Source organism: Schistocerca americana, chromosome 4 (assembly GCF_021461395.2).
Source record: "Schistocerca americana isolate TAMUIC-IGC-003095 chromosome 4, iqSchAmer2.1, whole genome shotgun sequence".
NCBI lineage: Eukaryota > Metazoa > Arthropoda > Insecta > Orthoptera > Acrididae > Schistocerca > Schistocerca americana.
The window spans coordinates 645,724,020-645,796,108 of NC_060122.1; positions in this window are offsets into that span (position 1 = coordinate 645,724,020).

Genomic DNA, 72,089 nt, shown 5'->3' on the forward strand with positions numbered 1-72,089 from the left:
TCGTAATAAATCTGCAACTCACATTGTTCCGAAAGTGCGCCCATGCATTGCACTGTACACTCAATGAACCCTTCCTGCTACAAATCGCGGCTTTCCAGTACTGATGTCAAAGATTCTACGACTCCAGAGTGCTGCCATTGCTGACACAGACACTGTTGCCTAACAACTGTTCATTTGGTCAAAATTCTTCAAATATATCATCTTAGTTTGGAAATATTAACAACGCAATAACATCATCAAAAATAGCCATCTTACACCATCCTTTGCAGAACTATTTCACACACTCATTCTGGACGTGACAATTATTATTGGACTGTACCCTCAGTCCATATGAAATATTGCTTTTGGGATGTCTGATGAGTTACCGTAGTTTAGGTATATGTTATTAGGTTCACGAAATCACAAAACATGAACATAGATCTCAAACGTAATCAGTAATTGAGTCCCATGAGATAGTGTAAGATGAGAGAAACACACAAGAAATGTCTTTCGGCCTCATATAAGTCTTAAAAGATACTTTCAGTGTCGTCTTCCTTTAAAGCAAGTAGGTATACAATGTGTTTCCCCTAAGAATCGACAGGCGCATTTTTTTCAGTGTTTCGGCAGGTCTTTGCAATTTCGTTTTTTCAAGGCGTAGCTGGAGTGAGCCTAAACAAATACCGCCCATCAAGTCTTTCATGTGACGCTAGCATCGCTGGATACCGTCAGTTTGTTTCTCGTTACAAACAAAATGATTTTTAAAGTGGAATTTTACGTAACCACTCGACAGATCTGACCAAAATTAACCTACTGCCATATTCGTTTTATCGACGTGTGCTAACAGAATGACCAGCACTCCACCAGGCACAGCACTGCCCTGGCTCATACTGACTGCTACCGTGGTGCGGAAAAGCTGCTCAGTGGCGTCTGGAGTACTGATTATGTTTCGTGGTTTAGTGTTCCTGTTAATACATATCGATAAAAGTAATAACGTACTAGACTAATTTGGGACCGCTCTATTCAATGAGCACGTAAAAATGCGATTTTAAAATATTTTTTCTGTAAAGGGAACAAACCGACGCTTTCCGTCGGCGTTGGGCATCGTATGTGGTACTCGATGACTGACTTCAACTACAAGCTGAAAAAACAAAATTGTAAGTATCTGCTGAAGTATCTACGAAAATGCACCTGGTGGCCCATAGGAGAGACTCCCAGTATAATCTAGCACAATTTATTCCCGAATTGGCGGAAAATTCAAATTAAGAAAAATAGTATGTCAGTCGAATTGAATTGCACTGCCACTCATTCTCACTAACATTGCACATGGTATCATTCACTTAAGTCTCAGATGTCGCCACTCCCCCAGCATACAATATTTGACACTTACACTATGTGGTCAAAAGTATCCGGACACCTGGCTGAAAATTACCTAAAAGTTCGTGATGTCCTCCATCAGTAATGCTGGAATTCAATAGAGTGTTGGCCCACCCCTTAGCCTTAATGACAGCTTCTACTCACGCAGGCATACGTTCAACCAGGTTCTAGAAGGCTTCTTGGGGAATAGCAGTCCATTCGTCACGGAGTGTTGCACTGAGGAAAGGCATCGACGTCGGTCGGTCAGGCCTGGCACAAAATCGGTGTTCCAAAACATCCCAAAGATGTTCTATAAGATTCAGGTCAGGGCTCTGTTCAGGCCAGTCCATTACAGGGTGTTATTGTCGTGTAACCACTACACCATCCGGCCGGAGTGGCCGAGCGGCTCTAGACGCTACAGTCTGGAGCCTCGCGACCGCTACGATCGCAGGTTCGAATCCTGCCTCGGGCGTGGATGTGTGTGATGTCCTTAGGTTAGTTAGGTTCAAGTGGTTCTAAGTCCTAGGGGACTGATGACCTCAGAAGTTAAGTTCCATAGTGTTCAGAGCCATTTTTGAACCACTACGCCACAGGCCGTGCATTATAAACAGGTGCTCACTAGTGTTGAAAGATGCAATAGCCATCCCCGAATTGCTGTGCAACAGTGGGAAACAAGAAGGTGCTTAAATATCAATGTAGGCCTGTGCTGTGATAGTGTCACGCAAAACAACGAGGGGTGCAAGCCCTTCCATGAAAAACACGACCACACCACACCAAAACACCACCACCTCCGAATTTTACTATTGGCACTACACACACTGGCAGATGACGTACACCGGGCATTCGCTATACCACACCCTGTCATCGGATCGGCACATTGTGTACCGTGATTCGTCACTTCACACAACGCTTTTCCACTGTTCAATCCTCTAATGTTTACGCTCCTTACACCAAGCGAGGCGTCGTTTGGCATTTACCGGCGTGATGTGAGGCTTATGTGCAGCCGCTCGACCATGAAATCCAAGTTTTCTCACCTCCCGCCTAACTGTCATAGTACTTGCCGTGGATCCTGATGCAGTTTGGAATTCCTGTGTCATGGTCTGGATGGGTGTCTGCCTATCACACATTACGACTCTCTTCAAGTGTCGGTAATCTCTGTCACTCAACAGAAGAGGTCGGCCTGTACGCTTTTGTGCTGTACGTGTCCCTTCACGTTTCCATTTCACTATCACATCGGAAACAGTGGACCTAGGGATGTTTAGGAGTGTGGAAATCTCGCGTACAAACGTATGACACAAGTGACACCCAATCACCTGACCACGTTCGAAGTCCGTGAGTTCCGCGGAGCGCCCCATTCTGCTCTCTACGATGTCTAATGACTACTGAGGTCGCTGATATGAAGTACGTGGCAGTAGATGGCAGCACGAATCACCTAATATGAAAAACGTATGTTTTTGGGGTTGTCCGGATACTTTTGATCACATAGTGTGTGATCCCTTCAGACAATTCCGAGTTTCATTGCCTTGGATAAAAGATAAGGAAGTTAGAATAAAATGAATCTGCACATTTATCTTCATCATTCAATGTTAGTATTCAATAGGTCCTCCACACGTGAGTTATTTTAGCAGTATTCTATTACTGTCTCAAACCGTCAAAGGTACTTGCTTGCCGCGCTGGGTAGCCGCTTGGTATAGGGCGCCTTGACGCCGTTCGTGCCCCCCCCCCCTCTCTCCACCCCCCACCCCCCTGTCGAAAGTTTGAATCCTCCCTCGGGCATGGGTGTGTGTGTGTGTGTGTGTGTGTGTGTGTGTGTGTGTGTGTGTGTGTGTTGACCTTAGCGTAAGTTAGTTTAAGTTAGAATAAGTAGTAAGTAAGCCTAGGGAGCAATGACGTCAGCAGTTTGGTCCCATAGGAACTTACCACAAATTTCCCAGTTTCCAGTTACTTGCTTGTTATTTTTTCCCTGTTTCTTTTCTTTCGATGGTTCCCAATATTTCATAAAATGGCATAACTTAGTTCGACCACATTTATGTAACGAGGGAAATCGCTTTTAAATCGACAAACTTGTGAGAAATAAGCTCGCAACATAAAGAGAATCAGGTGGGGGCACTCACTGCAATAAAAACTCCAGAAACGTTAACAGCTGATATACCGTCACTCTAAAGAGTCTGCGTCCTACTTCAAAACAGGTCCTCTTCTTCCATCGTTGACTCCGTCGATCAATGCACTTACCTTAATCTTCAATGTGTTAACCTCTATGGGACAGACAGCATATATGTATACTAAGGATATGACTGAACTATTAACGACGAATGTATCTTCGTTCACAAATTACAACGAGCATGAGGACGAATTTAGACTTGGCAATTTAAACTGATCCAAACAGTAGCTGATGATGTTTGTGGTTAAGGACATTTGCCGACTGCTGTTGTTGTGTTGCACACGCTAAATGCATCCACGAAATGTGACCGTCTGAAGATTTGAAATCCTACTGCATACTTAAGCACTTGACATTTTCAATGTCCAGATTGCAAGTGATTCAATTAACGTTTTTATTTGGTTTTATTAAAACGGTGTAACAACTCCAGGAATAGCAGTTTGTAGAATGGGATGCATGGTACTGAAAAGCATTCTAATACTGCACTTGTCTACGCGTATGAAATCAGTACTTCGAAATGCAAAGATTCTGTTAGCTTTATGCGAATATCGGCGCTAGGATTTCGCATCGATGATACATACACCGCTTGACAGTTGCTGGCAAACAGCTTTCACTTGTTAAGCGGCAATTATCGGCTGTTCCGTGGCTATTGTCGGAGCAACCAGCCAGTGATAGTAAAAGAAAATGTAGGGGTGGGACGAGTTAACTGCTTCGAAGCCTGCGCGCGGACGCTCTCTACGCATACCACAATAAATGCAATACGTTGTTTGTCGATGGTTGTTGTGGAATCGATTAGTGCAACATTCCGTGTGGCACGGCAACGTGTCTGTAACACATCATTTGAATGCTCATGACCGTGGACGAGCAGTTGCACGGCTGCAAACCGATCATAGTGTCAGTACTGTCTCAACAGCAAAGGGTGTGTCCAAAGGCGTCCTCTTTCGATTAAAAAAGGCCTCTGACAGCGGAAATACTACGCGAAAGTATGCCGGTGGCCGTAGTCGGACTACCACACCGCAAGAGGATCGATACGTAGCCCTAGTGGCGAAAAGGAACAGTCATCTCACTCATCGAGAGATCGCTGCAGATCTTGCAACAGCAACGATCTCTGCCATAACCATTTCGCCACGCCTAAATCATGCTGGTTTTTACAGTCTAAAGACTGTTAAATGCATTTCATTTCAACCACACCATCACCGAGAAAGATTTCGTTGGTATGGGGGCCATGTTGATTGGTGTCAGCAACAGTGGCCCAGAGTGATGTTCTCCGACGAATCCCACTTCACTGTGGCAAGTGACTCTGGCGTCATTGGTACGGCCAGGGCATTGTGGTGTGGGCTCACAATATGCACAATGGACGAACACCGCTGCATGTCTTTCCGCGAGGCACCGTTACACCTTAGCGGGAGGCTATTCTGGATCATGTTCATCTGTTTAGAGGTGCGGTAAGTCTCGACTGTGTGTTTATGGGCGACTGTCCCCGACTGCTGAGATGGGAAGTGAAGATACTGGACGTATGGAATGGCCTAAGTACTTCCCGGAACAAATCCCTTTAGAACATGCATTGGATGCTCTTGGCAGACGTGTTTGGCAGCGAACACGCCCTCCCCGAATGATACAAGAACTGCAAACCACCTTAAGAGATGAATGGGACGATATCCCTCAAAAATTCCTCAATAGTTCGGTAGCCAGCATGAATAACACGAGAAAAATATGCATTAGAGTCCGAGGAGGGCATCTCCCTTACTATTAATCTGATATCGAGCATTATCTTGGGGGGTTTGACCCGTGTCAAATGAAAGTTATTTGTCTCTCCTAGTCTGCTTTCTCATAAGGTAAATATCTATATTACTTTTCGTTATAAATATACAGCTCCACATCTATTACGTAGTGGGCTCCAAGTCGTCCATTATTGTCTATTATTATTCCTGTCCAACAATGCTTCAAACTTGGGAAACCGTTTTCCGCTGTCGTTTTTACGTGTAAAGATCTGAAGCGGTTCTACTAGACAATGAAATATCTGTTTTCTGGTCGTCAGTTGTCTGACAGAAATGGCTTCTATAAATCAGCTTTTCCGGTTTCCGATTTAGTCAGCAAAATGGCTGTTTTTCATCAATTAAACATTGGAGGTAACAACTTCGTGTTTCTACTTCTCCTTCACTGAAAAAAAAGTAACTCCATCCAGGCTCAGTAGACTGCTGAAAGACGTCATGTTCGCCGTGGCGCTGATTCGAAACCAAACTCATCACGAGGCCCACGAGAGCTGCATGTATAAGCTGGGAGATGGAGGACGCCGCACGGAATAAGTCTCTGTATTCGACGAAGCCACTGGTGTCATAAGAGGACTTGATTTAAGGAAAGTTGGACACCGCTTTGTCTGACACTTTTGTATGTCACTGCAGCAACTATTTTTAACATGGTAAAGGTTCTCGTTGTCTATCATTAAGTTGAAATTTTGTTCCTATTACTAGATCTGTTGAAGCAGATAACATGATTTCCGAGATGGTTATTTTGTTCAACAGTTTTCTTTGTGAACGAGGCATCTGAACTATCAACAATACTTTTATTGAATCAAAGTGGATGTTGTACCAGATTTTACCGCGACCGAATTAAGCCATCACGTCATTCCAAGTATTTACACATGAAGACCAGAAGCGCTTTCGTCAGTTGTAGTGCAGCACACACTACGGTCTGTGGACCGAGCGGTTATGGTGATATTTTGGGGCCACTAGAGCTCTGATTCAATAAAAGTTCACGAATCTTCTTCACAATGATATCCTCACGTACATTTTCAATGTACATGTCTTTCCTTTCAGAACGCTGAACTTCTTAATTCAGTTTCATATCTGTCTATTTTCCTTTGTTTATTTTTGTATGGTAAGAACTGTTCACATTGATAATATGAAAACATCACCAAGTGAAACATGTTCTGGCTGCTTGCTGCAATTAAGCAGAAGGACCCACGTTATGTGACATCATACATTTCCTCCATCGTTATTTACGTTTGAATTCGCTTTCATAAGCTGCATCCGTTCTCGGGCTTTGATAATGAAGCTTTCAAGCATCTGCCCATTGATTTGTGGTCTTCCTATATACCCACCGAACAAACTCAAACCACTGTAATGAGGCTCACTATTGTTACACCCGTAATTTAAAAAATTGGAGATTTGGTTGGTTGGTTGGTTTGGGGAAGGAGACCAGACAGCGTGGTCATCGGTCTCATCGGATTAGGGAAGGATTGGGAAGGAAGTCGGCCGTGCCCTTTCAGAGGAACCATCCCGGCATTTGCCTGGAGTGATTTAGGGAAATCACGGAAAACCTAAATCAGGATGGCCGGACGCGGGATTGAACCGTCGTCCTCCCGAATGCGAGTCCAGCGTCTAACCACTGCGCCACCCCGCTCGGTAAAATTGGAGAAATGGAGACAGTAACTACCCCGTTTTAACAATTATAATTATTTTGTTTAAAGTAATATGTAATGTGATATTCGTAAGAGCTGTGGTATGGTCATTATAGTAAAGTAACCAGTATTTTAAGTGTAGAAATTATCTTCATTACTTCGAATGGCTGTGAACTATTGCTTTAGTATTGAGTAAATGAACGTTCTTCTATAGTTCATGTCCATTAAAAACAAACTAGCAAAAACAAAAATGTAGAGAATAACTTTTAAGAATACATGAAAAATTTCGGCCTCTTAACTTTTATATTTTGATTCCTCTAAGAGAATGTGGTCCGCCATTTCACCACTGAATTTTGGTATAGGTCCCCTGGTGCAAAGGTATTGCTGTTACAACGAATTCCATCGCTGAAGCGCAAAAACAGCAAATGCGTCGGCTTAGGTAAATATATCAGTTTCGGCTACTTTCTGTCAAGCTCTTATTGTTCGTTGTAACAAACCATCGACTGGTTTTTCGGCTCGCACACAAGGGCTCAACATTTTAGTATGCACAAGTAGGTCAGTTTCATATTTATAGATAATAAACGCAGTTAAGAGTGATATACTGTACTTCGTTTCTTCTACGTTTGGGTCTGATGTGACTAGGACAGCGCCTTCTTAGCTAGGCGTAAGCATCTTCAATGTGGAACTCAGAAAGAAGTAACAGGTATCCTCAACCACATGTTCTTACAGTAATAGATTTTGCGAGCTGCCGCAGCTCCTAGAGCGGAGGTCACTTACAGAAACACAATGGAAACAGGTGAGTAAATGAAAACTAACGGTCCTCCGTCTAAACAGATCGCTGTAGCTTGTAATGATGTATGGGTAAGCGTTGGGATACTAATTTACGTAAATTACGTTTGTTAATGAAATATAATTTAAAATAAATTTGGCGCTTGAAATCAGTAACAAATAGAAATATGCGAAACCTGCAAGAGTAAGACCAGAGTAAATTACAGTTGCTTTATTTCCATGAAACATATCAATTTCTAGCCATGGCTAGGTCAGTTGCAGTATCTTTTACAATACGTTCTCTGAAGTCGTTTTCATTCTTACTCAACACTTAATGATAGAAGAAAAATTCCATTGTCTCATTGTCTCAATAATTATTTCATGGTTGCTTTACCTCTGTGTTAGTTATTATTTGATTACAAATGGAACTTTGACAGGTGAACATATGTACGGGTAGTCCAATTTATTACGAAACATCAGTCGATCTATTGACATAAAATGTGTGTATGATTAGGTTTTAACGTTGAATCGACTCTGAGATTTACAGAGATGGAGCATATGCCTACATTTAGGAGCAATAGGAAGTCAGCCGCGACCTTTTGAAGGATCTATCCCGGAATTCGCCTTAAGTGATTTAGGGAAATCGCAGGAAACCTAAATCTGAATGGCCAGATAGCAAATTGTAATTTTTGCCCAATCCAAATAAAAGGCCAATGTCCGAACAATGTACTACTTCGCTTAGTGTTGATGGTGCAGATATTGTACGATACAGTCTTCTGTGTGAGTGGCAGGCATCTTGCAGTAGTGAGGTCTTGCAGGAGCAGGCAACTATCTGCTATGAAGCCCGCCCGGTTAGCCGTGCGATCTAACGCACTTATTTCTGGGAGGGAAGGTGTGCCAGTCCCCGGCATGAATCCGCCCGGCGGATTAGTGTCGAATTCCGGTGTGCCGGCCAGTCGGTGGATGGTTTTTAAGGCGGTTTTCCGTCTGCCTCGGCGAATGTCGACTGATTCCCCTTATTCCGCCTCAGTTACACTATATGTCGGCGATTGCTGGGCAAACACTATCTCCACGTACGGGTGCACCATGATTACTCTACCACGCAAACGTTGGGGTTACACTCTTCTTGTGTGAGAAGTGCCCGTAGGGGGGAGGGTGGGGGGGCTGGGAGAGGGGTATGGGGAGAGGGGGTCTGGGGTGGGTCCACTGGGGGCCGAACCGCACAATAATCCTCCGTTCGGTGTTGGGTGGCGGTGGGGTGAATGGACTGCTGTAGCCTGTTGTGGGGTTGTAAACCACTGAGGGCTACGGCGGGGACGAAGCCTCTCCGTCGTTTCTAGGTCGCCAATTCCATACAATAGAATACAATCTGCTTCATATTTCTGGTAGTTATTTTGATCAAACGAAATTTCTGAGCGATGTCCAAGTAGTGGTTGAAGCGTCACATCTCAAAACTAGCGGTGACGTATGACCACTAGGAAGAATACATTGATAGTTATACGCAAAATTTGCTCTGGGCGTATCCATACAGTTGACTTCTCATCTCAGATCCCTCGTCTCAACAATCCAATTATTTGTTGTCAACTTCCGTTGCAGTTGTGTGACACTCTATTGCCCCTGGATAACAGAAACATGCATTCGCCATGAATTTTTCTAAAAATATTCCTATGTAACTTTAGATACTGTTTTGTTTCTATCGTACCAACAAAACTGTTTCCTACCGCATTATAATTGTTTTTGTCCTCAGAACTATCTGTCGTGCATTAACGCCGATGTAGAGGGCTACAAAAAGCCTTTGATCTACTCCCTCGATCCTGTATCCGCATTATTTAGATACTGTTTCCTAAAGTTGTTCTCTGAATATCAGAAGACTGATTACTCAAGTTATGAACTCAACTGGCACTGCTTTGCTGACAAAAGTGTTTCATACAACGCCGGTGACTAGGGCTGTTGAAAAAATATCGATATATCGTATTCCTTCCAATATATATATGTATATATATATGTTCTATAAAACTTGCACCGACATATCGATATATCTATATTGAAAGGGCAGCACCGAGTGCCGATATTTTTATATTTTTATTTTATATTGTATTTTTTTGGCAACTTTTGGTGAATATTTGAAATTGCTCTTTTAAGATTGTAGCAGAACATAATTTTACTTCTACTTTGTGAAGGAATCTTACTACTTTTTGACTTTCGTCACGTCCAGTTTTTCTCTTTGACTGTGTGAAGCGAGTATAGGTGGCTCAATGAAGACGTCCGATTGCATTGGAGGCTGGCGGCGCAAATGAGATTTCCTATGTGAAGAAGTAGCACATCACTTGCCTTATTAAATTTCCAGAAATGAAAAGAAAGGGAAGTCGACATGAAGTGGTCCTGACAAATCCGATGTGACGATACCGAAAGACGGCCCCGTCGGACACCTTTCATTGTGCCACTTACATGCGGTTACCACTGTTAGCAAAGTGGTCATCGCCAAGTGTGAATGTGCATCTTTTTCCTTTCATTTATTGCTCTAAGGGGGATAAAAAAGAGGCTGCTAGCTTGCTGATATGCAGAAAGTCTAATAATAAATCAATATTTAAATATAAAGCTCTAAAATCCGCAGAATATTTTCAGCGTACAGAAGATATTTTTATAGGCCGGTATGCCGATATTTATTCCGTATATATGTCGATACTTCGAATCTTCCTTCGATATATCTATTGTCGATAATGATATTTATTGAAGTATCGATATATCGGATTCCCAATATTTTTAAAAGTATCAACAGTCCTTCTGGTGACTACTTTGAAGAACAGTAAAATTTCGAAAAGTGAATCTGTTTTGCCTAAGCAATTAAGTTCCAAACCTCACATGAGATAGTTTCTGGGGCAACAGTTCCTTAGTTCTCAAAGTCAGCTTTAATCTTAGGGCAAGATTACAGAAACTAAGTTAGGATTCGCCCCAATGTTATCAGTTAAATGTTGTCACCAGTACGGAGGGTTCAAATTATGGAGGGTCCAAATTTTGAAACTCTCTAACGTACATCGAGAGTCATGTTGTTATCTCAGTTTTTATGATATCTGCTTTGTTGCCTGAAAGTGAAAAGTTTTGTTTCGAGGTTCTAGGCACATCGAATCGTGGGAAAAATTTCGGAAAGTCATTGTGTAGCTTTTCTCTATTAAGTCTTATTCTCTTGGTACAAAAAGAAACTTGTAAAAGCCCAAAAGAATAAATTCTTAGTGATGATTCGCGTAAAACCACAATCCATGCAGATACAGAAAAAGGGGCACGGAAATGTCATTCAACCTTCTGTAACAGCTTTTTAATTTCTTCTACTGTAATTAATATTCTGCTCTGCATACACGGAGCTAGATAACCAGTTTTTTCACCTGTTGTTGTTTAAGAGATAAAAACCAAGCAGCGACCACGTCACTTACTTTTGGAGCTAGTCTTACTCTACACATTGACCTGAAGATTGACACATTTTTTTTCGACGATGGATAATTTCGCGAAGACATTGTTTGTAGAGGTCCGCAATTTGGCTATTCGGGACACTTTCCATCTTAAAAATCACACCATTGTCGTTCTGGAAACGGTGGCCACGCAGTGAGTTCCTCATCCGAGGAAAGAGCAACATGTCACTAGGTGCCATGGCAGAATAATACAGGAGGTGAGGCAATATTTGACTGCACAAAAGGAGCAGCATGGGTGGTTGTACGCTGCCTAGAATTAGCTGCGGGGCTGTCGTGGAACAAAAACATCCCTAAAATAGCTTCTGGTGACGTTTCGTCCTGATGGTCTCTCGTAACCTTTGCAACAGATTTCGGTAGAAACCAAGCTCCTGTAACGGTTTGCACTTCACGAGTATAATCTGTTAGCTCTACACTATGGCAGACCCAAGAAAGATATGAAGACTTCCTTGTTCACCTTCACCTCTCATGTCGTTAACAACTAACCGTGTTTGCTACATATTACGCTTTGGATTATTGATAAACGCGTATGAACCGTGTACGCTATAGTAGTGATGATTGATTGTTCTGTAACATGTCACACTAACGGCCAATTTCTGTTTGTTATTATCGACGAATAAGACTCAGTGTCATTTTTAACGCCTCAACACAGTCTCAGTATCACAAAGAATTTGTTGTTTCTCAAATGCGAGGGTGTAATGAAAACTCACTTTCGAATTCGTTATTTTGGTCTCAATATCGGTTGAGGTATTACATCTTAAGCACATTACTCAGTCGACTTTTCTGCGTCGCCGACATAAGCTACAACCCTTTACCACTAGAGGGCTCCTAAATTGAAACGTGAGACATGGTGTGTATCGTAACTATGGCGGTGAGTGTGACACCGTCAGAAAACTGAAAGAGTGAATTCGAAAAGTTCGCCCACAGGTGGAGGAACCCCCCCCCCCCCCCCCCACTTTCAACATGACAATGCCGGACAAAACGCAAACGATGCGACATCCACAATCGATCGCGTTGGTTTCACTGCCATCGATTATCCTCCGTGTAGCCCCGAGTTGGCCACATCCGATTAGCTTCTGTTTAAAAACCATAAAGAACGTCATCGATGACTTAACTTTGACAGTGATACAACGATGAAAGCAGAGGTGATGTTGTGTCTCCTTCAACAAAGTAGAACATTCTACCGTGACATCAAATCAAATGGCTCTAAGCGCTATGGGACTTAACATCTGAGGTCATCAGTCCCCTAGACTTAGAACTACTTAAATCTGACTAACCTAAGGACATCAAGGCAGGATTCGAACCTGCGACCGTAGCAGCAGCGAGGTTCCGGACTGAAGCGCCTAGAACCGCTCGGTCACATCGGCCGGCCCGTGACATCAACAAACTGGTCTATCGTTGGGAGTAATGTGTTCGCCGCCAGTGTGACTGTTGTTGTTGTTGTGGTCTTCAGTCCTGAGACTAGTATGATGCAGCTCTCCATGCTACTCTATCCTGTGCAAGCTTCTCCCAGTACCTACTGCAGTCTACATCCTTCTGAATCTGCTTTGTGTATTCATATCTTGGTCTCCCTCACGATTTTGACCCTCCACGCCGCCCTCCAGAACTAAATTGGTGATCCCTTGATGCCTCAGAACATGTCCTACCAACTGTACCCTTCTTCTAGTCAAGTTGTGCCACAAACTCCTCTTCTCCGCAATTTTATTCAATACCTCCTCAGTAGTTATGTGATCTACCAATCTGATCTTCTGCATTCTTCTGTAGCACCACATTTTGAAAGCTTCTATTCTCTTCTTGTGTATACTATTTATCGTCCATGTTTCACTTCCATACATGGCTACACTCCATACAAATACTTTCAGAAACGACTTCCTAACACTTAAATCAATACTCGATGTTAACAAATTTCTCTTCTTCAGAAACGCTTTCCTTGCCATTGCCAGTACACATTTTATATCCTTTCTACTTCGACTATCATCAGTTATTTTGCTCCCCAAATAGCAAAACTCATTTACTACTTTAAGTGTCTCATTTCATAATCTAATTCTCTCAGCATCACCCGACTTAAGTCGACTACATTCCATTATCCTCGTTTTGCTTTTGTTGATGTTCAACTTGTACCCTCCTTTCAAGACACTGTCCATTCCGTTCAACTGCTCTTCCAAATCCTTTGCTGTCTCTAACAGAATTACAATGTCATCGGCGAACCTCAAAGTTTTTATTTCTTCTCCATGGATTTTAATACCTACTCCAAACTTTTCTTTAGTTTCCTTTACTGCTTGCTCAATATACAGATTGAATATCATCGGGGAGAGGCTACAACCCTGTCTCACTCCCTTCCCAACCACTGCTTCCCTCTCATGTCCCTCAACACTTATAACTGCCATCTGCTTTCTGTATGAATTGTAAATAGCCTTTCGCTCCCTGTATTTTACCCCTGCCACCTTCCAGTCAACATTGTCAAAAGCTTTCTCCAAGTCTACAAATGCTAGAAACGTACATTTACCTTGCCTTAACCTATCTTCTAAGATAAGTCGTAGGGTCAGTATTACCTCACGTGTTCCAACATTTCTACGGAATCCAAACTGATCTTCCCCGAGGTCGGCTTCTACCAGTCTTTCCACTGGTCTGTGAAGAATTCGTGTTAGTATTTTGCAGTCGTGGCTTATTAAACTGATAGTTCGGTAATTTTCACATCTGTCAACACCTGCTTTCTTTGGGATTGGAATTATTATATTCTTCTTGGAGTCTGAGGGTATTTCGCCCGTCTCCTACATCTTGCTCACCAGATGGTAGAGTTTTGTCATGGCTGGCTCTCCCAAGGCTATCAGTAGTTCCAATGGAATGTTGTCCACTCCCGGGGCCTTGTTTCGACTTAGGTCTTTCAGTACTCTGTCAAACTTTTCACGCAGTATCGTATCTCCCATTTCATCTATACCCTCTTCCATTTCCATAAAATTGTCCTCAAGAACATCACTCTTGTATAGACCCTCTATATACTCCTTTCACCTTTCTGCCTTCCCTTCTTTGCTTGGAGCTGTGTTTCAATCTGAGCTCATGATATTCATGCAAGTGGTTCTCTTTTCTCCAAAGGTCTCTTTAATTTTCCTGTAGGCACTATCTATCTTACCACTAGTGATATAGGCCTCTACACCCTTACATTTGTCATCTAGCCATCCGTGCTTAGACATTTTGCACTTCCTGTCGATCTCATTTTTGAGACGTTTGTATTTCTTTTTGTCTGCTTCATTTACTGCATTTTTGTGTTTTCTCCTTTCATCAATTAAATTCAGTATCTCTTCTGTTACCCAAGGATTTCTATTAGCCTTCATCTTTTTACCTACTTGATCCTCTGCTGCCTTCACTATTTCATCCCTCAAAGCTACCCATTCTTCTTCTACTGTATTTCCTTATCCCATTCTTGTCAATCGTCCCCTAATGCTCTCTCTGAAACTCTCCACAACCTCTGGATCTTTCAGTTTATCCATGTTCCATCTCCTTAAATTACCACCTTGGAGATATAAATTGCTCTCTGTCGGATAACTAGACACTGAGACAATGGCTGAACAATAGGAGCGCAAAGCAGCGTGACATTTTATGACGCTTTCCGGCCTTAGCAGAGGAGGACGCGACGCTTGTTGAATCTGTCAGAACACATCTCGTTTCCGCGTCCGGCGACAGCGGGCGCCAGTGCAGCGACTGTAAAGTCAGCAGTAAAACGCGCACTACCTCGGTGCAGGAGGCGCAGCGGCGGCGGCGGCGGCGGCGGCGCTGTGTCGCTTTTACGCCTCGCCTCGACGTGACGGGAATACTGCCGTCCCCTGCCCGGCTAAAATGGCCCTGTGTCCCGTGACGAATGCGCTGGTCCGTAGAGAGTGCATGTTCTTCGCTTCGTCTTTAGTTGCGGCTGCCACGTTGTCTTCAAACAAACATGTAATTGAACATATTCATCTTTACTTGCGGGTATGATTATGAGTCAGGTCTCTTATCTACTCATATCTGCCAGTTTCCGAATAACTGCAGTGTAGAGACATGACTGGTGGGTCTAATCTGTTGATTCACAGCTATCGTACACGTACAGCTGAGATTATAGCGTTTTGGAAGTAAGAACGCGGAGAGAAGTGAATTCAGTGCAGAGAGGGCCGGAAGATACACTTCTGACAAAAAAGGAAAAAAAACAGTGAATCTCCCAGAAAACGTGGTCAGATGTAACTGCACTTCGTACATGTATACAACATCGGTGGGTATATAATTTATTTTACCCAGATCAAAAAGAGTTTTGCATCACCCCGGTTTCCAGAACACCTGAAGGTAGACGTTGACTGTAGATATTGTATCACAGACACGGTCCCTTTGACTGTTCAGAGATCTCACTAAACCCGCCCAAAAGGTGAGATGTAAACAACCATACATGAGCAGCGCCTATTAGGCGGAGAGGGTGCGACAGACGATCAGTTCCAGTCATTCCACCAGAAAGAAGGTACACAGCTCGTGGTATCTGTAGTTCAAACATGACTAGACGGTCAATGCGGTTCGATCGCATTGTATTGTTACTTTGTGCCAGCAAGCTCTCTCAACAAGGGAAGTGTTCAGGCGTCTCGGAGTGTGTCAAAACGATGTTGTTCGGATATGGAGGAGATATAGAGAGACAGTAACTGTCGATCACATGCCTCGCTCAGACCGCGACAGGGCTGCTTCTGCAGTGGATGACCGCTGCCTTCGGATTATGGCTCGGAGGAATTCTGACAGCAATGCCACCGTATTGAATAATGCTTTTCGTGCAACCACAGGACGTTGTGTTACGACTCAAACTGTGCGCAATAGGCTGCATTATGCGGAACTTCACTCCCGACGTCCATAGCGAGGTCCATCTTTGCAACCACGACAACATGCAGTGCTGTGCAGATGGGCCCAACAACATGCTGGAAGGACCGCTCAGGATTGCAATCACGTACTCTTCACCGATGAGTGTCGCATATGCCTTCAACCAGGCAATCGACGGAGAAGTGTTCGGAGGCAACCCGGTCAGAATGAACGCCTTAGACACACTGTACAGCGAGTCCAGCAAGATGGAGGTTCCCTGCTGTTTTGGGGTGGCATTATGTGGGGCCGACGTACACCGCTGGTGGTCATGGAAGGCGCCGTAACGGCTGTAGGATACGTGAATGACATCCTCCGACCGATAGTGCAACCATATCGGCAGCGTATTGGCGAGGTATTCATCTTCATGGACGACAATTCGCGCCCCAATCGTTCACGTTTTGTGAATGACTTCCTTCAGGATAACGACATCGCTCGACTGGAGTGGCCAGCGTCTGCCTGGGATAGATTGAAAAGGGCTGTTTATGGATGACGTTACCCACCAACCACTCTGAGGAATCTACGCCGAATCGTCGTTCAGGAGTGGGGAAATCTGGACCAACAGTGCTTCGATAAATTGTGGATAATATGCCACGACGAATACAGGCATGCATCAGTGCGAGAGGACGTGCGACTGGGTATTAGAGGCACCGGTATGTACAGCAATCTAGAACATCACCTCTGAAGGTTCAAAAAAATGGCTCTGAGCACTATGGGACTCAACTGCTGTGGTCATAAGTCCCCTAGAACTTAGAACTACTTAAACCTAACTAACCTAAGGACATCACACACATCCATGCCCGAGGCAGGATTCGAACCTGCGACAGTAGCGGTCGTGCGGTTCCAGACTGTAGCGCCTTTAACCTCTGAAGGTCTCGCTGTATGATGGTACAAAATGCAATGTGTGGTTTTCATGAACAATTAAAAGGGCGGAAATGATGTTTACGTTGATCTCTATTCCAATTTTCTGGACAGGTTCCGAATCCGAGGTGATGCAATGCTTATTTTGATGTGTGTAGAATCAGTTTTCCGTGACAGCAGAACGGCCGTCACAGTGAGTTAGTTTCGTTGGTGTTTAGTGTTGTTACTAGGCTTGGTAGGTTATACGAGGTGTTCAAGAAAAGTGTCGAATACTTTGACAGGTGGTAGTACTCATCGAAAAAGAAAAATAACTGCAGTAAACAGGGGTCCAGAAACACATACTTTCCGAGATAAACACGTAGCCGCGCTGAATGGCCGCGCGGTTAGTGGCGCCATGTCACGGATTGCGTGGCCGCTCCCACCGGGGGTTCGAGTCCTCCCTCAGGCATGGGTGTGTGTGTTGTTCTCAGCATAAGTAAGTTTAAGTAGCGTGTAAGTCTAGGGACCGATGACCTCAGCAGTTTGGTCCCTTCGGAATTCACAAACATTTGAACATTTGATAAACACGTGTTTATAGGAAGGGCTGCGCGATTCTTGGTTGTAGATATTAGTACAGTCGGTCCATTGGCGCTCCGTCAGGTGTGTCAGCTGGGTATAATGACCTCTCACTCACAGTACTCTACCTACCTTTAGGTCGTCTGCAGTCGGTTGTGTGGTAGGCTGCGTTAGTTTTCGTCGTGTTGTACAGTACGGTCATCCCTGGATACGACTCACTGTTTTTTACCTTCTTCCAAACGCAGATTCACTTATGTGTTTACTGTTATTGTGCAGTTTGTCCGTACAAACGGCACTGTACATTTACATTTTCTCTTTTCCACCACTTGTTAGCAATGGAAGCTTACTACTCGACTACTGAACTGGCAGATTTGATATTCTGCTGTGGTTTAGCGAATGGACTAGCCTGCGAGCGCGTGCCTTCTACGCTGAAAAATGTTCACGGCGCAGAGTGCCATCTGATAAGCTGTTCAGTAGACTTGTCCAGCGTCTGAGGGACACAGGTACCCATGCATCTCGAAAGACAGACAGTGGTAGGTCGCGCACAGTCCTCACGCCTCACATGGAGTGCGTGCAACGTTCGGTGGAAGAAACCACAGGGAGCAGTGTGCGACGATTAGCAGCAGCAGCAGAACGAGTGTCTCACTCTGTCATCTGGGGATACTTCATGAACAATTGTCGTACCCGTATCATATACAGCGTGTTCTTGCTCTAAGGCCACAGGATTATCATGGTAGACGGCGGTTCTATCAACGGCTGTCGCAGTGTTTCGCCGCAAATCCATTGTTAACATCCAAGATTTTATTTACAGATGAGGCACGATTCACACGAGATGGTGTTGTGAAATTTCGTAACCACCATGTATGGGCAGATGTAAATCGCCAAGCAGTTCAGGAAAGAGGGCATCAATACCGATTCTCAATCAACGTGCGGGCAGGCACTTCTTGGCGATTGAGTTATAGGGTCGTACGTGGTGCTACCTCAAAGGTTAAATAAGTCGCATTATCTGAACTTTCTCATTAACACATTGCCTACCTTCCTGGAGGCTGTGCCATTACAGCAAAGAAAACAAATGTGGTTCATGCATGATGGCGCACCAGCACACTTTCTTCGCAATGTGTTCAGACATCTGACGCAGACATCTCAGGGCCGCTGGATTGGCCGAGGGAGGGGGGGGGAGGGGGGGGGAGGGGGGGGAGGGGGAGCATAATTTGGTCTGCTCGTTCCCGGGCCAGGCCCCTAGGCACTAGAATAAATTCTAAGCCACGCCAGTCAACCATGTGCGGACATTACAGAGTCGCGTCTTCTATCCGTGCCTGCAGGTACAACAATAACCGGGTGTACTTCAAAGGGTGTGTCATTCCTTTCTTGTTTCGATGAGTACTACCACCTCTCTAAGTATTCGACATCTTTGTAACATCTGTATAAGGATCGCGGACAGTCAGACGTTGAGTGGTCACTGCGAAGGGCGTGGAGATGTTACGCACGGGAAGCTACATTGAACTCGCGTCGCTGTACTCCGAGGCACTTTCGCGCCAAGCTATTTAAACCAGAAATTGTGAGAATTAGTAAAAATAATCATTGTTTAATTAAGTACATTATACTAGTCCGAGAAAGTCATAAAAATGGTTCAAATGGCTCTGAGCACGATGGGACTTAACATCTGAGGTCATCAGTCCCCTAGAACTTAGAACAACTTAAACCTAACTAACCTAAGGGCATCACACACGTCCATGCCCGAGGCAGGATTCGAACCTGCAACCGTAGCGGTCGCGCGAGAACGTCATAGCTTCAGTACTTATCTGGTAAGATGTTACCTTACGGAATAATTAAAATCAGATGGTCTTATCCCATTGGTGCGATAACAGTAGGTACGGGTAAGTTTATTGGAATCTAGGCACACAAGATTTTCAGTGGAAAAGTATCAAAATTGTTTATTGAAATACAATGTAACTAACAGTGTTATTCACAAAATTCACGTGTAAAGTAACAATCTCCACCATCTGATCCACTGTTGCTTTTATGGGACCAGTAAAGACACTTTCCATGGTGAATCCAACTTGCTTCTGTATTTTAAAATACGTCGTCATAGCACAAGCAATTGAACTTTCAGTTCTTTTAATTGTCTTCATCCATAGAATCATTGTCGAAGGACTGACCAGGTACTACCCGATGTCTTCCACTCAACGACCCCGTCTTACCGAGAGTGTGAAGGTTATAAAAACGAAACAAACGATTGCTATTGTTGAACCAAATCCATACTAATCATGTAATAACTCTGGACAAATAGCGTTTCTAATTGTAATGGATATGAAATAATCGCACTTTACAAACAAAAGAACATTACTCAGTTGATACCATAAAACAAACTTAGCTTCGAAGACACAGTAAACTGAACAGCAAGAACTCGTCAGTTTGGTCGCATTTCCTACTTTACCAATGGAGTGTAATTCTGTGTTTCTCCACCAGAGGGCATAAATAGTGACATCAGAAACTCGGTACCCTGTTTCAAACCACTACCCGACCTTCCCGCTCCCCCCCCCCCCCCCCCCACCCCCAACTTTCTCCTACTCGTGTGAGACAGCGTTAGCAGCATTCAACAGAATTTGAACGCGGTCCCATAGTGGCGTTGCACAGTGTTGTACCCAGACATGTGCGACATTCGTATGTGACAGTGGCACGATTTTGGATTGCATGATGCAGGAATACTGATCGTCTTGGTTCCGATTGACCTCGTCTGACAACCACAATGGAGGATCTCAGTATTTTGCACCATGCACATCTAACCCCTTCAAAAATTTCCTTACTACCCAAGAACAGGTAGTGAAACCCCTGAAACATCCTGTGTCACCCCGCACCATTCGTCGGCGACTAGCTGCATTCGAGCTACGGATTTATCGTCCCATGTTTTGGCTGCCGTTTACGCCTGTACACAAACTGGTGCGTTTGGAGTGATATGGTAACTAGGAAGCATGGACTGGTAACGAATGGAATCGCACCTATTAGCGATGAATCGCGGTACTGCACTACCCCTGATGACCTTCGGCAGGAGCACTGTGGGAATATTGCGAGAAAACCCATTCTTCCAAAGTTCTGGAGAGGCAAAGCAGTATTATGCCTGGTAAGGATTAAGGGAACTCCGATGACACAACGGTACTTCACGGACATCCTGCGTCCACATGTGTTGCCTCTCGACGAGGAGATTAGTGTTCAATGTCCTATCGACAGTGAGGTCACTAGAGACAAGCTAGGATTTGGGAATGATGGGGAAGGAAATCACCAGTGCCCTTTCAGAAGAACCATCCAAACATTTGCCTGAAGCGATTTAGGAAAATCGCGAAACCGAAATCAGGATAGCCAGATGTGGGTCTGAAACATCGTCCTCCCAAACGAGATTCCAGTGTGCTAACAACTGAGCCATCTCGCTCGATGTGTTATTTCTGGTGGGGTGGTATCATGGTGCCAATTTTGAGCAGTGCAATGCTGATACACACCTGGAACGTATCTCTTGATGCACTTTAGGAGTAGTGGAGCAAAGAGAGCGCCACCCCACTCTCCAAGGTTGCCAAATTTATTCAAGACGACGGATCCAAGATAGCGGCGATAGAGATGGAAATGGTGCAATGACATCATGGCAGGAAGTTCAAATTTTGGTGGGAAGAAAGGTTAGTTGGGCTACCTCCACCAGCCTAACCCGACCCCCACAAACTCCATCCCCTACCCTCCCCCTACCCCATCTCCACCCTCAGAAAATGGTGGGAAGTTCAAATTCGAGCAGGACAATGCAACACACAATGGCTACCTCCACTAACCTAAGAAAATGGCGGGAAAAAAAGGTCACTTGCGCTACCTCAACTAACCTAAGTCATCCAACCGCCACCTCTTCCTAGAAACTGGCAGGAAAAGGACACAGCCTGTTCTGTGATGCTGGAGAGAGGAAGGAGTGTACTTTATTTATTTTTGGAACAATTTATTTTGGGGCGGATTTGACACACAATATTTATTACACTGATACAAAACCTTCGCTCTGTCGTGCTTGGGATCACAATACACAGTTTACAGACCTGCGTACTACTCGTAAATAAGGCAAAAAAAAAAAAAAATGTTGAAATGTGTGAAATCTTTTGGGACTTAACTGCTAAGGTCAGCAGTCACTAAGCTTACACACTACTTAACCTAAGTTATCCTAAGGACAAACACACACACCCATGTCCGAGGGAGGACTTGAACCTTTGCCGGAACCAGTTTCACAGCCCATGACTGCAGCGCCTCAGACTGCTCGGCTTATCACGTAAATAATGCAGTAGACTGATGTACAGACAAGCAAACAACTCGTAAATTACCGAAATAATGCAGTACACAGCATACAGAGATGCAAGCAACTCGTAAATTGTCAAAAAATAATACATGTGTAACGCTATGCAAACACGCTGACAACGAGTTGTTTGCTTGTCTGTACATCAGTGTACTGCATTATTTCGATTATTTACGAGTAGTTTGCAGGTATGTATGCTGTGTACTCGTTTATTTCACTAATTACGGGTTGTACATCAGTGTACTGCACTATTTATGAGTAGTTTGTAGGTCTATAACCCGTTTACTATGACCCCAAGCACATCAGAGCGAGTGTTTTGTGTCAGTGTAATAAATATACTATTCAAATCTGTCCCTAAATAAATTGTTCCAAAAATAAATAAAGTACACTTCTTCATGTCTCCAGCAGCCCAGAACAGTCTAAGTCCCTTTCTCGCCATTTTTCCCCTCCATACCGCCATCTTCCGTTACATCATCGGAGGGATGATAGCGCCCTCTGGCTGTGGTACAGTGTACTAGGTCAGTTGGACTCCGGACCTCATGGTGAATATACTGGATTGCGGTGCTGCTTCAAATTGTTTAAATAAAGACTGCCTGCAAAATAAAGACTTATGTCCATCCTGTCCAGCATCTCATCGCAGGCTGAGTCATTTTCCCGCCATTTTTCCCCTACAGACCGCGGTCTTGGATGATGTCATGGAAGAGGTGATGGCGCCCTTGTGGCAGTACTGTATACTAGGTCAGTTGGACTCCAGACCTCATAGTGTACACACTGGATGGAGGTACTGCCTCTAATTGTTTGAATAAACACTGCCTGCAAAATAATGACTTATGTCCATACTATACTGCACAGAATGAGTCCTTTTCCTGCCAGTTCCTAGGAAGAGGTGACGGTCGGATGACTTAGGTTAGTGGAGGTAGCCCAGGTGACCTTTTTTCCCCACCATTTCCTTAGGTTAGTTGGGGGTAGCTGTGGTGTGTTGCATTGTCATGCTGGAATTTGAACTTCCTGCCATTTTCCGGGAAGTGGGAGGGGAGAGGGGGAGTGGAGGGGAGGGGTGTCGGGGGTTAGGTTAGTGGAGGTAGCCGAGTTGACCTATTTTCCCTCCAAAATTTCAATTTCTCGCCATGACGTCATTGCAGCGTTTCCATATCTGTCTCCGCCATATTGAATAAATTTGGGAACAGTGTAGAGTGGGGTGATGCTCTCTTTTTGCACTACTTCGGTGCTCCTGCAGCCAGCAAAATTTCCCAGAACTGTCTCCAACAGAACAACTGTAGGACCAGCTAGTACGTCAACATTGTCGCTTGGCCAGTTTCCAGGATATCAAGGGCTGGTTACATTTGTTGGCGAGCTTACCTCAGCAGAGTATACAATACCTGTCTGACACCTTATCCAACTGAATCAGTATATCGACCCTAGGCAGATGGGATGCAATGTCATATTGATAAGTGGACTCATACCGCTGAGTTGTTTGTAAATTTCTCTCAGTCTTGTAATCACTGAAATAGTATCGATACTCGAGCTGTTTCATTTCGTTTCACCGACCCTTCCAGTTGCTTTACTCTCCAAACGTTGCCTACCCTGATAACATTGAGACACTGTTCCTGCTTCTGGCTCACCCCATTTTTATGCTCTAAAACACATCGCTGTTTGTTTCCTAACTATTTATGGTATCGATAATGAACACTACAGTGGCTAGGTGCCTTCCCCGTCCCTAATCTAAGATGAAATTAACACGAAAATAAATGCTAGGTGTTCTACAGGCTACCTGAAGCATACGGTACAAACAGACGAGATATAATGACGCTATTGCCTGAAGCTTCACGTGGTGTACTGCTCCATGACAAGGCGCGTTACCCCACCACCATCCTTCTGAAGAGCATAGCAATACAGTAAAACTATAGCACCATTTCTCCCAGGTTTGCAACCGTTGATATTTGTAGAACTACTGTATGAGATACAGCTTGTGTACCTGCCAGGGATAGTTAAGATATGTATATCTTTGAGTCTGTTAAAGGGGAAAGTGATACAATATTTTTTTTTTTGAAATACGGGCTTCCCTCTTAGGGACGAAAAGAGTCAAGTCCATTTTCAATTATTTCATCATCTTTCATGTTGTTGTTGTTGTGGTCTTCAGTCCTGAGACTGGTTTGATGCAGCTCTCCATGCTACTCTATCCTGTGCAAGCTTTTTCATCTCCCAGTACCTACTGCAACCTACATCTTTCTGAATCTGCTTAGTGTATTCATCTCTTGGTCTCCCTCTACGATTTTTACCCTCCACGCTGCCCTCCAATACTAAATTGGTGATCCCTTGATGCCTCAGAACATGTCCTACCAACCGATCCCTTCTTCTGGTCAAGTTGTGCCACAAACTTCTCTTCTCCCCAATCCTATTCAATACTTCCTCATTAGTTATGTGATCTACCCATCTAATCTTCAGCATTCTTCTGTAGCACCAAATTTCGAAAGCTTCTATTCTCTTCTTGTCCAAACTATTTATCGTCCATGTTTCACTTCCATACATGGCTACACTCCATACGAATACTTTCAGAAATGACTTCCTGACACTTAAATCAATACTGGATGTTAACAAATTTCTCTTCTTCAGAAACGCTTTCCTTGCCATTGCCAGCCTACATTTTATATCCTCTCTACTTCGACCATCATCAGTTATTTTGCTCCCCAAATAGCAAAACTCCTTTACTACTTTAAGTGCCTCATTTCCTAATCTAATTCCCTCAGCATCACCCGACTTAATTAGACTACATTCCATTATCCTTGTTTTGCTTTTGTTGATGTTCATCTTATATCCTCCTTTCAAGACACTGTTCATTCCATTCAACTGCTCTTCCAAGTCCTTTGCTGTCTCTGACAGAATTACAATGTCATCGGCGAACCTCAAAGTTTTTATTTCTTCTCCATGAATTTTAATACCTACTCCGAATTTTTCTTTTGTTTCCAGTAATTTTTACATACAGTACGTTATTTTAGCAGCGCAAAAGATGACTCCAATTCCAGATTTCCGCCTTCCTTGAATCAAATCTTTCATACCTTTGCAAAATTTATACCTTGGTATTCAGCGGTCTTTGTCCTTGCTATGTAGTTAATATACCTTTGGTCGTTAGGATGGACCAACTTCGTGAAGAGAGCCACTCTATAGTTCAACAATGCATAGCGTCTAGTTTCCGGATGCACTTGCGGCGAAAGCTGTAGCACTTTAAGTCCTGGACTGCTAGGTGTTGTATGTGACGCATCACATACAACACGGATCTGCAGAGTGCAAAGGAGTGGCAGCTGCCGCCCGTGAGGCTTCTTTACCTCTTTCATTTTGCTGTTTCACTGAAACCATGTTGCCACTTAATTTTGAGTTTTTGTACAAGCGAACAATTAACGACTGCCTGTACATCTAAAAAGGCAGTGATCAGGGCTACATACAATACATGCGTGGAAATCGAGTCATCCTAGTAACAAACCTTTTCCTAAACCTACAGGGGTCTTCTCACCTCTCTCTCTCTCTCTCTCTCTCTCTCTCTGGGATTTTCACCTGGTTTTAACTAACAGATACAGTGATTAATGAGGATGGTTTTTGTATATAATTTATAAATATTTCCACAAATTGTATGAACTAGGATTAATTGAAGTTAAGCTGTAGAAATGATTTCATTGTCACTTACCAACAGTATCGAAAACTGCAGAAGTATAGTGGTGCAGCGGTAGAGACTGTGGATGGAAGCCGGAAGGTTCTAGGATCTAATCAAGCCTGGGTCGCTTTTGTCTGCTCTGCCTGTTAACCTAGCATTCACCTCTCAGTGATTTAGAGGCACGAATTTCGAAATATGACAACAGTTTCAGAGTGGGAGCTCTGTTTCCCTCCGATTAGCAGTAACAATTCACAGTCTTAATTCATTGCAGATTCTTCAATCAACGGGCAGTGACTTACTCAGTTTTGATGTATCGTAGTAAATATGACCAATAATGAAAATGTAACTATCGCGTCGTCAGGCGGTGATGTAGGGCTTACACTTTGAAATAATCAAATATTTGAATCAATAGTTTCTTTGAAATAGTTTGAAAACAATTGCATAGCGAAAACCAACTGAATCGAAAATATATGGTTTTTTTATTTTTTGTGCTACAAGTAAGCCTTTTTCCGAAAAACTGCTTCAGCAGCTTTTACATACAGTACGTTATTTTAGCAGCGCAAAAGATGACTCCACTTTCAGATTTCCGCCTTCCTTGAATCAAATCTTGATGTGGACGTAATTCTCTGTGTGGCACTATGAAGAAGTCTGGCATCAAGTCTCGACAGTGCATCACAGTACGTATTAAGCATCACAAGAGGAATGCTGCAACACGAGATAAACATTTACGTCACGCGTGTTTTTCTCTAACTTTTTTCTTTTATTTGTGGTACCTCAGCCAGCCCCCGATACATATTGAATCACTCACACACACGTACAGCCGTTACTTGCATACAATATTTTCATTAGTTATTAACGTATTATTTGCATCACGATGAGCCTCAATAATTGCCATGAGATATCATTTCTAATTGCAATTTAATATGGAAAACATAACATTCACACCCCCTGACAACGCTCCTACCGTGTTCTGCTTACACCGCGTAAGTTATACGAAAGTGACGATATTCAGTTCTTGAAATTTATCCATAACTATACACAGTGACACTCAAACAGAATACGATACGCTGCCACAAGCTGTCTGGCCGTAGATACGAGATGCTACTCGTGCGAAGCCGGGCCCAGTCGCTAGATTTGTATAAAACAACTCAGGAGCCTCACGCTAGTTTGGTGCAAAATATGATAAATATTCCTTTTTTGTGTAGAGAATCAGTTTTCTTAGGCCTATGAAGCACGTGGTCTGGATTCTAAGTTCTCCAGAGGCGACTGTGCCAGAAGATGTAATGGTAATGTTAAAACTGTACTAGTCTTATGCGAAATACTTCTTACACTCGACGCAGCCTCGTAATTTCAGGACCGTGGCTTCCGGGAGTGGAGCTAGCGCCCAGTAACGATCACCATATGAGATCCAGTGGGTTTGAGTCCAGCGAAATTGCTTGCCAAGACATCAAAGTAACAAGTTTCTTGTGGTAGCCATTTTCGCAGCAGTTCTGTATAAATTACTGCGGTTCAAAAGAAAAACGCCTTTTGCGTGATCCACTTTAAGAGTTTTTATTTAACTTGTGCACCAAGACGCGCTTCAACTTAGTTACAAGGCATCTTTATTGGACGTCCTGAAATATTACAGGATATGCAGGACAGACCAGCAGAACATACGACACCTAGTGCAAAGATCAGAGCAAGGAAATATGGGGCAAGCCACTCAACCTTTGCAGATCATTTGTGAGAAAATATCCACAACACTACAAGAGAGAAACACGTGAAATTAGAATAAATAATGAAAGACGCCTCCTAACCATCTCCTAACATTATAAGAAAATAGCCGCGTGTACGAAATAAGAGGCTTCAAAGAAGATACAACAGAATTATCAAGTGAGTATGACTGCCTAACTACTCACCATTTACACTGATTGATCTTGTAATAGTAATCCCAACAGATTGTCACAAATTCTATTTCCCTCCCATGTGTGTGTGTGTGTGTGTGTGTGTGTTTGTATTTGTTTGTGTGTGTGTGTGTGTGTGTGTGTGTGTGTGTGTGTGTGTGTGTGAAAATAAATAACAAAATAAAAACTATACACACACATAGACACACACACATACACACACACACACAACTTACATCAGTCACAGAAATAACAAGTGAAAGAAAAACCAGAGAAAGTTGGGCACAGTCAGGAAAACGATGACATCCTAGAAACAGCAAATGGCAGTTACAATGTTCGGAAACAGTGACACATGGAAAACCACAAAATATCAACCAGTTTGCGATATCAGAGCAAGCTGTTTATCTTACAAATAATGAGATACACCATAATGCGCAAGTACTTTTCCATTTTATTATAAAAACTTCAATGAACCTTCTTAAAACTATATTGTGTACTTCCAAATGATAACCTATACGTGCAAAGGAAAATATCGTGTAACTACGAGGGTACCATTCCTACAATGGTTTACATCAGTTTACAGCTTGAACATTTAGCTATTTTTCGACATAATCACCATTTCTGTCCATGCATTTTTGTAGACGCTGTGGCAGTTTTAGTATGTCCATGTCATACCAGCTCGTCGCCGTGCTGCTCAGAAAGTTATGAACCTCTTCTTTCACCTCGTCGTCGGAGCTGAATCGCTTTCTGGCCAAATGTTCTTTTAACCTAGGGAACAGGTGACAGTCACTGGGCGCCAAGTCAGGGTGGTGGGTGATTATGTTCCACTGAAACTGTTGCAGAGGACCAACGGTTGGCCGAGCGATGTGTGGGCGGGCGTTGTCTTGAAGAATGTGTACGCCCTTGCTCAACATTCCTCTCCTCCGGTTCTGAATTGCCCCTTTTGAGTTTTTTCAGAGTCTCACAGTACCTGTCAGCGTTAATTGTGGTCCCAGCGATTCTGCTCCGACGACGAGGTGAAAGAAGAGGTTCGTAACTTTCTGAAGAGCATGGCGGCGAGCTGGGGCATACAAAAACTGCCACAGCGTCTATAAAAATGTATCGCCAGAAATGGTGATTACGTCGAAATATAGCTAAACGTTCAAACTGTAAAATGATGTAAACCATTGTAGAAATGTACAGGTCTATGTACTTGTAAAAAAAATAGGAGACCTTACTTTTGGGATTTCCCTCGTATAACTAAGGCAAAACGCGGTCTGGATGAACAAGTAAAAGCTCCTCAAACCACTGTAGGACGAAGTTGGCCTTGTGACTTAATACACTCCTGGAAATGGAAAAAAGAACACATTGACACCAGTGTGTCAGACCCACCATACTTGCTCCGGACACTGCGAGAGGGCTGTACAAGCAATGATCACACGCACGGCAAAGCGGACACACCAGGAACCGCGGTGTTGGCCGTCGAATGGCGCTAGCTGCGCAGCACTTGTGCACCGCCGCCGTCAGTGTCAGCCAGTTTGCCGTGGCATACGGAGCTCCATCGCAGTCTTTAACACTGGTAGCATGCCGCGACAGCGTGGACGTGAACCGTATGTGCAGTTGACGGACTTTGAGCGAGGGCGTATAGTGGGCATGCGGGAGGCCGGGTGGACGTACCGCCGAATTGCTCAACACGTGGGGCGTGAGGTCTCCACAGTACATCGATGTTGTCGCCAGTGGTCGGCGGAAGGTGCACGTGGCCGTCGACCTGTGACCGGACCGCAGCGACGCACGGATGCACGCCAAGACCGTAGGATCCTACGCAGTGCCGTAGGGGACCGCACCGCCACTTCCCAGCAAATTAGGGACACTGTTGCTCCTGGGGTATCGGCGAGGACCATTCGCAACCGTCTCCATGAAGCTGGGCTACGGTCCCGCACACCGTTAGGCCGTCCTCCGCTCACGCCCCAACATCGTGCAGCCCGCCTCCAGTGGTGTCGCGACAGGCGCGAATGGAGGGACGAATGGAGACGTGTCGTCTTCAGCGATGAGAGTCGCTTCTGCCTTGGTGCCAATGATGGTCGTATGCGTGTTTGGCGCCGTGCAGGTGAGCGCCACAATCAGGACTGCATACGACCGAGGCACACAGGGCCAACACCCGGCATCATGGTGTGGGGAGCGATCTCCTACACTGGCCGTACACCACTGGTGATCGTCGAGGGGACACTGAATAGTGCACGGTACATCCAAACCGTCATCGAACCCGTCGTTCTACCATTCCTAGACCGGCAAGGGAACTTGCTGTTCCAACAGGACAATGCACGTCCGCATGTATCCCGTGCCACCCAACGTGCTCTAGAAGGTGTAAGTCAACTACCCTGGCCAGCAAGATCTCCGGATCTGTCCCCCATTGAGCATGTTTGGGACTGGATGAAGCGTCGTCTCACGCGGTCTGCACGTCCAGCACGAACGCTGGTCCAACTGAGGCGCCAGGTGGAAATGGCATGGCAAGCCATTCGATAGGACTACATCCAGCATCTCTACGATCGTCTCCGTGGGAGAATAGCAGCCTGCATTGCTGCGAAAGGTGGATATACACTGTACTAGTGCCGACATTGTGCATGCTCTGTTGCCTGTGTCTATGTGCCTGTGGTTCTCTCAGTGTGATCATGTGATGTATCTGACCCCAGGAATGTGTCAATAAAGTTTCCCCTTCCTGGAACAATGAATTCACGGTGTTCTTATTTCAATTTCCAGGAGTGTATTACCCAGCTGGAAGATGCCGTCGCCGTCGAGGAAGACATCAGTCATGAAGGGATGCCTGGATTACAGCTTATGCAGGTACGATAGTCGATCTGGTGTAATAAGAATCGTGATTCAGCCGACCAGGTGACACATTCCCATTGAGACAGTTTCAGTGTGCTCTTGCCCGTAGGAATCATAATTGACGATATCTTCGCGTCAACATGGGAATACGTAGGTGTCGTCTGCTGCAGAGCACATTATTCAACGACGTGTTCTGACTGGTGTACTCAGGGACACTTTTCTGCAGCAGCATCGCACGCGCAGTCAGATCTGCCTCAGATCACCTCCTGTTTTTCTTTACAGAGTGGACGTGCCTCCGACCTCCACGTTCTGTGACGTAGTGTGGACGTCCAACACCTTGTTGCCTGCTCGTAGTTAACACCGCAGTTGGACCACTTTTCATAGATGATCACGGCGATACCACGGAAACAGCCTTCCAGCTTCGCCATTTCCACGATGACCGTTCCCATGCACTGGGCCGCAAGAATCCGCTCTTTGCCAAAGCAGTTAATGTTAGTGGATATCCCCATTTGCTGCACGTATGGTTGATACAAATGTAACTCTATCCTCGGTTCAGGAGCGTGTGACAGTGGCTGGTCGATGAAATGTAAGAACACAGTGCCAACAGTGGTGATTTTAAGATTGTTTTATTACGCAACAAGTTTCGACCTTCCAGTCACGTCGTCTTCAGACCTGTGAGACTCTTGCATTTGTGGGACAAGTGCTCTTGGCACATGTGAGAGAAACTGTCAAATGAACACTTATTCTCATGAAGTACGATATCTACGGTACCAGACGCGAAGACTGGTGCCTTGTCTTACTGGCGATACAACTTTGCTTCCGCCGTTTCTTCTCAAAGTTAGAAGCTTCATTGTGAGAATTTTACCAAAAATTTACGTTTCAAAGTATTGGCCATCGCTGGCCACTGCTTTCTCCCATCTTTCGGGCAGCATACGAATCCCGCGGCGGAAGAACTGGGCGTCTTTCGAGAAGATCAAAGAATCGGTCCAATTATGCAGTTGTTCATATGACAGGAATTGCTGAGCAGCCAAGTCGTGTTCCATTGAACTAAAAGTTTAGTCAAAGGGAACAACGTCTGGAGAATACGGAGGAAGGGGGAGGACTTCCCATTTCGACGTTCCCAGGTATGTTTTGGGGGCTTTTGCCACATGGGGTCGAGCACTGTCATGCTGCAAAATCACCTTTTCATGTCTATCGCTGTATTGTGCTCGTTTGTCTTTCAGTGATCGGCTCAAACACATTAACTGCTTTCGATAACGTTCCCCTGCGATTGATCCCGTCGGTTGCACTAGTACCGAAAGCTTTCATTCTTTCACAACCATGCCGGTCTTCAACGTCAAAATCACCGTAGTTCTGCCACTAACAGGTGTCTCATCATTGGTCTTACCCAGCTTTTATGAGCGTCAACCGCAGATTTCTTCATATCAAAGCAGAAAATTAAAACCTCCCACAGATGACGAAAACTGGGCTCGTAAGTTGACATATTCAGCCGATAATAACTTTAAGAAGCAATCAAAAATCGACTAATATTTTGATGGCGATATGTTCTCAAATGCCTAAGCTTACTGTATCACACTTACGACCTACGACTTGCGCCACTACGTTCCACTAATGCCGTCTACTGCAAAACGGCGGAAGCAAAGTTGTAGATCTAATATATATGGACGAATAGTACTTCATGTCATTCACGTGACAGGCCTGAGAAATGAGGCGACTGGAAGGTCGAAACTAGTTGCCTAATAAAACAATATCAAAATAACGGTTGTTGGTACAGTATTGTTACATTTTATCGTTAATATGGTGGATGTGGCTCCCGCTCATCTCTTCTGCTAATTATATTCCTTCCTTGACGCGCCACGTGAGCGCAACATCATCAGACGGCATTCAATTTCACGCTGTTCAATGGTCATAATGCTATTGCTCATCAGTGTATCTTCAGTGTTTCTGTTAATGTATTTTGCCATACAATGAAGGCTTTCACGACCGGATGGTACTGTTATTGATAATTCTTCCGGGTTATATGGCCGTGGTCCACGGCCATATAACCCGGAAGAATTATCAACAACAATGTATTTTGCGCTTTATGACTTCCGACTGTATGCATAGTTATCTATTCATCTAGCCTCCCGTCGTTTCCATGTGGATTATCTAAGTGAATACAACCTATTATTTAATTGGGCGTTAGTTGTGCCCGAGGTCCGTACCCACAACGTACCATATATAGCTAAAAGTTGCTTATGCTGGCTTTCAACAGGCTAAAATCTATTATGCCAGGGGATCTGATAGATCACCAGTCAGCTGCTGGCCCTAACAAGACTGTTAGCCGCCTATCCGACCGCAGTGGCACCATCGAGTTGTAATCTCTCCCTTCCTAATCGGCCTACTGGACTGCGATATAACTGACGGTGATCTCATACGCCTAATGAAGTTTTATAGTGAGCAAGGGTATCGCTACCGAAGGAAAATAACACCGGTTAGTTGGAGAAAGAATCTATTCTAAACCTAATCCAAATCCTGACGATAATTTTGAAATGGGCGGAATATACTGCAGTCGCTCACAAACGACACAGGGGGAAAAGTTACCACGTCATATTAAATACAAAAATTAATGATAGTACAAAGAAAACACTAATTAACTAAAAACTTGATAATTAAGAGATCGACAGCACGGTAGGACAATGAATCTTCAGAACCTTAATAAAAGTAATGGCAACGAAATTTCAGCAAATAATCACTGGCGTGGCAACAGAAGTTTGTCACGCTTTTCCACAGCACAGTAGTTCACGGGAAAACAAGTGAAATAGAAAGCATTGCGTTTGCAGTTACTTATGCTGGAGTAATAATTTTTAAAGTATAGTTAAATGGAGTTACTTGTTAAATCAATGCTCATACCTAAAACCTGGTTATGTAAAAGAAATTACCTCAGTGTAAGTAATGCAAATTTTGGAAAGGGCAAGAAATTTACTTTTGATTATTGAAAGACTGAATTGAATTCTCTTTAAGCAAATGAGCAATTGATTTTCCTTTTAATATAAAAACAATAAAATACATACCAAGCCACCTGAAGTCACTCACTAAACTAAATACAGAATAAATAGCCGGCCGGTGTGGCCGTGCGGTTAAAGGCGCTTCAGTCTGGAACCGCGTGACCGCTACGGTCGCAGGTTCGAATCCTGCTTCGGGCATGGATGTGTGTGATGTCCTTAGGTTAGTTAGGTTTAATTAGTTCTAAGTTCTAGGCGACTGATGACCTCAGAACTTAAGTCGCATAGTGCTCAGAGCCATTTGAACAGAATAAATATAATTGCGCATTCTTAATTTGCGCTGGATCTGTAATTATTAGTTTTGCCAGTGAAATTTTACGTTACTTTAAGTGAATGAAGATAAATGCTCAAATTTGCAAATTTGTTAAGCCTCTTTTATGAAATACAACTCTGAACAGTTACTGAGGCATAAAATTTAGCCTGAAACTGGTCATCACCAAAGAAACAAAACTGGTAGTAAATAGTTAATCAATTTTTATATTCTTACGACACTCGGTGATAGTATGGAGAGGAAAGGCACCCTGCTTGGTAATAATGTCTGAGGACGATAACAACACAGGTGCCCTACAAGTTTTAACTATTGCAGGTCATTATTCATGTTAGTCATACATTGTGAAACAAATGTGTGTGGGTAATGCCTCTACCATACTATGGCGTGTGACAATGTTGCAGCTGTGCGGACGACGAAGAATGTAGCCGACGACAATACTGAGCTGCCGTTGTTGCTGCTGCTCCTGCTGCTTGAGGACCCAGACTCGTCTCCAGCGCCACGGAGAATTATGGGGCAGATAATTGTTATAATTGCAGATTCCTCCGCCTGTCCACTCCTACGGTGCTCTCAATAGTCGCGGGTTAACGAATTATGTGCGCCTACACTGGCGCGAGCATAGCTGCACACCGCGTCTGCAGGAGCGCCCAACAAACACTTCCGCACTCTTTCATCACTCAAGTTCGTCTGCTTCCTCTCTGTTCGCAACGCGACAGACACTCTCCATACGTAAAGATAAACAACGGCACAGCTACTGTCATTTCGTCGTGGCTATCGATACATTTAAATAAAGTGCCCTTGGCTATTACCCAGAAATTTAAAATCTTTTGATTATAATTACAATCAATTATACACAGTCAGAAATAAATACACTATTACGTCGATTACGTATTAAATATAGATTCTGTAATAAAGCTTACAATTCAGGATCAGAAGTGCAGTACAAGTTATCAACGGATATTGAACGGCGAAAACTTTTTGTGGTGCAGAAGGTATTTTATCAGCATTTTCGGTGTTACATATTGTCTAAAAGACAAGGCAATATCTGTGTTACATTTTAATACCACAAATCATCAGTGGTTTTACTTGCCCCTACCCCTTTTCTCCCCCACTCCGGCACCCCCTCCCCCCCCCCCCCCCACCCGTTACCCGTGATATGCGTGTCTGTATGATGCGTAGTGTGACTGAAATGCTTGGTGTCGCGGAACATTACCACAAACGTACTGTAATGCTGTTCCTTTTATGTTATAACTTATGACCATGTCCTTTTCAAAGAATTTTTACCTCTCACAATTTGTGATTAATGAGGTACACATTCCAGGTTAAAAATCATTCAAATGCCAAGATTTTAGAAAATATTTTTTTTATTCAAGACAACCGTCTTCAAAAATGGTTCATATGGCTCGGAGCACTATGGGACTTAACATCTGTGGTCATCAGTCCCCTAGAACCTAACACCTAAGGAGATCACACACATCCATGCCCGAGGCAGGATTCGAACCTGCGACCGTAGCGGTCACGCGGATCCAGACTGAAGCGCCTAGGACCGCACGGCCACACTGGCCGGCTGTTCGTCTTCAATAATTTTTAACAATTATAAAAGATCGCCCTTCAGTATTCTCAAATGAAACTATTCAAACATTTTAAGGGAATCTTATATTTGAAATATTGTCGAATTATACACTCTTGGAAATGGAAAAAAGAACACATTGACACCGGTGTGTCAGACCCACCATACTTGCTCCGGACACTGCGAGAGGGCTGTACAAGCAATGATCACACGCACGGCACAGCGGACACACCAGGAACCGCGGTGTTGGCCGTCGAATGGCGCTAGCTGCGCAGCATTTGTGCACCGCCGCCGTCAGTGTCAGCCAGTTTGCCGTGGCATACGGAGCTCCATCGCAGTCTTTAACACTGGTAGCATGCCGCGACTGCGTAGACGTGAACCGTATGTGGAGTTGACGGACTTTGAGCGAGGGCGTATAGTGGGCATGCGGGAGGCCGGGTGGACGTACCGCCGAATTGCTCAACACGTGGGGCGTGAGGCCTCCACAGTACATCGATGTTGTCGCCAGTGGTCGGCGGAAGGTGCACGTGCCCGTCGACCTGGGACCGGACCGGAGCGACGCACGGATGCACGCCAAGACCGTAGGATCCTACGCAGTGCCGTAGGGGACCGCACCGCCACTTCCCAGCAAATTAGGGACACTGTTGCTCCTGGGGTATCGGCGAGGACCATTCACAACCGTCTCCATGAAGCTGGGCTACGGTCCCGCACACCGTTAGGCCGTCTTCCGCTCACGCCCCAACATCGTGCAGCCTGCCTCCATTGGTGTCGCGACAGGCGTGAATGGAGGGACGAATGGAGACGTGTCGTCTTCAGCGATGAGAGTCGCTTCTGCCTTGGTGCCAATGATGGTCGTATGCGTGTTTGGCGCCGTGCAGGTGAGCGCCACAATCAGGACTGCATACGACCGAGGCACAAAGGGCCAACACCCGGCATCATGGTGTGGGGAGCGATCTCCTACACTGGCCGTACACCACTGGTGATCGTCGAGGGGACACTGAATAGTGCACGGTACATCCAAACCGTCATCGAACCCATCGTTCTACCATTCCTAGACCGGCAAGGGAACTTGCTGTTCCAACAGGACAATGCACGTCCGCATGTATCCCGTGCCACCCAACGTGCTCTAGAAGGTGTAAGTCAACTACCCTGGCCAGCAAGATCTCCGGATCTGTCCCCCATTGGGCATGTTTGGGACTGGATGAAGCGTCGTCTCACGCGGTCTGCACGTCCAGCACGAACGCTGGTCCAACTGAGGCGCCAGGTGGAAATGGCATAGCAAGCCGTTCCACAGGACTACATCCAGCATCTCTACGATCGTCTCCATGGGAGAATAGCAGCCTGCATTGCTGCGAAAGGTGGATATACACTGTACTAGTGCCGACATTGTGCATGCTCTGTTGTCTGTGTCTATGTGCCTGTGGTTCTGTCAGTGTGATCATGTGATGTATCTGACCCCAGGAATGTGTCAATAAAGTTTCCCCTTCCTGGGACAATGAATTCACGGTGTTCTTATTTCAATTTCCAGGAGTGTATTATTTGCTTATTCAGGTAGAATTTTAAGAATTTTTAAAGTTGAAATAACTTCAATGTATGTCACCAACAGAAATAGTTATTTATTAATGTTTTATTTAATTTTTGATCTGATCAAATGTGACTATTTGCAACTGACACTACTATAATAAATATTTTAAAAAAGTAAGAAATTACTCTTGGACTGGCTAGGCAAGCTGTACACTATTGTGATCAAACTGTCCGATGAGGTTTCTCGACATTCGCTTGCTACTTGTCAGATAACTCCCAATTGACTGATTCGGCAGAAAACAATTTTAGCCAACAACCACAATTTTTTAAATATCAGTCCACACAAAAATAGAACCAACACTGAGGTTAGCAACTTTGATCGCAGAGGGGAAACTTTACGATTGGCAAGACACTGAAAAAGAATTTGGAAGGTCTTCCTTGTTTACGAGGAATTTTCTGTACCCACAACTGCGATCTTCGTTTGTTTAAGATAAAGAAATTCCACGATGCAGCTACTATGCATGTGCGTTTGGCAAATCGGTTTCAAAGCAGGTCTACAGCTTTGCTTCCGCCGTTTTTTCTCGATGTCCGGGGCTCTATTGTGAAAAACCTACAACAAAATTATGATTCATAGTATTGCTCATCGCTAGTCACTGCATTCTCCCATCTTTCTGATAGCATAGGAATCCCGTGGCTGAAGAACTGGGCGTCTTTTGTGGGGATCCAAAAATCGATTCAATTTTGCACTTTTTCATATGTTCGGAAGAGCTGGTCAGCCAGACCGTATGCCACTGATCGTAAAAAGGTGGGAGTCAGAGAGAGGAACGTATGGAGAATACGGCGGGAGGGATAGGACTTCTCATTACAGCGATTCGACGTTTATTTTGACTGGTTTTGCAACATGGGATCGAACACTGACCTCCTGCAAAATTACCTTTAGTGTCTGTCGCTGTATTGTGACCGTTTGTGTTTCAGTGCTGGGCACGAACGCATCAATTGCTTTCGATAATGATGTCCTGTGACTGTCTTCGTCTGTTTCAGTGGCTAGCAAAACGTTCTGTCTTCCACCGCCATTCCGGTCTTCGATATCAAAATCACCGTTGCTACGGCGTTTAAAACATTCTCTTCACGCTCTTCTAGTAAAAGTTCCCTCACCATTGGTCTTACCCAGCATTTTAAGAACCACAGCCGCAGATTTATTCATATTAAAGCAGAAAATTAAAACTTCCTGCAAATGGCGAGAAGTGAGTATGTAAGTTGACGTACTTAATCGAGAATAACCTTATGATGCAATCACAAATCGACTAATATTTTTATGGCATTATGTTTACAGATGCCTTTGACCAACCACCTGCCGGTACTGCCGTCTATTGCAAAACAGCCGAAGCAAATTTGTAGACCTGATAGATTAATTATCAGTTACCGATGAATATTTTAACTGAAAATTAGACTACAACGCTTTGGAACCAGATACATTAGACCTGAACTTTGGCGCTGAAAATTAAAATGTATTGCACTGAAGAAATTTACCTAAGTAATTTGCACATCGTTTCTACCTGAGTGAATTTGTTTAGTTCGTAAAAAGTATCTTCACCTGCCACGGTCGCCAACAAACGCTTGTGCGTTGGTGTTCGACTCGACGATAGCTGGTTCAAATGGCGTTAGTGGCAAATTTTTCACTACCAGTATTGGCTGTCAAGAGGGGGAGATGGATAGTGTTCACTATCGCCAGAGTTTGCGCCAATATCCTGAATTAAATATGAATTCTCTCTACAGTGTTTCACGCCGGCGATTAGTCTGTCGGGTGCGAGTGTAAATGTCGGTGGCCCCATTGGTGCTATTCGAAAGGAATGGAATACAATGATGAACCAAAATGTTATGACCACTGCCATCTTGAGGCTGAATGCCTCCTGGTGGCACGTGACGCAGAGGGAAAGAATGTAACTCGAAGAGAGACGGATATAAGCGGTTTTGAGAGAGGGCACACTGTTGTAGCGCTGCAGCTGGAAACGAGGTTCTCTGAAATGGCGAAGCTGGTCGCCTGTTGGCGTACTGCTATCGTGAGCATCCATGGAAAGTTGTTGAAGTATGGTGGAATAACGAGTAGGGTGTATGGAATTGGACGACCACGACTCATCACCTATTGCACAGGTCGGAGGATCCCCCACTGTGTAAACCAGGATAAGTAGCAATCTGTAGCAGATCTGACGACAGAGTACAATGCTGGTGCAAGCACAAGTGTTTCGGAGCACACCGTTCAAAGGCCATTGTTGGTAATGGCGGTCCACATCGCACATCACATCTACATAACGATGTCATCAGTTATGATTGCAGTGGGCACAGCATCACTGAGTTTCCACCGTGGCTCAATAGAAACGTGTCGCCTGTCGAATGAATCGCATTTCTTTTCACACTAGGTCGATGGCTGCGTCCTTACACGCCGTCATACATGCGAATAGCTGCACGAAACATACACCGCGCCATAGATGCAGGTTGGTGAGGGCAGAATTATGCTATGGGGTACTTTGAGTTGGGCTTCCATGGGATCCATGGTGGTAATCGATGGCATCAAGACAGCAGTGAACTACATGAACATGATTGCGGACCACCTGCATCTACATCTACATCTCTGCAATTCACACTTAAGTGCCTGACAGATGGTTCATCGAACCATTTTCATACTACTTCTCTACCATTCCACTCTCTAATGGCGCGTGGGAAAAAAGAACACCTAAATCTTTCCGTTCGAGCTCTGATTTCTCTTATTTTATTATTATGATCATTTCTCCCTACGTAGGAGGGTTTCAACAAAATATTTTCGCTTTCGAAAGAGGAAGTTGGTGACTGAAATTTCATAAATAGATCTCGCCACAAAGAAAACCGCCTTTGTTTCAGTGACTGCCACCCCAACTCGCGTATCATATCAGTGACACTCTCACCCCTATTGTGCGATAACACGTAACAAGCTGCCCTTCTTTGCACTTTTTCGATTTCCTCCGTCAATCCTACCTGGTAAGGATCCAACACCGCGCAGCAATATTCCAGCAGAGGAGCGACAAGTGTAATGTAGGCTGTCTCTTCAGTGGGTTTGCCGCATCTTCTAAGTGTTCTGCCAACAAAACGCAGTCTTTGTTTCGCCTTCGCCACAATATTATCTTTGTCGTCTTTTCAATATAAGTTCCTGGTAATTGTAATTCCTAGGTATTTAGTCGAATTGACAGTCCTTAGATGTGTGCGATTTATCGTTATACCCAAAATGTATCGGATTTACTTTAGTACCCATGTGGATAACCTCGCACTTTTCTTTGTTTAGTGCCAATTGCCACTTTTTACACCACACAGAAATTCTCTCCAGATCATTTTGTGATTGGAATTGATCGTACATTACTGGCCAATAAAATTTCTACATCAAGAAGAAATGCAGATGATAAACGGATATACATTGGACAAATATATTATACTGACATGTGATTACATTTTCACGCAAATTGGGTGCATAGATCCTGAGAAATCAGTACCCAGAACAACCACCTCTGGCCGTAATAACGGCCTTGATATGACTGGGCATTGAGTCAAACAGAGCTTGGATGGCGTGTACAGGTACAGCTGCCCATGCAGCTTCAACACGATACCACAGTTCATCATGAGTAGTGACTGGCGTATTGTGACGAGCCAATTGCTCGGCCACCATTGACCAGTTCTGGTGTTCAGTGATGGGAGAAAAACCGTATCTGTGAAAGTATTCTTCTTTAGTGGATAAACGCCGGTGCATTAGAACCTGCTTTTGGCAGCTTCATCCTGCATTGTTGGAGAAAGCAGAGGAAACCAATCCCAAAATATCCTTACCAATTATCTTCAGCGCCAACATCCAGACCTCACATTCTGTGTTGAATGCTGTTTTGAAAGGCTTCGTGATTGAACAGTCAAATGGCTGGAGCTTATTCATAGTATGTGGGGGCAAACTAAGCATATGAACGTGATGTTTCTTGGCATGTAAGACAACTCGAAGAGTAAATGTGACCATTCAGGATGAGTAGAACTAGATCTTTTTCTGAAGATTTTACCTTTTCCCACAAATGATGTCATCGATTAAAAAAAAAAAAATACGGAAACAGATATCCAGCCACTTTCTTGCACTTCAAAGATACTTCTGACTGGAGCATCTATCATGAACTGTGGGTCCATACGAATCCTCGGAAATAAAAAGTAGGGGGGGCAGAGTTACCCCTGGTACAACTGACGCAAAGCATTATTGTGATGCTCCGTCCATTTTCACCAGAAATGTGCTGACTGATCTGCTATGTGCCCTTAATAGATAAAGCTCTGGAAATTTTCAAGTTTCACCATAATCCTTTATTCTGCTTGTTGGGAACGAGAACTTGCCCATTTGTTTCTCCAGCGCAGCATAAAAAAACACCCTCTTGCTCCTTGTTGAGACCTTGTGCTCTTTGAAGGGTAATAGGTTGCACGCAGCTTAAGGACAGTTCGGAATGCCGCTTTCTGAAACTCCTAAATAATTTTCTGCCTGCGATCTTCTCGTTCCTGAATGATCTGCTGAATCATGAACTAATTTTTAAATTCTGTTTTGTTTAGAGGTAAAAATCATTTTCCTAATTCCTTAAGATGTCTGACTAACTCATTGTAAAATTGATCAGTGAAAGTTGTTTTTAAATCTGCTCCAAGAAGGTACCACTGTTATACACTCCCCTCACGCTATCTATCAGATCATTTACGTATTTCTCTCGGTCTGTCCTGATGGTACTTGAGTCTCTGATGAACACTCTCCGTCCAAAAATAAGTACTTGGATCTATTACTGAAATAGTCTTCCAGCAACTCATATCTGAAAACCTGTTCCATAAGATCGGTCGTCAATGACAATCTTCAGTGTAGTACGCTTTCCAGAACTTTAGGAATAGGGAATCTGCCTATTTCCCTTCATCCATCGTCGCAATATGTTGTGGGAGTAAAGTGCAGTGGGCTTTTTGGTAGCACTGGCGGCCCACTTCGCGAGAGATATGCCGCCCAACGCCTATCTCACTACTCCTCTAAAAAAAATTCAGTCGCAAACGGTCCTCGTCCTTTCGCGGTCTTGCTGCAGACTTTAAATATTTTTGCCACTCATCTTCCCATTCATAAGCACGTGAAGCGACGCATGTTTCCAGGACAAAGCGTGCATTGTCCCTGAGTGCCGCGAAGAAAAGTTTTGCTTATGCAGAAAGAAATGAGCGTGCGAAAAGCCACGGACGTTTACTCCTGAGAGTCCTTCTAAAGCAGACCTAAAGAATCATTTTGCAGTGCCACGTTGTCAGAATAGAAAATACACAACAACATGCCAAATTCTTAAATGAAAGTTAAAATTATTGATGTGAAATTGTGTAATCACAACAGAAGCAGATGTGCATGTTACACCTAAAACTATACCGCAGTAAACCTATAAAACTAAATCCTTTTTTGCAGAAGTCAAATTAGACCTACTGAGGTTACACAAGCAGTAGTCGCTGAACCGCATTTGGGCAAAGAACACGAAAGACGAACATTTAGTGTTTTGCAGAAGGTAATGACTCAAGGACTGTACTTCCAAAATTAATAGTTATAAAATAAAGATCACAGATCGTTGACAGATTTTTGGAAATGAAGGGATAACTTGTAATAATAGAAAGATGCTATCATCTATATAGTAAACAACGGATACTAGGCAAATATTCGGTGTGCGACACGATTTAGAAACTTTGTTCATAGCTTCTATAGTTTGGTAAGCAAAGTATTGACATTATGGTCAGTTCTGTTGTGGTGCTGCTGTTTACCAATGTGCCTATCAAAGACTCTTTGGATCTGGCATCCCAGGTCATGATAAGTGACGCGGTCGAACTATTTAGTAACAACTCGTAAGTCTACTTATCTTCTTTACCACGACCAGTATTACGACCATTAGCTACAGCTGTTGCAAACCTCTTCATGGACAATTTTGAAAATATAGCTTTAGAACGAAACCATTAAATGCTAGTTGTTTCTTTCAATACGTTGACGACACGTTCGTTACTAGGTTCCGCCGACTTCGGAAACGTGACGATTTCTTGGAACACCTTAATGATATAACGGTAATATCCAGTTCACCAAGGAGGTAGAAAAAGTCAACACATTGCCCTTCCTCGACGTCTTCGTCCGTCCATACGAAATGGATGCCTTGACCCCAGCTTCCATACAAACATTAGTGCATCGAGCAAAATGGTATCAGACGCTGTTAATTTGCCCCACGAGCTGAGTCACCTAGGCCAGTTCTTCAGGAACAGTGGCTACAACTTTCATCAAATAAATGAAGTGATTTCAGGCAAGAAACACAATCAGACCACCAATGAGGAACTGAGAAACAAATATGACGAAAAGACAGACGGAAAGGGTGTGCCAGGAAATGTTAAACAACAACCGACAGTGAAAACATAGTGAATAATAAAGTAATCTCAGTATCTACTACTTCATAAGTTTCATGCAACTATCTTGAATCGATAACTTGGTGTATTTTCGCTTCTTCTGGCAAGAAGGACCCTACACTGTGGAATAGATATCTGCAACTTCCCGTCTTTTGATGTAGGCCTAACGCAGAATATTCGGAAACTACAATCATTTAAGAAAGACTTCATTACTTAGTAGGAATTGTGAAGTAAACATCCCTTTAATTTATTTTTAGATTTCCTTTCGTTGTCTCTTACGCCCTTCAAATCGCTTGGCCAGTGCTGACAGCCGCTCTGAAGATAAAAAAAAAATGTTGTGCGACTAGGGCCTCCCGTCGGGTAGACCGTTCGCCTGGTTCAAGTCTTTCGATTTAACGCCACTTCGGCGACTTGCGCGTCGATGGGGATGAAATGATGATGATTAGGACAACACGACATCCAGTCCCTGACCGGAGAAAATCTCCGACCCAATCGGGAATCGAACCCGGGCGCTTAGGTTTGACATTCAGTCGCGCAGATGATGCCTTCAGTTCTGGAAAAGTTACCTCAATACTCCACAACCGCGTGGGGAGCTTGGCAGCCGCAGAGGACTACACATCTGCACAGCCACCGCGGTTTCGACGGTCACTCCACACTTGCCGGATGTGAGCACAGAATCTCGATTGTGGACTGAACTCAATAAAAAAAAATTAACTATATCCAAGCCCAGCGTGATTTGATTAGTTCTCACGCACCCCCTACAGAACCCCATGATGTGATGGTAGACGACTACTACTACTAATACTACTGCTACTACTACTACTACTACTACTAATAATAATAATAATAAAACAATAACACTTAAAGTCGCATCTTCTTCCTCTGAGACACATTCATGTTCACTAAGAGCCCGGAATAATGTCATTTATCATAGTCTGAAACTGTTAGAAAAGTTAAGCCAATATCAAGTAGTGAAAGAAAATAAATGTACTATGTCTTAGTCGACATAAATTAAAAGTAAAGAACCCACAAACTTGATAGTTAGTCTGAATGTTACAATACCTTACGAAATATGCTTGAGTTTTATGTATTGTGTCCCTTGTGACGTGTAAAGCTAAATCTAGAAGATGCCAATACTGCTGAAATCTTCACCATCAGACTAATTATTCCTCTTGTCTGTACTTTTTGTCAGTACGATGGTGAATGATAACTGGCAATTTGAGACAAATCCTTTCCTGATATTACGTGTTGATTCCACGGTACATGCAGACATTTTGACACACGTCAAGACAGCTCGTCTGACAGATTATCAAAATTGTTTGACAAGAAAGATACGAAACACCTAATCCTGAATATTTTACCAACTGATAATGGATGTCGCAAAACATATTTCTGTTCCAAATGCCTCCTATCTCAGGTGATTTTGCACGAAAACGCTACTAATTACGCCACTTCATATGTCAAAAGAGGTTATAAGTAACATTATTGCCGGCTTCAGACTTATTTCACACATAACTCAATTACAGCTATAAGTAGCATCCCAGGCATAATGTAAATTTTTCGTTATGGAATCCCTATTGGTCAATAAAATTATGCATTGTAAAAAAAGAAAGAAAACGACACATCACGAAAAAATTATCCGAGTAGGAAATCGGTACATCTGTTGTTGGTAAAGACAAACAAATGATTAAAATTTCAGAAAAATTAGATGGCTTGCTCAAGAGAAATAGCGTCAATAAATTGAGAAAGTCAATAATGCGTTGATCCACCTCCGGCTTTTATACAAGCAGTTCTTTGGTCCTGCCACTGAAGCATCTCCTCCTGAGGAATATCGGAATATCGTGCACATTCCCTGCAATTGGCGCGATGGACCGTCAAAATCCCAAATTGGTTAGAGGGCACTGTCCCTTACGTTCCAAACATTTCTATTGGGGAAAGATCTGGAGACCTTGCTGGTCAAGGCAATGTTTGGCAAGCAAGAAGGTAAACTGTAGAAAATTTCGCCATGTCCGAGTGGGCATTATCTTGCTGAAATGTAAGCGCAGGATGGCTTCACAAGATGGGCATCAAAACCGGGCGTAGAATACACTCGACGTACCACTGTCCTGTAAGGGTGCCACATATGACAACCAAGAGTGATCTGAAACTTCCTGGCAGATTAAAATCGCGTGGTGGATCGACACTCGGGACGTTTGCCTTTCGCCGACAATTGCGGAAGTACAGCTATGAGGGCAGGTAGTGAGTCGTGCTTGGATAGCTCAATTGGTAGAGCACTTTTCCCTCAAAGGCAATCTCGGTTCCGCGCACAGTTTTAATCTGCCGGGAAGTTTCATATCGTCGCACACTCTGACGCAGAGTGAAAATTTCATTCTGTAAAGAACGGAATTTAAGGAGATGGGACCTGGATAAACTGAAAGAACCAGAGTTTGTACAGAGTTTCAGGGAGAGCGTAAGGGAACAATTGACAGGAATGGGGGAAAGAAGTACAGTAGAAGAACAATGCGTAGCTCTGAGGGATTAAGTAGTGAAAGCAGCAGAGGATCAAGTAGGTAAAATGACGAGGGTTAGTAGAAATCCACGCGTAACAGAAGAGATATTGAATTTAATTGATGAAAGGAAAAAGTACAAAAATGCAGTAAGTGAAGCAGGCAAAAAGGAATACAAACGTCTTAAAAATGAGATCGACAGGAAGTGCAAAATAGCTAAGCAGAAATGGCTAGAAGACAAATGTAAGGATGTAGTGGCTTATGTCACGAGGGGTAAGATAGATACTGCCTCCAGGAAAATTAAAGAGACCTTTGGAGAAAAGAGAACCATTTGCATGAATATCAAGAGCTCAGATGGAAACCCAGTTCTAAGCAAAGAAGGGAAAGCAGAAAGGTGGAAGGAGTATATAGAGGGTCTATACAGGGGCGATGTTCTTGAGGACAATATTATGGAAATGGAAGAGGAGGTAGATGAAGATGAAATGGGAGATATGATACTGCGTGAAGAGTTTGACAGAGCACTGAAAGAGCTAAGTCGAAACAAGGCGCCGGGAGTAGACAACATTCCATTAGAACTACTGACGGCCTTGGGAGAGCGAGTCCTGACAAAACTCTACCATCTGGTGAGCAAGATGTATGAGGCAGGCGAAATTCCCTCAGACTATAAGAAGAATATAATAATTCCAATCCCAAAGAAAGCAGGTGTTGGCAGATGTGAAAATTACCGAACTATCAGTTTAATAAGTCAAAGCTGCAAAATACTAACGCGAATTCTTTACAGACGAATGGAAGAACTGGTAGAAGCCGACCTCGGGGAAGATCAGTATGGATTCCGTAGAAATGTTGGAACACTTGAGGCAATACTGACCCTACGACTTACCTTAGAAGAAAGATTAAGGAAAGGCAAACCTACGTTTCTAGCATTTGTAGACTTAGAGAAAGCTTTTGCAATGTTGACTGGAATACTCTCTTTCAAATTCTGAAGGTGGCAGGAGTAAAATACAGGGAGCGAAAAGCTATTTACAAACTGTACAGAAAGCAGATGGCAGTTATAAGAGTCGAGGGACATGAAATGGAAGCAGTGGTTGGGAAGGGAGTGAGACAGGGTTGTAGCATCTCCCCGATGCTATTGAATAAGTATATTGAGCATGCGGTAAAGGAAACAAAAGAAAAGTTCGGTGTAGGTATTAAAATCCATGGAGAAGAAATAAAAACTTTGAGGTTCACCGATGGCATTGTAATTCTGTCAGAGACAGCAAAGGGCTTGGAAGAGCAGTTGAACGGAATGGACAGTGTCTTGAAAAGAGGGCATAAGATGAACATCAACAAAAGCAAAACAAGGATAATGGAATGTAGTCGACTTAAGTCGGGTGATGCTGAGAAAATTAGATTATGACATGAGACACTTAAAGTAGTAAATGAGTTTTGCTGTTTTGGGAGCAAAATAACTGATGATGGTCGAAGTAGAGAGGATATAAAATGTAGACTGGCAATGGCAAGGAAAGCGTTTCTGAAGAAGAGAAATTTGTTGACATTGAGTATAGATTTAAGTGTCAGGAAGTCGTTTCTGAAAGTATTTGTAAGGAGTGTAGCCATGTATGAAAGTGAAACGTGGACGATAAATAGTTTAGACAAGAAGAGAATAGAAGCTTTCGAAATGTGCTGCTGCAAAAGAATGCTGAAGATTAGATGGGTAGATCACATAACTGATGAGGAGGTATTGAATAGAGGTGGGGAGAATAGAAGTTTGTAGCACAACTTGACCAGAAGAAGGGATCGGTTAGTAGGACATGTTCTGAGGCATCAAGGGATCACCAATTTAGTACTGGAGGACAGCGTGGAGGGTAAAAATCGTAGAGGGCGACCAAGAGATGAATACCCTAAGCAGATTCAGAACGATGTAGGTTGCAGTAGGCACTGGGAGATGAAGAAGCTTGCACAGGATAGAGTAGTGTGGAAAGTTGCATCAAACCAGTCTCAGGACTGAAGACCACAACAACAACAAAGGAGATTTGCTATGAAATGAAATGGCATCGCACCCTGGGTGTTGAGCTGTACAGGGGCTGGTATCCCGCCAGGAGTAGAACTGTCTTCAGTAATGAGTCCCACTTGTGACTGAGCACCAATGACCAGCGTAGAAATGTCTATAGACGCCCGGAGCAGCAGCGGGATACCAACCTGAATGTCGCCCGCCATACGGCCCTATAAGCAGATCTGTGGTGACATTCCTTTTCATAGCAGGATCCTTTTGGTTGTCATCAGCTGCACACCACAGCACAGGATTGAGTCGACGATATTCTTCGCCCCGTTTTGTTGCCCTTAATGGCAAGTCATCCTGGGCTTACATTTCAGCAACGTGATGTCCACCTGCATACGGCGAGCGTTTGTACTAGCTGTCATTGTGTTTGCCAAGCGCTGCGTTGGCCACCAAGGTCGCCGGTTCTCCCCTGTTATTACACTTTCAGTTGCACAGTTTTCAATGGTTACAGTGCTGCAAAGTAAATTGGTTAAGTCAAGGAGTATACCTGGTATACCTGGGACTATTTTTCGATTTAAATCTCGCGGTTGTTGAATTTATGAGGGACGAAGGAGTGGAAGATCGAAAATTAGAACATCTTGAAAGGAGTGTAGACATCGACTTTAAATGGACTTCATTTCACTCCGCCCAGAGTAAGACATTGCAAGGTAACTTCTTTCTGATTTGATGGGGATGCGTTTAGAAGGAAAATCGCGTTGTAGAGGGACACATTCTGACAAAGATATTCCAGTTCCATAAGCACACTGGCGTAAAAAAAAAGACGCGAAGTTCAAGAATTTATTATGGCTTTGAAAGAACTGCAAGGCTACTTTTACAATGATTTTGAGGACACTGTTATTCTTTCATCTGTTCCCCAGACCGTTTGCCATTTTAGTTCAAATGGTTCAAATGGCTCTGAGCACTATGGGACTTAACTGCTGCGGTCATCAGACCCCTAGAACTTAGAACTAGTTAAACCTAACTAACCTAAGGACATCACACATATCCGTGCCCGAGGCAGGATTCGAACCTGCGACCGTAGCGGTCGCGCGGTTCCAGACTGTAGCGCCCAGAACCGCTCGGCCACTCTGGCCGGCGCCATTTTAGTTGAAAGCGCCTGATGCAACTGACTGACCTGCAAGGTGATTCCAGTTGCAGTGACCAATCATTTTACGTTAGGACTGTCCTGGACGTCTCAGGTAGAGTTTCCAAATTTCCATAATGAAGTTGCAAAAGTGTTGCAGTATTTCGGTCGACATACGTGTGTGAAGGATCTTTTTCGATTATAAAAATAAATAAGTCACAATTATGTGGCAACCTGATTGCGAAACACATTGAAATTGTCATTGTCTGTCTGTATTCCGAAGGTTTGACCAGATAAAAATTATAAAAAATCTTCAGGCGCCAAAAACAATTAAACAAAGCTGAAAATTTATTTTGTTTGTGACCTATGTTGTTGAGATATGTGAAATATAGAACCAAGTACCATGCAGTGTGATTGTACCGTCATTTAAATGCAGTACAGTTTTCCTATCTTCCCGCTCCTTGCGTGTGGCCGTGGTGGAAGTGTGAACTAAGGTTGATCACTTTGGCAGTCGTGGCAGGTCACGGCCCACGAGCCGGAAACTTCGTCGCTCCTGTCTTAGAGTGTATTTAATGGTTTTGGTTAGATGACATTCAATAGCCGTTAAGTAACTGACCGTCTGATTTTTTTCTTTGAACCCTGGTATCTATCGGTTTCGGTAGTGGACCAACTTCACACACTACATGACAAAAACTGATTAGGTGAATACATAAATCAGCTTCTTTTCTGACTGATAAAAGCACTCCCTCCTTAGGCCACGAGTGGCCTTCCGGGACCATCCGACCGTCGTGTCATCCTCAGAAGAGGATGCGGATAGGAGAGGCGTGGGGTTAGCACGCTACTCTCCCAGTCGTTATGATGGTATTCTTGACCGAAGCCGCTACTATTCGGTCGAGTAGCTCCTCAATTAGCATCACGAGGCTGAGTGCACCCCAATAAATGGCAACAGCGCATGGCGGCTGGATGGTCACCCACCCAATTGCCGGCCACGCCTAACAGCGCATAACTTCGGTGATCTCACGGGAACCGGTGTAACCACTGCGGCAAGGTTTCTTACTGATAGAAAATTGGAAACGTCATAAGAGGTACAAGAAAGGAACACAACCTGTGCCCAACGTAACGGCATTTAACGTAATGAGATAGAAAAGAAAATCATGTATGTATTCACTCAATCAATTTTTGCTTTGTGTCCTGTGAAGATGGTCCACTACCGAAACCGGTAAATATTAAGGTTCAAATAAAAGCAGGTGATGGTTAAATTCCGTTTTCATATTTATAACTATAACCAGCAAACATAGAAAATAAATAAAATTTACATTTTGAGAAATATGGAGCATGACAGGAAGAACACACGGTTAAATTTGTGGGCGATTTGAGGCTACACAGAGTGCCGAAATTCACTACCTACCACCTCGGTCTGTAACGATAGCTCTGATCCGGCTGGGCACTGAGCCGCACTGAGTTTTGTATGTCCGATACGGGTACGTCATAGATACAGATACGTCATTCCATGCTGCATCAAGTACGAAGTTTCAAAGCACGTCAATCGTAGTGTCTGTCGAATGGTGGCTTGCCAGTCTTTGTGCTACCTATGATTAGATTTTTCAACGGATGAGAGATAATATCCTCGACAGCAGTTAAACAACTCTGTACCGATGTAGGTCTGGACAACACAGCAACAATATGACATGTATCTTCGCGCTAAAAGATCTGTCCATGGTGACCTCGAAGATACAGAACAACCACTGCCCTTAGCATATGAAAAATATAGCGGCTGCTGCTCAAATTAGTGGTAATCGTCTTGTGGGCCCATTGGCACATCATCCTATCGCGCTAGGTTCTGTGCCCATGTGACTATGGCGACGTAAGTTCTGCTCAGAGACTCCATACACGTGGTTCAAATGGCCCTGAGCACTATGGGACTCAACTGCTGAGGTCATTAGTCCCCTAGAACTTAGAACTAGGTAAACCTAACTAACCTAAGGACATCACAAACATCCATGCCCGAGGCAGGATCCGAACCTGCGACCGTAGTGGTCTCGCGGTTCCAGACTGCAGCGCCTTTAACCGCACGGCCACTTCGGCCGGCACTCCATACACGTGCTGACAGCATTGGTGCTCCAGACGTCACCCCACTGTCCCCGTGGCTACTTGTCTTAGTGCAAACAAACCTGTTTCCTGGCTAAAGGCATGTTATGAGGCTGTACGATCCTGCACAACCAGGCGCATAATACATTACGCGGGGCCCTAGAGATTCCAGGACCAACGACCTTGCTGCATTGGCAACACCGGATTCCTTCAGAACACCGAAGTTAAGCGCTGTCGGGCTTGGCAAGCACTTGGATGGAGCACTGTCCGGTCTGCCGAGTGCTGTTGTCATGAGGACAATTAAGGACCTACTTGACTGAGAATGAGCAGCTCCGGTCACGAAAACTGACAGCGACCGAGAGAGCGATTGATGTGCTGACCACATGCCCCTCCGTATCTGCATGCTGTGACGCCTAAGGTCTGAGGATGACATGGCGGCAGGTCGGTGCAGTTGGGCCTTCAAGGTGTGTCCTGGCGGAATTTGCTTTATTTGAGATTCTACGCTGAATATGACGCTCATCAACACATAGATTCAATGCATGATAATCATGAGATCCCGACTAACCCGAGGAGCACAATACTGGAACAATAAACTGTAGTCTCGATACGCCACTGCCGCTGTCGAATTCCACCACATCCCCTTACACTTTTCTCCTTCGAAGAAGGGACACAATACTCTTCTCACAAACAAACAAATATCAAATGTTAAAATTTTTCACTAAAAATAGTATTGATCGTATGTACGTTGTATGTATTTCGTTTGGTGACCGATTTCGGTCTTCTGTAAGACTTACTCCTTGGTGAGAGCAGGAGCTTTTAGCATGGAGCAGGCCGCTCCAGATGAGTGTCCCGAAACGGTCACCAAACGAAATACAAACAACATACATCTACATGGATACTATGCAAATCACATTTAAGTGCGTGGCAGGGGGTTCATCGAACCACCTTCACAATTCTCTAGTACTCCTCGTATAGCGCGAGGAAAGAACGAACACCTGTATCTTTCCATTATTTTATCTTGGTGATCGTTTCTCCTGATGTAGATCGGTGTCAACAAAATATTCTCGCATTCGGAGGAGGAAGTTGGTGACTGGAATTTCGTCAGAAGATTCCGTCGCAACAAAAAACGCCTTTCTTTTAGTGATGTCCAGCCCAAACCCTGTATCATCTCTGTGACACTCTCTTCCATATTTCGCGATAATACAAAACGTGCTGCCTTTCATTGAACTTTTTCGATGCACTCCGTCAGTCCTATCTGGTAAGGATTCCACACCGCACAGCAGTATTCTAAAAGAGGACGGACAAGCGTAGTGCAGGCAGTCTGCTTAGTAGATCTGTTACACTTTCTAAGTGCCCTGCCAATAAAACGCAGTCCTTCCCAACAACATTTTCTATGTGTTCCTTCCAATTTAAGTTGTTCGTAATTGTAATACCTAGGTATTTAGCTGAATTTACGGCTTTTAGATTAGACTGATTTTTCGTGTAACCGAAGTTTAACGAATTACTTTTAGCACACATGTGGATGACCTCACACATTTCGTTATTTAGGGTCAACTGCTAATTTTCGCACCATTCAGATTTATTTTCTAAATCGTTTTGCGATTTGTTTTGGTCTTCTGATAACTTTATTATTCGATAAACGACAGCGTCATCTGCAAAACCTAAGACAGCTGCTCAGATCGTCTCCCAAATCGTTTATATAGATAAGTAACAGGAAAGGGCCTATAACACTACTTTGGGGAACGCCAGAAATCACTTCTGCTTTGCTCGATGGCTTTCTGTCAGTTACTACGAACTGTGACCTCTCTGACAGGAAATCACAAATCCAGTCACATAACTGAGACGATATTCCATAAGAACGCCATTTCCCCACAAACCGCTTGTGTGGTACAGTGTCAAAAGCCTTCCGGAAGTCCAGAAATAGGGACTGGATCTGAAATCCCTTATCAATAGCACTCAACACTTCATTCAGATAAAAAGCTAGTTGTGTTTTACGGGATCGATATGTTGTAAACACTTTAACTTTGTGTCAATAGACAGTTTCCTTAGAGATAATTCATAATGTCTGAACACAATATATGTTCCAAAATTCTGCTGTATATCGAAGTTAACGATTGGGCCTGTAATTTAGTGGATTACTCGAACCTTTCTTGAATATTGTTGTGACCTGTGCAACATTCCAGTCTTTGGGTACGGATCTTTCGTCGAGCGAACGGTTGTGTATGATTCTCAAGTATGGAGATAATGCATCAGCATACTCCGAAAGGAACCTATTTGATATACAGTCTGGACCAGAAGACTTGCTTTTATAAGTGATTGAAATTACTTCACTTCTCCCAGGATATTTAATTCTACGTTACTCATGTTGGCAGCTGTTCTCGATTCTAATTCTGGAATATTTACTTCGTTTTCTTTTGTGAAAGCGTTTCGAAAGGCTGTGTTTAGTAACTCTGCTTTGATAGCGCTGTGTTCGATATTATTTCCATTGCTATCGCGCAGAGAAAGTATTGAATGTTTCTTGCCGCTAACATACTTTACGTACGACCAGAATTTCTTTGGATTTTCCGCCAGGTTTCGAGACAAAGTTTCGTTGTGGAAACTGTTATAAGCATCTTGCATTGAAGTCCGCGCTAAATTTCGAGTTTCTGTAAAAGATCGCCAATCTTGGGGATTTTGCGTCTGTTTAAATTTGGCATGTTTCTTTCGCTGTTTCTGCAACAGTGTTCTATTACGTTTTGTGTACCAAGGAGGATCAGGTCCGTCTTTTGTGTAAATCTCTCAATTGCTGCCGATACTATTTCTTTGAATTCAAGCCACACTGGTGTACACTTATATTATTGATTTGTAATGTGTGGAGCCTGACTCTCAGGAAGGCGTCAAGTGAATTTTTATCTGCTTTTTTGAATAGATATATTTTTCGCTTATTTTTGGGGGATTTGGGTATTACAGTATTCAATCTCGCTACGACAACCCTGTGTTCACTAATCCCTGCATCCCTTTTGATGCTCGTTATTAAGCCAGGGTTATTTGTTACTAAGAGGTCAAGTGAGTTTTCACAACCGTTTACTATTCGCTTGGGCTCATGAACTAACTGTTCGAAATAATTTTGAGAGAATGGATTTAGCACAATTTCTGACGATATTTTATGCGTACCTCCGGAATTAAACATGTATTTTCGCCATCAAATCGAGGGTAAACTAACGTCATCATCAACTATTATCGTACGAGTCGGGTACGTGTTTGAAATCAAACTCAAGTTTTCTTTGAACCTTTCAGCAATTGTATCATCTGAATTGGGGGGTCGATAAGAGGACCCTATTATTTTTTTATTCCGGTTGCCAACAATGACCTCTGCCCGTACTAACTCACAGGAAGTATCTACTTCAATTTCGCGACAAGTTAAACTAATTCTAACAGCAACAAATACCCCAACGACAACCGTGTTTAGCCTATCCTTTCGGAACACCGTTAGATTATTCGCAAAAATTTCGGTTGAGCTTGTATGCGGCTTTAGCCAGCTTTCAGTACCTATAACGATTTGAGGATCAGTGCTTTCTATTATCGGTTGGAGCTCTCGTACTTTCCCAATACAGCTACGACAGTTTACAACTGTTATACCAATGGTTTCTGTATCTACGTTCTTCCTGTGTTCAATCTACACCCTCTATGACTGCAGTCAGCGTGGACGCATAACACAGAACTGAAAATACATACTTTCATCCTAATACGTTCGCACGTATTAATGTATTTGTTGTGTCTGGTATCAAGTAAAACAGGGATCATGTCGTTGGAAAAATATGGACAATCGTAATTTGACTAGGACACAGGCTAAGAGCCAAAAGTTTTCCGACCTGCAACAGTTGTTCAGTTTTGAAATTTGTAACGGAACGGGGCTCTACAAGGGGTGAGCGACAAAATACTTATCTTTGTTTCAAACAAACAGCAAAATAGGTAAGTGTGAAGAACGCAAACAAAAAGAAAGTATCGGATGAGATGAGTGAGCTGATAAAGGATAGGCAGAACTAAGAAAACACAAAAGAGAATGCTGAACTTAAGAAAACTATTCCGAAGTGTATTGGAGAAGATGTGAATAGTTATAATTAATATATGGTAACGCGACCGACTAAAAGCAATAAGAATACGAAGAAATCAAAACGAATAATATACGCTGAGCAAATGTCTCTTTTATCATTGAAGATGGGAAACAACAGAGCAGTTAGAAAGACAGACAAAACTGTGCAAGTATACGAACATTTCTTTATGTATTATATTTCAGGATATGAATCAGAATCCAACAAAATATTTACATACCCGAAATGATACACGATATGGCATATAAAACTATTAATCTTCAGATGAGTAGAACGTGGTTTCAATCGATCCGGAATCAAAACGGCCTTTTGTAACAGTAATCCATGCTGCAGAGTACTAGTCATTCCCGGCTCTATTTAATTTCGTACTACAGAGATTTTGACTGTGTGATAAATATTCAGTAAATTAGCTACAATAACCTGAATTACAAGTAAATACAAATTTTGTACGGACGTCGATCTCAAATTTGTCTCACTGTATCTGTATGGTATTCCGTTCTAAAAAGCTGATTCGCGAAACTGGTCTCTCTTGCTAACTGTATTTCATATTACTCTTTGATATCCGCGGAAAAATAAATGAAGTACAGACATGTGAGGCCGACAGAAATTCGTTTGGCCGAGAACGATAGGTATTTCAGTTACTGGAATGGAATACTTTCCGAATTCATCCTGTACGTACCAACAAATTAAACCCACGTGCCCATCGACAATCGATACTGGACTTTAATCGACAATGCGGAGACACAGGGCAATGGAATTACTCTCTGGACCGAGGGAGCCATAGTCGACATACGAACTTCCGCACAGGCTATTAATTCGATTATTACATCCGCTAGATTGGAGAGCCAAATCTGTCGATATAGAAAAAAAAAACTGGAACGACAGCTACGCCATTGAAACTGAAAGAAAGTGATACGTTTCACTAACGCTTCAAAACGTCCAGTCATTTGTAGGGATCCGAAGATAAAAATACAACCGTACTCCAGGTGAGCCTGTTTTAGTTTTAGTGTGTTGCAAGATATCGTTCTCCGTTAAACGACGAAATTATTTCAAACCTAGAACATACAATTTTCGTTACGAAGTTTAGAGGGCAGTTCTCTAAGAAGACTCAGCATATAGAAAAGTTGTAACAACATTCGGTGAAACTGAAAGCAAGAGTGGTAACAGAAAGAGGGCAGTGGAAATTCCACTGTTAAATGCAGAGAAGAGGACAGATAGGCGGGAAGAGTGCATTGAGTCCAATGTAGCCTCTATGAGATGGAAAGGCTTATCTCATATGATGGAAGAGAAACAGGAACCGATATAGGAGAGATAGGGGCTCCAGTATTAGCATCGGCATTTAAAAGAGCTTCGGGAGAATTAAGGTCAAATAAGGTAGAAGAGATAGATAACATCCCATCACAATCTCTGAAATCGTTAAGGAAACGCAAAAAAAAGGACTATTCACGTAGGTATGTAGAATAGATAGTACTGATGGTATAACATCTGACTTTCGAAAAAAAAACATCATCCACACAGTTACGAAATTTACAAGAGTTGAAGAGTGCAAGAATTATCGTACGATCAATTTAGCAGCTCACGCATCCAACTTGCTGTCAAGAATGATATAGAGAATAATGGAAGAGATTATGATGATCATGATGTTTGGTTTGTGGGGCACTCAACTGCGGGATCATCAGGAGCTGCACAAAGTTCCAATTTTTTCACAGTCTAATTTTTTAGGCAGTCCAATGTAGCCCTGTCACGAATGATGATGATGAAATGATGAGCACTGCACAATCACCCAGTCCTAGGCAGAGAAAATGCCCATCGTGGCTGGGAATCGAACCTGGGACCCCCTGATCCAGAGGAAGCAACGTGAGCCTCTGGAACACGAGCTGCGAATAGAATGGAAGAGAAAATTGGAGATATGTTAGATGACGATCAGTTTGGTTTAGGAAAGATAAAGGCACCAGAGAGGAAGTTCTGACGTCACAGTTGATAGTGGAAGGAAGACTAAAGAAAAATCAAGACATGGTTTATAGGATTTGCCGACCTGAAAGAAGATTTCGACATTGTAAACTGGTGCAAGATTTTCGAAACCCTAAAAGTAAAAACGGTTAATATACGGGGTAAGCTATAGAGAAAGAAATTAATATACAATATACGCAAGAGAAAAGAGCGAAGGGCGGAAAACCAAGAGGGAAATGATCGGAATTATAGGGGTGCAAGACAGGAATGTAGTATTTCGCCCCTACTGTTCAATCAATACATCCATGAAGCAATAACGGAAATAAAAGGAAGGCTCAAAAGTGAAATTAAAATTCAAGGTGAAAGGATCTCAGTGTTAAGATTCGCTGATGATATTGCCGTCCTCATTGAAAGTGAAAAACAATTACAGGACCTGATGAATAGGGTGAAGTGTCTAATCAGTGCAGAATGCGGACTGAAAGTAAATCGAAGAAAGGTGAAAGTAATGAGAAGTAGCAGAAATGAGAACAGCGAGAAACTTAACATCATGATTGGTGATCACGAGGCAGATGAAGATAAGGAACTAAGCTGCCTAGACAGCAAAATAACCCACAATGGACGGTGCAAGGAGGTTATAAGAAGCAGACTAGCACTGGCAAAAAGGGTATTCTTGGCCAAGAGAAGTCTATTAATATCAAATATTTGCCTTAATTTGAAGAAGGAATTTCTGAGAACGAACGTTTGAAACACAGCTTTATATGGTAGTGAAACACTGTGGGACAACCGGAACAGAAGAGAATCAAAGCAGTTTAGATTTGGTTCTACAGAAGAATCTTTAAAAAAAAAAAGTAAATAAACGACTTGAGAATCGGACATTGGGACGACCAGTCAGTTCAACCGCACTAGCAAAAACGCATGGGCAACTTTTGATTGAGAGGTAACACTGGTCAACAGTGTTTTTGTTACCAATTAATTGACAGTGAATTTAGGGTAAATTTGTGGCCCTGAATTAGAAATGTCACTCATATTGCTAGATTGGCTCTATTTATTGTGGTAATGTACAATATATAGATAAACAAACAAACACAAAATGAAAATATTGATTGAGATACATTCTGAACACAGTCAAATGAAAATGAGAAAAACGTATGAAAAGGATCCCAAAAATGTAATTTCATTGTTGAATAGGCACGTAATAGAAAAAGATATAAAAAGACAGTCTTTTAAAAACACTTTTAAAAATATTACAATTAGCATAAGGAAAACTCTGCCTGTGTGATTTTCTCTTGTGTTGATCCCAGGGACAGTCACGCTGAAGATTCCAGCAGTAGAATGCCATCATGTGCTTGTCCCATCTACCTTGCAATCGTCCTTCCATCAGCTGAAAATCTTGATGAAATTATTTACCTTGTTCCTCGCTGTAATCACGAAGATTGTCTGGAATCTATCAAGATGGCTGTGGAGGTAGTGAATCTTGACGCTCATATCAGCCCCAAGCTTTTGAAGTTTCTGAGCACGTCTTGCACCAATTCCTCATAATTATGTGTTTTGTCGTTACCCAAGAAATTCTTCACAACAGAGACAAAACTGCTCCAGGCAGATGCTTCGATGCAATTAATAACTTTAACGAGGTCAAAATCATGTTTAAGCTACCGAATATGGGGACCATCAAAAATACCTGCTTTTGATTTTTCATTACTGAGTACAGGGGATGATTTGCATATATATTTGAAACAGTGACTATTTTTATCCAATGCTTTCACAAATTGCTTGGTTAGACCAAGTTTGATACGAAGTGGTGGAAGAATGATTTTGTCCCTGTCAACTAATGATTCCTTTAGGATATTAGCTGCTCCTACAGTAAAGCTATCTCTTGATGGCCAATAAAACCTTTTCTCAGCTATCACGCTTCGCTTTGCTGTCCCACATGCAAATAAAGCAAGGGAATCCAGAATGAGATTGTCACTCTGCAGCGGAGTGTGCGCTGATATGAAACTTCCTGGCAGATTAAAACTGTGTGCCCGACCGAGGCTCGAACTCGGGACCTTTGCCTTTCGCGGGCAAGTGCTCTACCATCTGAGCTACCGAAGCACGACTCACGCTCGGTCCTCACAGCTTCACTTCTGCCAGTATCTCGTTTCCTACCTTCCAAACTTTACAGAAGCTCTCCTGCGAAACTTGCAGAACTAGCACTCCTGAAAGAAAGGATATTGCGGAGACATGGCTTAGCCACAGCGTGGCGGATGTTTCCAGAATGAGATTTTCACTCTGCAGCGGAGTGTGCGCTGAAATGAAACTTCCTGGAACTGTGTGCCCGACCGAGAGCACTTGCCTGCGAAAGGCAAAGGTCCCGAGTTCGAGTCTCGGTCGGGCACACAATTTTCATCTGCAAGGGAGTTTCACATCAGCGCACACTCCGCTGCAGAGTGAAAATCTCATTCTGGAAACATCCCCCAGGCTGTGACTAGGCCATGTCTCCACAATATCCTTTCTTTCTGGAGTGCTGGTTCTGCAAGTTTCGCAGGAGAGCTTCTGTAAAGTTTGGAAGGTAGGGGACGAGATACTGACAGAAGTGAAGCTGTGAGGACCCAGCGTGAGTCGTGCTTCGGTAGCTCAGATGGTAGAGCACTTGCCCGCGAAAGGCAAAGGTCACGAGTTTGAGACTCGGTCGGGCACACAGTTTTAATCTGCCAAGAAGTTTCAAAGCAAGGGAATGTTTTGTATCCACTTTGCTGTCGAAGTAAAAAGTTAACCATTTTTAAATCAACACAGATAGACCATTGGTGTTGACTATAACGAAGTTTATGGAGAATGATCTGGATATTTTCGTATCCCTCATGAAGTTTTGTAGGGTGGCCACTTCGAATTTTTGCATAGCAGTTATTATTATGCAGCAACACACATTTTAAGTTTCTCGCTAAGCAATCGATAAAAAGCCTATAGTCTTGAGTTTGATATTTTGGTAGTCCCACTTTTAGTAGTAAACCAGGGATATCACTGCAGTAAACAAGTGCATCATCTCGACTGAAGTATGGAACTAGAGCTTCTTCTCTTGTCCGGTGAGCTGTGATTTTAGTTCATGGTTGTAGACAATTCTTCTCATTTAGTCTAGATGCCAAGATTTCAGGAGACTGCTTAAAAAGACCGAGGTCGCTTATCAAATCGTTAAGCTCCTCCTGACTGAACAGCTGATATTTTGTGGAACTTCCTTCGTATTCGGATTCACTAATACTAGTGTTCAGGTCCCACAAATCATCTTCATCTGAAGGAAGTAATTTTGACAGATTGGTGAACACTGGTACAGGAATGTCATCGCTGTGTGGCACAGGTCGCCTTGATGGGTCTTCAATGGGGATATTCCCACTTATGCTTCTTGTAGCGATTGAAACCTTTTCCATTGACAATGCAAGATAACAATCGTTATGGTAGTTTTTTGGCTCTCCGACACTGTTGGCACTCCAAAGTTTAAACCTGTTCGTCTATCATTGGTCACCTGTCATGAAGATTCGACACAGCTTTTACAAATTATATAAGGAGCTCAATGTTTATCTTGGTCTCCAAGTTTTATGTAAAATACGCAAGTTAGGTCTGTTTCACAAAGTCAGTGATGTTCTTCTGTTGTTCTTGTAGAGCGTATTCTCCACAAATACAGTGAGAGTTGAAACAACCTCTACAAGAAGAACTCATGTTGAACTATGAAAAGAATAAAATAAATCAAAAATTATATTTGCAAAAATATGTTTTTATAAATATGATAAGGTGGAACTAATATGACAGTATATCAGGTTACCCTCCATTCAGAAGGCTGTTGTACTCCGCGGCTGTTATATTGACTTGTAAATAATAGATTTCAGCCATCAGTCGTCCTTTTTAAATTTTATTGTCAAATCTAGATTTCAGCTAGAAACTAACCATTCTCAATGCACTATCATTTTTGATCAACGCATGTCGATGAAGCCCGACCAACAGGCATTACATGCATTGATCAAAAATGATAGTGCATTAAGAATGGTTAGTTTCTAGCTGAAATCTAGATCTGCCAATAAAATTTAAAAAGGACGACTGATAGCTGAATTCTATTATTTACAAGACAACATAAATTACAAGACGATCTATAACTTACATTTAACTAACAATACTGTAGTAACTAATCGTGACATACCTTTTTCTTGATGCAACGATCGAGAAATTCTTCACTAACAAAAACTGTTAACAGCGATCACACAAATCGCGTCCTCTCACACGTTCGTTCCTCGCTCGACTGTCGTTTTGAGCACAAACGAGGCGGTGGGCGACCCTGACTTCCAATGCGGCGGTGTGACCAACCGACTCTGCTTGAAATTGTGAGACACAAGAGGGTGTCCCAAATTACTACCACGTCTCATAATCTCGCCTTCTCCTCTACAACGTGTAACATAGAAGATATTACGTTTCTACAGTCGTGGACAAAACGAGCGAGACCCCTCGCCTTTTCGTTATGCTGATCTGCACAGCTTTGAAGTCTGCTACACAGCATAGCAGGCAAGGCGACGAAGTGCTACCAACATGCTATGCACAGGCGTGAAATTGACAAACTATCCGAACCTTGTCAGACTGTTTTCAATCATGTGTAAGACTGTATTAATGCTGATTAGTGTGTTAAATACAACACGTAATTATAAGATACAAATGAAAGAAGAAACGCTAATTTGTATGAACTGTACTAATAAAAATGAAAGTGTGCAAATTTAGCAATGCGTGAATATTCATACCGAAATTTGCTTAAAATCATTCAGTGCCACACGTAGGTCAATTCAATTATTGACAGAGGCGGATAAAGGAAGGCAGTAACAAGTATGAAATTCTATAAGAGTTTCATATTGACATCCACAGGGCGCCGGTACAGAATAAATGTAGCAATAAAATGTATTGGGGGCACGAGAATTTCTTAAAATTGCTTTACTGATAGTCTATCTCCCTCCATCGAGATTAGAACCGAAAACAAACCAGACCTCCCTTGCAGTAGCAAACACCTTTCACTATGCTAGCAGACAATCCAGGCAAACAGCCCTCTGTTATTACCCCAGACATGCATAAGCCGGCAATTTCGCATACAGCTTTCTGGACACTAAAACATGAATTTTCTACCTTTATGTCACCGCTTATGTGACAATCGTTCGGGATGTTTATCGAAATAACAAAATACTGTTATTAGCGAGTAACGGCAACGGGGTCCACGCAACACTGGTGACTACTTTGAAAGACAGTAACAAGTGAAAACATGTAACTCTTTTGTATCGGTTGTGAATAAATAGTTGCCACTATTTAAGTTCCAACCCTCGTATAGTCTTACATATGATTGAAAACAGTCTGACAAAGTTTGGATAGTTCGTCAATTTCACGCCTGTGCATAGTATGTTGGTAGCACTTCGTCGCCTTGCCTGTTATACTGTGTAGCAGATTTTAAAGCTGTGCGGATCAGCATAACGAAAAGGCGAGGGGTCTCGCTCGTTTTGTCCATGACTGTACATACGCAATCACAAAATATAAAATGGATGGGCATACAGAATTATGGAATTCACAACCGATTTACTTATAATTTAACGATCAAACGCTACATGTCAGAAACAGCTCCAGTTTCTTAGATTCGTGCTAATTGGAGAAATCCGTTTTCAGATTCAGCATACCAAATATACCCAGTATACACTCAAATATACCTGGTAACAAGAAAAAAATTTTTTTTGTAGAGCTGTGTAAATTATAAGGCAGGCCCGAGACCAAACATATTTACCATCTGATGGTTCAAATGGCTCTGAGCACTATGGGAATTAACATTTGAGGTCATCAGTACCCTAGAAGTTATAACTACTCAAACCTAACTAACGTAAGTACATCACACACATCCAAGCACGAGGCAGGATTCGAACCTGCGACCGTAGCGGTCGCGCGGTTCCGGACTGAAGTGCCTAGAACCGCTCGGCCACTGCGGCCAATTACCATCTGATTCAGAGCGTGCTGGTCCTCGGTGGGTTCCCGGAAGTGTGTGGCTCAGATATGTACAGAACACATGATTCCCGTGATTTACGAGACGGTGATTTGTGTTCGCGTATCTGACGCTCGATAACTTCACAGATGGATTCATTAGGATAAAATGAAGTGAGTTTGATCACCGTCGGGGAAGACGTCAAGCATGAAGGGCTGCAGGTGGTAGGCGGTAAAGTTCACGTAGTCCACACATGTCATTGCGTCTTCGATTATCGTCACCTTTGGCGTGCTAGCCTAGTTGAATACCCCCAATAGCGTAATATTACCCCATAGCCCTGCGTCTCTGGCCCGGTGCATGTTTCGAACAGGACGACGACATATCTGTACACAATTCCGGACCCCGTGTAACAAGCCACCAGGAGACCATGGTTTAATCTGGATGGTTCGGTGCCCGTGCAATCGTTTTCGGCAATGTTGTTGGGTCAGCATGGGAACACGTAGGGGATCAAAAACGGTTCAAATGGCTCTGATTACTATGGGACTTAACTTCTGAGGTCATCAGTCCCCTAGAACTTAGAACTACTTAAACTTAACTGACCTAAGGACATTACACACAGCCATGCCCGAGGCAGGATTTGAACCTAAGACCGTAGCGGTCACGCGGTTCCAGACTGTAGCGCCTAGAACCGCTCGGCCACTCCGGCCGGCACCCGTAGGGGTGTTCTGCTACGGATCCCCAAGTTCAACAATATGCGCTGAAGAGTATGCTCCGAAATGCTTGTGCCTGTTCCGGCATTCAACGCTTCCGTCAGATATGCCGCAAATGGCGCTGCAAATTCTCCTTTATAGGGTGAGCAATCCTCCGTCCTCAACGTTCCGTGATGATGCGTGGGCGATGATTTCACAGTCTCCTCACGAAAACAGCACGCAAACAGCCGACGAGCTTCACAATTTCTGAGATTTTTGTTCCCAGGAGCTGGACTGTAGCAGCCTGACATTTCTCAAAGTAGCTTATGCCAGGAGGTTTCTTCATTTCATCTCTAGATTGTTACCTCATTAGTCTCCGTCACCCTTATATACAGCGTATCGACAATTAAAGTTCAGGTTCTCTGTAGATAGAGAACCACTGCTCGGATGTGGTCGCAGCATTGTAGGAAGAGTAGAACGACGGTGTGCAAACATGCAATGCACGGGGAATTGCCAGAAGGTTGGACACGCCTGCGAGCACGGTATATAAAATCGTACGAACCATACTCCATTGCTCTCCACAAAAAAATCACCCCCCAGTTCAGGAGTTGCTTCCCGCTGTCCTGCCAGCAGTCGTACGTTCGCTCTGGAATTTATTGCTAGAATGTAAATGGACAATGAATAATCGTGGAACATATTGTCGACAGACGAAGTCCATTTCCATCTCCAATAACATGTCAATACGCAGAATTGTAGGATACGGACAATGGAAAATGCGCACGCACATCAATGCGAACCACTTAAAAAAACGGTTACCAGTTCAGAAAAACTGCATAATTTATACAACAGGAAGGGCTTCGTAAGTTGAGCAAGTCAATAACGCGTTGGTCTACCTCCGGCCTTGTATGCAGTTATTCTACTTGGCACTGACTGATGGTGTCCTTGGGTATCCTCCTGAGGGATGTCGTGCTACATTCTGTGCAACTGACGCATTAGATCCTCGAAATCCCTAGCTGGTTAGAGGGCCCTGCTCTTAATGCTCAAACGTTCTCAGTTGGGGAGAGATCCGGCAGCCTGGATAGCATAGTTAGGTTTTGTCAAGCACGAAGAGAGACAGTAGAAACTCTAGTCGTGTGCGGGCGGACGGTATCTTGCTGAAATGTAAGCCCACGATCGTTTGCCATGAAAGGTAACGAAACGGGGAGTAGAAAATCGCTGACGTACTGCTCTGTTGTAAGAGTGCCGCATATGATAACCAAAGGGGTCTCGCTATGAAAAGTAAAGGCACTCCGGACCATCACTTCTGGTTGTCGAGCCGTGTGGTGGGCGACAGTGAGGCTGCTATTCCACTGCTGTCCGGTGCATCTCTAGACACGTCTTCATCCTGGAATATCGTTGAGTGGAGTAGAATTGTGTCCAGTGATGAGTCTCACTTCGAACTGAGCCCTGATGGCCAGTGAAGACATCTGAAGACCCCTGACTATCCCTTGCCATATGGCCCAGTGATGGTCGGGGGTATCACTCCTTTTTGTAGTAGGATGCTTTTGTTGCTCTTCACAGCAACCCGCCCTGAACTTACACTTCAGCAAGATGATGCACATCTGCATACGACGAGAGCTGCTCCTTCTTGTCTTCGTGCTTGTCAAACCCAACCTTGACTAGCAAGGTCGCTGGATGTCTCCTCGATTGAGGACGTTTGTAGTGTTATGGGCAGAGCCTTCCAACTAGACTGGGCTTTGTACAACGCAATATCCCATTTGGACAGAATCGGTCAGAATGTCCCCTCTGGAGGACATACAAAAATCTATCAATCAATGCCAAGCAGAAGAGCTGCTTGCACAAAGGCGAGAAGTGAATCACCGCGTTATTGACTTGCTGAGCTTGTGAAGCTCTTTCATTTGATTCAGTTATCAATATTTTGGGAATGGTATTCATTTGTTTATCACTACATTTTCATCACATCTATCGATTTCTGTTCCATTCGGATAATTCCACAGTGGTATGTAGTTTCTCTTTTTATCTCGTTTGAATTAATCGCAATAGCACAGGAAGTTGCTGTACGACACCACGGACTGTTGTGTATACAGTGTGGTCCATTGATCGTGACCGGGCCAAATATCTCACGAAATAAGCGTCAAACGAAAAAACTACAAAGAAATAAACCTGTCTAGCTTGAAGGGGGAAACCAGATGGCGCTATGGTTGGCCCGCTAGATAGCACTACCATAGGTCAAACGGATATCAAACTGCGTTTTTTTAAAATAGGTACCCCATTTTTTATTACATATTCGTGTAGTACGTAAAGAAATATGAATGTTTTAGTTAGCCCACTTTTGTCGCTTTGTAATAGATGGCGCTGTAATAGTCACAAACATATGGATCACAATTTTAGACGAACAGTTGGTAACAGGTATGTTTTTTAAATTAAAACACAGAACATAGGTACGTTTGAACATTTTATTTCGGTTGTTCCAATGTGATACATGTGCCCTTGTGAACTTATCATTTTTGAGAAAGCATACTATTAGAGCGTGATTACCTGTAAATACCACATTAATGCAATAAATGCTCAAAATGATATCCATCAACCTCAATGCATTTGGCAATACGTGTAACGACATCTCTCTCAACAGCGAGTAGTTCGCCTTCCGTAATGTTCCCACATGTATTGACAATGCACTGACGCATGTTTTCAGGCGTTGTCGGTGGATCAAGATAGCAAATATCCTTCAACTTTCCCCACAGAAAGAAATCCGGGGACGTCAGTTCCGGTAAACGTGCGGACGTGCTTAGACGATCAGTCCACCTGTCATGAAATATGCTGTTCAATACCGCTTCAACCACAAGCGAGCTATGTGCTGGACATCCATCATGTTGGAAGAACTTCGCCATTCTGTCATGCAGTGAAAAATCTCGTAGTAACATCGGTAGAAAATTGCGTAGGAAATCAGCATACATTGCACCATTTAGATTGTCATCGATAAAATGGGGGCCAATTATCCTTCCTCTCATAATGCCGCACGATACATTAACCCGCCAAGGTCACTGATGTTTAACTTGTCGCAGCCATCGTGGATTTTCCGTTGCCCAATAGTGCATATTATGCCGGTTTATGTTACCGCTGTTGGTGAATGACGCTTCGCCGCTAAATAGAACGCGTTCAAAAGATCTGTCATCGCCCCGTAATTTCTGTTGTGCTGAGTGGCAGAACTGTACACGACGTTCAAAGTCGTCACCATGCAATTCCTGGTGCTTAAAAATATGGTACGGGTGCAATCGATGTTGATGTAGCATTCTCAACACGGACGTTTTTGAGATTCCCGATTTTCGCACAATTTGTCTGCTACTGATGTGAGGATTAGCCGCGACAGCACCTAAAACACCTACTTGGGCATCATCATTTGTTGCAGGTCGTGGTTGACGTTTCACATGTGGCTGAACACTTCCTGTTTCCATAAATAACTATCCGCCGAACGGTCCGGACACTTGGATGATGTCGTCCAGGATACCGAGCAGCATACATAGCACACGCCCGTTGGGCATTTTGATCGCAATAGCCATACATCAACACGATATCGACCTTTTCCGCAACTGGTAAACGATCCATTTTAACACGGGTAACGTATAACGAAGCAAATACCGTCCGCACTGGCGTAATGTTACGTGATACCACGTACTTATACGTTTGTGGCTATTACAGCGCCATCTATCACAAAGTGAAAAAAGTGGTCCTACTAAACCATTCATATTTATTTACGTAGTACATGAACATGTAATAATAATGGGGGTTCCTATTTAAAGAAACACAGTTGATATCCGTTTGACCTATGGCAGCGCCATCTAGCGGGCCAACCATAGCGCCATCTGGTTTCACCCTTCAAGCTAGACAAGTTTCGTTCTTTGTAGTTTTTTCGTTTGACGCTTATTTCGTGAGATATTTGGCCCGGTCACTATCAATGGACTATATATATATATATATATATATATATATATATCCGTTTGGAAGACGTGGTATAACCATAAGAGACTGCCATAACATTACATGAGGAAAATATTTGTGTATGTTCTCTATTGTTTAGCAATATTTTTCTTAATATTGGAGAATAACTATACTTTATTTGCGGCAGGTTAATGTCACGTTATTGTGAGCTGTTCTCAACTACTTTGCGGTCTAGGTTTTACCCGTTTTGCTTAATCATCATATATACGTCTTACGTAATAAGATGTCGACTTTATGACCGATACCCAAACTCTAGTAAATAAATAATGCAAAAGGTAAATGGCGTACTCCATCAAGTGGATTTATAAAGTTCTGTATGTTATGTGCGTACCTCTAGATATTCTACAGACTTGATTCGACCATTGGGTAAATATACCAAACCCTGTATTTAGCAGACGTTGTACCCTGAACAAAACACTACCTTTTAAATGGCATCATTTAGTTACTTTTAACCTTTGTCTGTGTTTTATTATTGACGTAAATAAAAAGTTTCTGAATCATATTCTCTTTCCAAATTTTCTTAGTTGAACAGAGATAGTTATTTGATTTACAGAGATGCTATCACGCAAGGTTAAATGTCTTAGACCATAACTATGCAGCTGCGCATATTTCATTCTGTCTTTTATGAATGGATACTTTGTTGTGTGAAAGCGAAGTATTACCATCAGCATTAAAACACGTAGCGTCCTCAGGCCTGTGCCAAAACACAGAGTCAGCTGCCAAGCGAGGTGGAGGCAATTACATTGTTCTTGCATGAAGTGGGAAACTTATTGCCTTAGCAATGGTGGACTCGTTTCTGTCAAATATGCCTTTGGCTTTGGGTATAGACTCGTTGCAAGTCAGAAAACACTGTCCAATATTTTTTGGCGTAAGAATTTTGATTGTGACCTGTTCATAGCCCTCAAAATGTTATGATAGCAAACACGTCTTTGGCGTGGTGTTGGTTGTAAGTCTGGGTGCACCAGACTGGGATAAGTGAGCGCATTTTGGTGAATTCCTTTTGCGATTTATATGACCAATTGGTGCTTTACTTTTTTAAGGTAATCGAGACAGTGATAAGAACATTTCCAACACAACTTCGGCTGCTGTTCCAACAGCAAGCGTATTCGGTACGTTCCACAGATCCTCCTCTGACAATCAGATCTCATGTGGCGCGCAATTGCCAACTTGGGCGTGCAGCCGGACAAGTTCTGCGACATCACAATCTGAAATATCGCAGTAAGAATCCATATGCGAGATAAAACGCAATAAAAGCTGTCAGATGCGGGCAGTACGGCATAACTTGAACAGTGCCTGAATCATGTTAGAAAAAAATGGCTCTGAGCACTATGGGACTTAACATCTGTCGTCATCAGTCCCCTAGAACTTAGAACTACTTAAACCTAACTAACCTAAGGACATCACACACATCCATGCCCGAGGCAGGATTCGAACCTGCGACCGTAGCAGTCGCGCGGTTCCGGACTGAGCACCTGAACCGCTAGACCACCGCGGCCGGCAATCATGTTAGAACATATCTCGTAAAACGTGTCATATTTAATGATTTTTGTATTAGAGCTTGTGACCTACGTAAATATACTGTGTGAAGGCACCGACACGTTAATGATACATAAAAGACGTGTGGTTTTTGGTTGTAAAGAGTTACAGTACATTAAAGTGCAAATACATAGGAAGGGAATAGGTATCCACAAATGTGTTGATTTAATACTTTCCTGAGGCACACTTACTATGTAAAAATAAAAATTTTCTTAGACATAAGCTTGGAAGTTATCGGGCAAACAAAGTTACAGATAGAAATTAATTTTGTATGCATGCTTGGTGTATTCAGTAGTGAACTGCTGTCGCTATTTAAGGACTGGTTCCCTTTTCTCCATAACGATATCGTCGTCGGTGGGGTATTGAACAATAAAATTTCGTCTTCCTTTGATGTTGAAATCTTGCACAGATACAAAATTTCAAGTCCTCATTAATGATTAAAACTTTGTTAGCTCATACAGGTATATTTACAAGCCGGATTACGAACACAATTCTGTTTTGTGACTTTGAGCACAGACATGAGCGGACTTTGATTCCTATTTCACGCCTGCGTATACGGGTATATTTCCAGGTTGGATTATGAGCACAGCTCTGTTTTGTGACTCTGAGCGCAGACGTGAGAGCACTTCGGTCCGTATTTCACGCCATTTACGCGGTTAGGCTTCCATCGGCCAGTAGTTCCCTCAACCGTTTTCAACCTGGAGACCACTCGCAGTGTGAGACCTAACAGGCCCACGACCCTACCACACGGTTAAGGATATTCATGTCGCAACGCAACACTAAGTGTAGCAGTAAGTAGAGGACGTGTATCACACCTGGCCGCTCTGCAACTTCGCAGTCTATGCGAGAGTGGCCTCAGCCGCACAAAATCCGTGCTGTCAAACAAACTCAGCAGACGGCTATGATGTCATTAGATGAGTTACAAGTGGTCATCTTCCGCAACTTCCGTCGACTTAAGCAAAGTCAATTCGCTCTCTCAACCACCGCAGCCGAGTGAAGAACTGAGTGAGTTGGTGCAGAGAACTCGCACTCGGGAGGACGATCGTTCGAACCCATGTCTGCCCATCCAGATTTAAATTTTCCATGACTTCCCTAAATCGCTCCAGGCAAATTCTGGTATGGTTCATCTGAGAGGACACGGCCGATTTCTGCCCCATCTTTGACGCAATCCCAAATTGTGCTCCTTCTCTAATGACCTAGATGTCGACGGGACGTTAAACCTAATCACCCTTCATTTACTTCCTTCCCAGTGAAGACGGCCCTGATTAGCCACACACTCGAACTGCTCTACCGTGAGGATGATTTATTGATAATGGCAATTGTAGCGAAACGTGCAGACAGTGTTGCTGTTCGAAGCCGTACCGTATCACCAGTTACCTGTTTCAGAATGTGTGATGAATACAATCAGATTTCTATCAGCAGATGCATTCGACAACTGCCTCCTGAGGCCAGTTGGGTAACAGATCATGTTGGTGAGCACTTCACGTGTGATCACTCCTAAATATTATGTTAAAAAATGACATAATTCCTCCAGCTGTATTAAGGTGTTGGTTTTATTGGCAACTCAGTTACTACCTGCCTTCCGCATGGAGCACGGCTTTCTCACCACTGACTACTAGTGTTAGACACATACGCTTACTGTCAACAAGTATGGGACTGAAGATGATGTAATACCCTCGAAACTAGTTGCCAATAAAACCAACGCCTTAATACAGCTGGAGGAACTACGTCATTTTTAACATATAATATACCAGCTGACGTCACAAGTCATCCGTTTTAATTATGGATATACGAAGACCTGAATATTATGGTCGGGTGCCACTTCTTTCGTTCATAGACATCTGTGATGGCTCTCCGTGTTATTAGTAAATAAGGTAGATGCATCTCATGGGCTGCCAGACAGTGGGCGTCACCCATGGTCAACGAAAAGAGCAATATTTTGGACCTTTGCTGATCCTAGTCTGTCAGAGACTTACTGCGTTTCACTGACGGTGTACTATTTAATTTCCTTCTTGAATGCGAGTCTTTACCCGAATATTTTCTCCACCTTTGGATAATCGCCTTACTTGAACATGTACAATGGACTTTCCTCTCTTACGGGAAATTGTGACCGAAGTGCCAGTATCACTAGGCATGAGCTGGTGCAGTTCTATGAGTGGCTGTGAGACATAAGATACGATTACAGAAGGTGGACGAATGGTCTGCGTTGTCTCTATGTTTCTGGTTCTGTGATCCCTGTAGTACACGGTGGTGGTGAAGATTCTACGACAGAACCCTCTCATTCCACGGACAGATAAAATATTCCTTACCAAATCAAAGCAATTTTGTTGAGAACAACCACGTGACACTCGTGAACCACTAAACTATGCATTATGACATTTTCCTTTTTCGAAATCACAAACAATTTAGGGCCAAAAGTAAAAGTTTAACAGTGCCAGATCTGTGGAAATCTGTTAGGACTGTTGGGTCATTGTGTGAAGTGAGCTGTGCAATTATTCTGCTGCATTGCCAGGTTTCTGAACGACTGCTATCAAATTATTAGGACAATTTAGCTTGAAACGCTTACTTGCTGTATCTGTGGTCTACCGCGTAACAGCGAAGCACTGGATCATGCTCCTACGTTTGTACAAGGTGTACATAGAATGACCCTGGACAAACAAGTTGGGGAATCTAGAAAGGGGAGGAGCAAGATAATGTTGTTACAGAATATAAACCGGGCGTCTGTGAGACGGAAATTGTGCCTCTGATTGCTGGACACACAGGACGCAAAGTGGTCGCAGACTACGGGGAGAGGGCGGGTGGCAGAATAAACACACAAAGCGCAGGACGCGCCCGTAATTGCGCCGCCGTGAGGAATGTGGGGCCTTGGCTGGCCCACTAATTGCCGCTGTGCTGGGAAGGACACGCCCGCTTCGTCCCACGCACCGCGTCTCGGTAAACGTTTGTCTTCATCTTGGCGCGACGTGCCGCCCTGTCCTCAAAGTGCCGTGGGCGCGCCGCTACGCTGCAGGAGCGCTCCACAGCCTACCTGCGTTTCTTCACCACCTGGCTGCGTCGTTCCTTCTGTAGAGAGGATGAGTTCTTTCCATTGGAAGACGTGCGTTGATTTTGTACTTGTCACATTAAATTTAGACCTCGTCAACTTGATTCACTGTAACATTGTTTTTCGTGTGTTTCTAATTCAGATGACTAATATCGATACCCAGATGAAGTGTTTGTATGGTCTGTATTTCACTTTATTTTTAAGTACCCTTTAATGCCAGTGGTCTCTACTCTTTGCGTGCTCACTTCCTTGCATGAAAACATAT